This window comes from Idiotropiscis lumnitzeri, chromosome 9 (genome assembly GCF_059441095.1).
Source record: "Idiotropiscis lumnitzeri isolate Australia: NSW breed Sydney's pygmy pipehorse chromosome 9, RoL_Ilum_1.0, whole genome shotgun sequence".
NCBI classification, from domain to species: domain Eukaryota; kingdom Metazoa; phylum Chordata; class Actinopteri; order Syngnathiformes; family Syngnathidae; genus Idiotropiscis; species Idiotropiscis lumnitzeri.
This window is the reverse complement of record NC_142399.1, coordinates 22,217,884-22,289,972: the sequence shown is the minus strand read 5'-3', so window position 1 is coordinate 22,289,972 and position 72,089 is coordinate 22,217,884. Positions and strand designations below refer to the sequence as shown.

The window sequence follows — 72,089 nt, the reverse complement described above, 5'->3', positions numbered from 1 at the left end:
GCGACCCGCAAAATGTGCAACCCAATATTTTCCCCAGTTCTTTACCCTAGTGTTGAGATTTTACAACCCAAGTTTGAAATCAATCGGGTTAACTGACTTGGACTAGGGGGCTAAAGTATGAACCCCGTAATTGTGTAAAAATGGACCAAAAATCCAACATTCAACAATTCCTAACTCACTTCCTGTACATGTTGGTATGGGTACTAAAGGATTTTTGTCCGCATGAGGTGCCTCCCAATTCTTGTAGCCAAAGGTCTAATTTACCGAGGCAAGGCTTTGATGAACCCCACGACGAACCTCTATAAGGGGCGCTGCATGCCCATTTTTATTACTCATATATCGCGACTATAAAATAGCAAAATTTTCGCCAGGCCTGACGTGTGTACAGAGTTTGATGAGTTTTCGTTCACGTTTAGTGTCAGGTTAATCAATCAGACAATTATCCAACACCACTCAAAGAAGGAGAAAAGACGCTCGCTCAGCTCAGGTATTATCTTGCGAGGAGGACAGAGAGAACTAAACAATTCTCAATTCTCTGCAATCCTAAATTAGTCTCTGTGCACCCTTCCTTTTTATTTGAGAATGAAACATCAATGCTGCTGCCAGGCCAGAAGTTTTTTTTTTGTTGTTGTTGATTTTTTTAAATGTTTTTTATTTAGAATTTATTTTTAGGCAAATAGGGGTTTGCCAAGGCAACAGCTTTGCAAAAGATTTCTGTGTTGCAATATGGTGAAGGCCTAAAATCTCTTTCAAACAAGTATTAGGTAAATCTGGTCAACCTGTATGGAGAAAAAACATGAAACATTAAAAAATATATTTCTTTTAGACAGTAGTTGGCGCTACCACTAAAATAAAAAGTGAGTTTGTAGATGTGTTCAGGCCTTGACTATTATCGAATTGTTTAGAAGTAATTATTTCAGTCAAGTTACTGCAGCCTTTGTAGCCGAGGCGACACCGACCTTTAAAGTAAATTCAAAATGGCGGACTTCCTGTAAACTTTAGTGTATGGCTCGAAAATACTTTTTTTTTTAGGAATTTGCCTGTTATGTATACTGTTTGTACTAATGTTTGTAGTTCTAGATGAAAGATTTAAGAGGGGCTTCTTTTATTTTTTTTTATATAATCTGGGCGCTAGCCATCTTTTAAAACTCGCACAGTAAACAAATAAAATATTGATTATTTTTTTCAGGCCTGATATGTGTGCAAAGCTTCATGTGTTTTTGTGCTTATTTAGTCTGTCAAAATCAGTGTTCTCACATTGGCGCACTGTATGTTGACATGCCTCAGTTTTTTGCAAAATATCACAGATTTTTGTATTTTGACATAATGAATACGCTTCCAAGCTTATATGAGGTAGATCGTGTTAACCTGTTAGGAGAAAAACAGATAAAAATCTAATATTTACTTCCTTAACCAGTAGGTGGCACTACCACTACAATGAAAAATAAGTTTGTAGATGTGTTCAGTCCTGGACTATTATCATATGTGAGAAATCTTTAGAAGTAATTATCTTTATTATTTCAGTCGAGATACAGCGGCTTTTGTAGTCAAGGCGATACCACCCTTTGAATTAAATTAAAAATGGCGAATTTGCTGTTAAGTTTAGCATATGGCTCCAGGAGTCATTTTTGTATGAATTGGCCGGTTACATACAGTACCAAATTTTCAGAGTTCTAGATGAAACTGGTATTGCGAAACTTATGCATTGCATGTTTTGAAAGCAGCTACTTGTGCAAATAACATCTGGGAATAAACATTTCTTATTCTTATCACACGCCTCATTTTTTGTTCCTCTTTTCTTTCATTGGGCCATGTTGAAGGTTGTTAAACAACAAAAATGCTTGAGTGTATGTTAGTTGCTAATCAGTAAACTGTACACAAGGACAGTGTATACCGTAAATCATCTTGTGATGGGATCTGTGATTTATTTATTTAAGCCAATTAATATTTGTATAATATTTGCAATATTTGTTGTTAATGTTTGTACAATGTTCCTGTCTTTTAATTATGATTATGTTTTTTTTTTTCTCGTCAGGTCATAGATGAGATCTACCGTGTACTTCGATATGTGAACTCAACTCGAGCTCCGCAGCGAGCTCATGAGGTTCTGCAAGAATTAAGGGACATCTCGTCCATGGCAATGGAGTATTTTGATGAGAAGATTGTTCCCGTTCTGAAGAAGAAGCTACCTGGAGCCGACTTGTCTGGGCGCCTCATTGGTTCTGCTCCTGGTAGTCTCCCTTTTTATAAAATAATTTATTTATACCTTCCTTCTTTCTTAATTTCAGATGCCAAATCAAAACATGTAGCTGAGAGTTAATGTGGGGAGGAAAAAAAGGACACAGATGAACATATTACAGTTGAGACTCATGGAGCCATTGGGTACAGATTATACCTGCAAAGGTTTTCATAGCCATTCTATCAGAGAATACAGATAGTATTCTAAGTAGGACAAATATAGGGAATATGGAATAAAAGGTCTACACACCCCTTATTGAAATTATTTTTTTGTGATTAAAAAAAAAAAAAATAAATCATTGAACTCATTCAATGCCCATGACGAATACATTCATCAAACAAAATAGTCACGCCCCCTGCCTTTGACGAAAACATTTGTCACACAGTCTTTTTAAACGGGATAGGTGGGATAAAGTCTGGGCCATCTTCTGTGAAGTTTTCAAGGTTGGAGGAAATTTTTCTCCCACCGTTTGGTGGCAGCAACACGGTGGATGAGTCATCAGCCAACTTGAAAAACAGGAAAGGAAGAAAAAGGCGGAAAGGATTAGGCCCTAAAACGGGGCAACCATACTCTAGAATGGAGAATTACAGATGACATGATGCTCAAGTAGAGTATATCTGGGGCTAAAGGGAAGCCAAAGATGTCATCCTTGATGATGACAGCGATCACAGCGAAAAACAAAGGATGACACTTAGTGGATGACCAGCGATTCGAAAGAGGCTCATGGAAGACTCCTCCCTGACAGTGGCAACGAAGGTCAGTGCTAACTGCTCGCTATCATAACGCCTCTTCCTTCAGTTATATGCATGCCATTATTCTGCTATACTGAACATTTCTTGATAGCACTAATGTGTTATATAAATCATGCACCAACGTGTGGATGCAAGAAAAATAATATAGAACGCCTAACGGGGAATGCTTGCTAGAGTAAAGTGCTTGCGGTCAATGATCCCCCAGTAAATCCTTTGTAGCAATGAGGTGAAAATGTAAATAAAAGTGTATAAAGTGCAGAAGATTATGTGTGTGGTTAAAGAAGGTCACAACTGTTTTTTTTTCCTATGCGTGAGGATAAGCGGTACAGAAAATAGATGCATACTGGAGCGCTAAAAATATTTGGGGGGTAATTATCATTGTCTACATTTCTACAATTTACAGATTGTGCATCCAGCAAGAAGATCCTTCCCACTCCTGTTGGCAGATAAAAAAATAAGAGGTAAAAAAAAAAAAGTACACTTTGCAGTACTGAAAAAAAAAATAATTTGTGGATGTTTATTTTTCTATAATTTGCAGGCTGGCTGGCATCAAGCCGACTGGAAGGTAAAAGCGTTGCTGCAGAGTTGGAATCACACCGAAGCTATTGAGTGAACTCACACGGAATCTATTGAGTGTCGTACGCGTACAAGAGTGAGGCGGCACAGGAGAGGTGATAGGCCCCCAGAAGCCGTAAATAATAAGTGCATGGAAAAATACCCTTGTTTTTGCATACGCAAACAAGCCAGAGCTCGAAGTTCCCCACCCTTACTTTGCGGTCTCGTCTTTTGGAACATTTTGGCTTTCCTGTTAAAATCGCATATAGGAAAAAGTATGTGTGTAAGTCCAAAGTTGTGTGCCGACATTGCGACACAAATATTGGAGGTTATGTTGCAAGTAATACGTCTAACATGCTAACATCCTCAAAACGGCTTCTTCCGAATGTGACTGACGCGATACATCGTTATTTTTAGTGTATTTTTTTACAATTTAATTGCTTAGAATATAACACATATGAGTTGCTTTTATTTTTTAAAAAAAGATTTTCCTGTCATCTTTTCAAAATAAACAGATTTTAAGTTTTTCTTAGATTTTTTTTGTCCTGAAAATATACCGAACCAAAGCCTCCAAGAAACTGAACCGAACCGAAATGTGATTTTAGTGTACCGTTACCCCCCCCCCTAGTAAATAGATATAATTGGGATGAACAAATACACACACACGCCTTGCACATAAACACGCATGGATATACTTCCATATAGTTTTAATAATTGCTGAGACGAGAGACTTCATATCTCCATTTTCTAAATTGGAAATAATGCCATATTCCACTAACTGATCACGTGACTGGGTTGATCCCGTTTTTTCGTAGAATCTGTTTAAGGCTAAAAAAAGGACCCAAATTTGAAATAAAATTCAAATTGGTTGACTTAGTTTAGCATAAGTGTGCAGACATTTTTTGTGTCTTGGGCTATTTCCCCTCTACTTTTCGTAGATCTTGTTGAAACATACTACCAGCGCTGGTTCGTGAAAATGTTCTTGGGGGCGCTACTGACATATTGTAAAAACCGCCAAATAAACAAATGTATTTTTTTGCCTGGTGTGATGTGTGTCAAGTTTCACGATTTCACAAATGTTTCGACCATCAAAATCAGAATACCTTTTCTTGGCAAACACCACATCGCCATGGCAATATTATTTGGCGCAATAAAAAGCTTTGCTCATCCTTAAACGTCTTAGCATGAAACACGAAACGAATTTTCGTGGATATTTAGACCCTCAAAATTAGGGTTGTTTTCTTGGCGAACTGTGCCTTGCCTTGCTGTAAGATAAATTGAGGATCACATTGACTTAAAGTAACTTTATGTAATCAGTTTTGTGTATTTATGATCATGTTTATATACACTCATTAATATTTGCACACACACATACTGACATTCATGTTCTAGCACACACGCACACAGCTGGAACACACATACACACGTTGCTTTAACTACACACAAACACAGTATCCTGAAGATGTGTTTAGTTAAAGTAACCTTTGCACCGTGAGTTGTCATTTTATGCTTGCTGTCTCCTGATGATTAGTTATTGATGTTTTCTGTCTTCTGCTGATTAGTTTAGTCTAAAACAGACCACCATTGTTAATTAATCTTCTGTATTCTGGTGATTTAGTTTAGGCTAAACAGACCTTCATTGTATTCTAATTTCTTGTGATTCTTGAGTCAAACTAATAAAAGCCGAGCCGGTGAGAAGAGGGGAGAGAGGAGTTGCATGGAGCGGCTGCGAGCAGGCGAGCTGCTGCTCGCGGCCTCTCTGTCCCACTCTTTTCCCCCGCCGGCGGTGAAAATGAACAACGGTGTCTGGTTCCTCCTGGCCTTTCAGCTAGCGTTTTATTTCGGCCGTTACATTTAGTAAGTTATTTCAGTAAGCTCTCCCAAAATGGGCATTTAAACCTGACACTTGCCGATTTTGAAGTCCCACCCCGTCATATAGTATTTCGAAAACTCTAAATGTTTTTTTCCCTGTTTTTTTTTCGCACGTCTTAAGATACAACAAAATAATACTGATCTGATAATGTGATGAGACCTGCTAGCAAAACTGGTACACATTTAATCTAAGGACATCATTAAAAATACCCCTCGGCCTCCGGGCTAGTTTCGACCTGCTTTATATTTAACCCTCAAACTGCTACATTTTGTTCCATTGTCAAAATATTTCCATGATTATCTTTACTTAACCTCCCGACTATGGAGGACTGAAAGTGCCAAAATTAAATAAATAAATACACCATGAAATGTTTAATTAAAATTGTCATTAATTAATTAAATGTTTAATTTATTAATTGAATGTGGAATTAAATAAATGTATCATCAATGATTATATGTAAAAAAAAAATTCTGTATAATTATTTCTGTATTTAATTTCTTATTTCTATATTTAATTATTTCATGGTCCCGCGTTGCAGCGTTTCATGACAAACTCAAATCTTGTCTTGCCGTTGCTTTGGTCTGAAGTGGTTGCAAACATGGCGGCTCTGACAATGGAGGACTTTCATAAGCTCCCTTGATTGAGCGGCAGAGGCTTGTATTTAGTTCTGCTTGAGTATTCAAACCAAGGTAGAAGTGAATAGCATCACTCGGTGTTGGAGTATTTTCACGAGACACTCGCTTGGCATCAATCCCTCATTCTGGAATTGATTTGCCTTGACTTGATGAGCAGCCCAACAAATCAGGTGACCTGCCCACCAAACTTTGATGGGTGAGTTTGACAAAAAATAAATTCATGAAACACTGGATGCGGCACCATGAAATAATTAATTAAATACATAAATAATTAATTAAATACAGAAATTATATAGATTTCTTTTACATATAATCATTGGTAATTTAATTTAATGACACTTTTTTTAATTTAATTCCATTGTTGGAGTTGAGTCACTGAGGAAATGAAAAGTATTTAGTAAATACTAAATTCCAACGGAAGGTCCTCTCCAGGTTAGTCATCGTCTGGAAGGTTGATTCCCGTCTGGTCCCCAGGACTGGCACGCCAATGCTGGCCTTCTCCGGCGGGCAGTCTCTCCGTCTCACTCTCTGCTGGCATTCCCCTGTAATCTTGTTGGTGTGCATGTGTGCGTGTGTATGTGCGTGTGCTCCGATCTCAAATTGTTGTCTTTCGGAATTAGTTTTTGCGATAGCGTCCCTGTGACACCTCCAGTGCCCAATTTGGTTTGTTTGGATCTCTACAGCCAATGTGTCGTATTTGTCCATGAAGTGCTGTGAATGTGAGTGCAGGTCATGGCAATGCTGAGTGCAATTTTGTCTCACTCCTGAAAATTTCAACAAAGTTCACAAATGTAAACTAAATATAAATTTAGCATATTAGAAAAAAATAATAAATCAGTAAACACTATGACTATAATCCCAGTCATACCTATGCACTGTACTTCTAGTTTGATTGATTAATCAATGTTTAACATATCCAGGAAATATGAACCTGCTAAATTTAATAATCGACATTATGTCCCGTAAGTGTTTTAAATAATGCCAGTAATTGTAATACAATCCTTCACCATATTCAATTAATTAATTAAACATTTAATTAATTAATTACAATTTTAATTAAACATTTCATGGTGTATTTATTTAATTAGTAATTTTTACCCTCTCAGTCCTCTATACTGAACCAGTATGTTTCATTCCATAGATAGGTTTGCTTAAACCACACCGAAGAGCGGCCCATAAATCCCCTGCTCTGCAAGAGCATACCTTTGTCAAAAATATATCCTAGCAATTTTTGAGTTAATGTTTGATTGTATTACCAGGGCAACCGGTTGAGTAACCAAGGCAACAGGTATGGGCCAAATAAATTAAAAAAACTGTGTCACCTAAAGGAAAATATGACGGCCCAAGCGGGGCCTAACATTGCGTTTTTAGAAGAATTATTGTGATACCAATATAAACAGTACCGTATTTTCGCAACCATAATGCGCACTTTAAAGTCCCAAATCTCGTCCAAAAAATCTGGGGCGCCTTTTGATGCAGAGCGCCCATTATATGGACCGAGTGCACCGCTGGGCTGACATCGAACATTACCTGCCTGCACACTGCTTATATAGAGAGAAGGCGGGCGTGGCTAAGGACAGCAGGCGGACGTAAGAGGGGAAGGATGGGCGTGAACGACAACGCAAAGGCACGCCCCCAGTGCAAAGCAGGCCACAGTGCCCCTATATGGGCAAACGTGTCTGCTAGCACTGTTTGGAGTAAGCCGGCATCATATCGGAGGAGCCACGTTGCGACACAGAATCTGACAATGACAAGAGGGAACCTGGCGTGTTTGTGGGAGAACTTGCCTAGCTGTTTATTTCTGATACAGAAGATGATTTTGATGGCTTTGTGGATGATGACTGATCAATAATAATGTGAGTACATTGTTAAATAGTTCAATAAAATACAACCAAACTCAGTTTTGCTCCTGTTGCCTTTTTAAAAACAGCCAGCCACGCTAGCCATGCTATCTTATGTTTTAGTGTGCATGCATGTAAACTAAGGTATTGCATGGTAGGCTGGGAGGCGGAATTTTGCTGGGCCTACACTCTTATGCTATTCAGTTGATTTGGGGTGATAGTTTTAGTTTTGATGTAACACTGTGACCGCACAAAGTTTGTTGATTAGTGAATTGCTCACACCGGCATTGTGTCGGCCTCCCATCTGAGGGGCTGGTGGCAGCGAGACGGTGAGACAGACTCATAATGACTCTTGTGTTTGGTGGAGAACGTGTCCAGCTGTTTATCTTGGATACAAAAGACAAGGACTTGGTGCATTTTTGGATGAGGACATCAGCGTGTTGTTAAAAGCTAAAATAAAGGACCACTGAAGTCCCGCTGCCATTTTAAAAACACACAAGCGCGACTGAGCAGCCAGCGCGACTTCTCGGTTGCTCGGTTCTGTTTGCGCCCAATGATACGGTGCGTTCTATCTATGTATTAAATACAGAAATAGCACCCTCAACTGGTACTGCGCCCTTTGATACGGCACGTCTTTTGGCCGTAAAAATACGGTAACTTGTTGTAAATCCTATAATTGATACCATTAAATTCACAAGTTCTATACGTTGACAATAAAACAGGGATTTTATGATACTATGGGACACCAATAGAAATGAAAGGTAGTTAGGGCAGTTTAGAGTTAACGTTCTAAGGAAAGGGTTTGGCTCCGACAAACTGTATAAAAACTTGGGTCAGATCTCTCACTTCTGCGCTTGCGACCAGATCTCAGGTTTTGGAATTAAAACTTATTGTGTTATCTGTCTGATGCCTGCACTCCTGTCTTAAGTTCTTTTGGTAGTCAATTTAAAGTTAACTTCGAGAGCCTCAAAAGATCTGGTGCATCTGCCTACGCTGCGGACCCGAGCAGTTTTTCTCGTGTCAGCCCTCTGTCCATCCTCGCCTGCCTACCTGAGGGGGAAGAAGTCACCCCGGCATAGGAAGAGGAGAGGTAGGGGGTGGCCGCTCAGGGGCTGACACATCATTAGCTTCCCAAACATTCTATTTTACGGAGCCCCTTAAGTGACCAGGGGGAAAATAATAAAATGTATGTTTCTCATTTCATTTCATATTTAACTTCTCTAAAAGCGCAACTTTGTCTAAATTGTTGAACGTGTGATCACTCAGATTTATTTTTTACGTGTCTCATGTCTCAACATTCATGTGGTTTTTGTTCAAAAGGTGGAAACTGTAGAATAGAAAATGAGCCTTGATAGGATCTTTTGTTTGTCCAGTACCCAGCCCCAACTGAATCCAATCCTCTGCTATTGCAGTGTCATCTTTGGGTACACGTTTAGGCTGTTGGTCCCATGAAATTAAATGTCATAAGGCTGGTCAATAGGTCAGCTATGGAACAATCAACCACCTATACAACAAAAGCAAAGCATTCATACAAATAATTTTGGGGGGGTAAATGTTTAGTTCATTTTAAAATAGAACCAAAAACGATACAATATGCAGAGTTGCACTAACACTATGAAACTATTTATGAATACAAAAAGAAATACTTGAAATGGATTGTGCTTAATAAAACTAATATAAACACTTGTTTTGGATTTTATCCAAAACGGGTTTTTTCCTCAATAAATAATAATAATAATAATAATAATATTGCCTTTATTAGTCCCACAATGGGGAAATTCGAGATTCGAACCCAGGCCTCCTGGGGAGACTGGGTCCTGAACGCGGCGCCTTAGACCACTCGGCCATCCTGGCAGCCAAACTGAAGTCCGCGCAAGCGTCCCTGGGTGGGTTTGAACCACCAACCTTTCAGTTAACAGCCAAACGCGCTCACCGATTGCGCCACAGAGACTTGATAATAATACACAACCGGGAAAAAAAAATCCTTAAAGATTATGGAAAACAATCTTTTTTTTTTTTTTTTTTTTTTTTTTAGCACCATAAATTAATATATTGTACCAAACTACATTCTGTGTTTTATTGTCTTGAGTCGCCGTTAAGGGCTTTTGGCAAATATGTCATGTTCTGAGTTCTCAGATTTCCCAGCTTGTGAAAGCAATACGCGACCATGTGTTTTTCCTATTCGATGTCAACCACGGGCATACAGAAATTTTTTGGTTGTTAATGAACTTGAGTTCAGTAACTAATCCCTCCATAATTCATTGTAGATGCTACATTTTGTTAGCATACCAAACAGGATGTCAGGTTCCACTTTCAAACACACAAGGTAACCTGTGTGTTCTCATGCTAGCTTCCAGACACAAACTGTCCTGATCTGATAAATAAAACCATGGTTTAATAAAGGGAGATAAAAAAAAAAAAGTCAACCCCTACTGAGTGGATTTCACATATAGCTGGTAATTTTTGGAACATAGCCTCCGCAATAAATGAGGGACCACTGTCGTCTAAATTGTTGCCTACAACAATTACTCATTTTTTCAAGAAAAGAAAAACTTGGGGCTGGCCTTTCAGACACAGTAAGCAGTGATAACCGAGGACGATACTAAGACATAATCAACATGCGTTACCACGATTGGCTGGAAGGGTACCTTTATGTGGCTGAAAATCAGCATTGGTTCAAATCAAGTAAGGAAAAAAAATGTATATTCTTGACTTCTGAAATTTAGAAGAACAATATAAAGTCCGATTGTTTTCAGATGATACTGATCATCATTACTGATCATGGCGATCGGATTAGGACAACCCTAATTTATGTAAAGTATATATATATTTTAACCTCCACAACTTAATCTCTGACCTGTCCAGTGTTTTTCTGCGGCTTCGTGGTGCTGTTGTTTATTAATTTTACATCACATTTTATTCATACTGTGAATGGAGTACACATAGGTGCAGTCTGTTTATTAATTAGCTCAATATAGTTGGGTGGTTGCACTGGATTTAATGGTATCGGAGTCAAGACAAAACTTTTTACTTCTCAATTTTCCGTATCCCATAAATTTTCAATAAAAAAACATTTGTGTTAGTTTGTATAACTTGCCAATGTGGAAAAGTTAAAGGCATTGAAATACTTTTAAAAGCCAATGGTTTTCAATGACATGGCTCATCTGTTTTCTGAGTTTGGTCTTGTGATGTTCCCAATGTGAGTTCGAGGGCACTTTGACGTCAGTCTTAGTAGACAGCAGGGGGCGGTGCTCCATAAAATGTCAGCATCCTTGGATGGCTGAAAATGGGTGGATTAATCAATCATCTTAATTCTTATTCCACGCACACAATATTAATCACAATACCATGTTTAGAATAGTGGTGGTATGTAGAACATAATATTACATAGAAAATGTTTGCCCTGATTCCTTTCCTTCTTTAAGTAAATGCAATCATCTGTGTGAACAATATTGAAGAACAGAGTAATAATGCATTTTGTATATTTCAGTGGCAGGTCCATCAAATTCTCTAACTACCATGTCCTTGCTGGCCAAGAATGCACCATCACGCTCTGAGATGACCAAGCTGCAGCAGCAAGTTAAGGTCAATGGAGCATCTGTGACAGTTTTGCGGAGGGAGATGCAAGAAATTCGTGTCAAGCAGTTAGAACAGCAGAAGCAGCTGCAGGACCAAGAGCAGAAACTACTTGAACAGACACAGGTCATTGGTGAACAGAATGCCCGCCTTGCCGAACTGGAACACAAACTCCGTGAACTAATGGACAGTAGTGCTATGGGAGGACCTGCGGCCAGAACATCTGTACCCTCCACATCCAATGTTGCTGTGCCCTCCCCTGCTTCCAGTCTTCTGGCCATGGGGTTGGCAAGTGGCAGAGCAGAGGCCTTCTCTACAGTCAGAGAACTGGCTTGTGAGGGAGAGCCATCACTGAAACGCACCAGAAAAAACTCCGACCTTTTACGAAAGTCAAACCGTTTGTGTAGCAAGAAATGAAACTGTTTTATTTAAATATTCAATTTTGGTTCTGAAATCAGACTGTTTATTCTTTATCTCTATTTGATTTTTCCCTGTATTATGTTTTCATGGTAGCTAGCTAATGAAGCTAAAGAATCTCATGTCTATCAAATATGTTTAACACTGAAAAAATTAGAATAAAATTCAATGGTAAATTACTAAATATTGTGAAAAAAAAATTTGGGGGAACATCTAGTCTGGAGAAGGTCACATTTGCAGCATGGGTGAAAGCTCAATACATGAACAAATTGTTAGTACCCCTCTGTTAATGAGAGAAAATCCCACAGTGATCATAAAATACCTTTAATCTGACAAAATAAACTAGATCTGCAAGCAGCAATAAAAGGCAACCCATGCAATGTTGGGTGCTGACACATTGGAATACTCATAAAATGTAGTACATCAGATTAAAAGCTATTTTGATCAAATATGACCTCTATAAAAGGTAAAAATGGGGCAAAATTTTAAAGGAAATGAAAAATGGCCTACTTCCATTTGAGTTTAAAATGGGCCTTCAGAGATTATTTTGTATGTCCAAATTTTCATGAAAGAACTGTTGGGGCTGCTTTTTTAAAATACCTCTAGGGGGCGCTAGAAAGCCATCTTTTAAAACCCGCACAGTAAAGAAACATTGATTATTTTTCCAGGCCTGATGTGTGCAAAGTTTTATGAGTTTTGTTGCTTTAGTCTATCAAAATCATCTATCCATCCATCCATTCATTATCTGTACCGCTTCTTCTCACTAGGTTCGCGGGGAGTGCTGGAGCCTATTCCAGCTATCTTCGGGCAGTCTGCGGGGGACACTCTGAACTAGTTGCCAGCCAAACGCAGGGCACACAGAGACGAACAACCATCCACGCTCACACTCATTCCCAGGGACAATTTAGAGTTTTCAATCGACCTGCCATGCATGTTTTTGGATTGTGGGAGGAAACCGGAGCAAACCCACGCACGGGGAGAACATGCAAACTCCATACAGGAAGGCCGGAGCCGGGATCGAACCCACGACCGCTGCTATCTCTCACTGTGAGGCCATCGTGCTAACCAGTCAGGCCACCGTGCCCCATCTAAATCAGTGTTCATTTATTAGTGAACTGTGCGTTGCCACGCCCAAAGCTTTTCGCAAAGAATAACAAATTTTATATTTAGACATCATGAAGGCCTAAATAATCTTCCGAGCAAATGTGAGGTAGATCTTGTCAACCCGAAAAACATTACTTAACTATTTACTTGCTTTAGCCGGTAGGTGGTGCTATGATAAAAAATAAGTTAGATGTCTTCATGCCTGTACTATTATCATATGTGAGATTTTTTTTTGGAGAAATTATTGTGTAGTTAAAGTTAGAGCAGCTTTTGTTTTCAAAACCATGTCTAACTTAGAAGTAAATTTAAAATGGACGACTTCCTGTGCAATTTGGCACAAGGCTCCAAGAGACTTTTTTTGTAGGTCTTGGTCTGGTACATACTCCATTAAATTTTCAAAGAGCTCGGTGAAACATGCATCAGGAGCTGCTTCTTCGAAAAATTCTAGGGGGTGCTAGCGATCCATCTTTTAAAAATTGAAGAAACTAATAAAATATTTATGAGCGCATGGTAGCTGGCGAGGAGCCGGCAATGATGGCTGCCATGTACTACTTGCCGGCTCGGGGAACTGATCCCATTCAGCCTGCCACCATAGGGATTTGGGAGAATGCGAGACATGAGGAACCGAGACTACAGGTGCTGGTGAACGTCGACTACAAAACGTGGGTGGAACGGGACATGGTGCAGAAGCCGATGGTGGAGAAAAACGTGACTCAGAGAGTGAAAAGCGGTTAGTGCTATGAGGGGTTGCAGATCCTCTACTAGGGCGCCGTCGTTGGCCACCCCGCAGAGGTAGATGCCCCAGTAAGTGTTCAAGGGTGGACTCAAAGGAATCAAAACAAAGAGCTGACCATAACTGACTGGGGGAAGAAAAAAAATCACTCTGAAAATCAAAATCTGTCAACAAAATCTGAATCAACAAAAACATGGGGAGATAAAATGGTGGGGTAATCAAGCATATTAACATGAGACAAAGAGGGAGAAACAGGAAAGAAAACAGAAACCTAAACGGAGGGATTGGGGGTGATCGGCAGTTTGAGGAGGGTAGCAGGCTGACCGGCGACGTTAAGCACGTCGTGCTTTCCGCTGGATCCGGTTGTGGTCGGTGCATTCTGTCAAATATTTGTGGAGGTTGAGGAAGAGGACAATCCATAAGACAGAGAAGGGAGGCAGTAGTAACTCTAAGGGGTATTTAATTGATGAAACGAAAGGCAAACAAGGAACTTGAAAAAAAATAAAATATCAAAAAGTGCACTCGCTGTACGGGCTCTAGTAATATTCATAATTCATAAGAATTTCTACAAAAACAATAGTGTCCCTGCAACATTCGCTGCTCCGGCACTAATAATTAATAGGAGAACAATAGGGTCCTTGTAATATTCTGTGGTGTGTAAATAACTCTGTGACTTTAATTTTATTTCAATTTGCCTCAGGGGTCATTTAGACCCAAAGACAACCTTTGTACTTTATTTTGTACAGCTTACATAGAAATGTGAATAAAAGCAACATTTCACATTTTCTACTGTTGGGGCCAATCTAGGAAAAGTCATAAAATTTCAAGTTAAAAAATATTTTTAACACAGTGGGCGGCACGGTGGTGGCTGGTTAGCACGATGGCCTCCCAGTGCAGAGGTCGTGGGTTCGATTACGGCTCTGGCCTTCCTGTGTGGAGTTTGGATGCTCTCCCCGTCCCTGCGTGGGTTTCCTCCGGTACTCTGGTTTTCTACATGCATAGCAGGTTGATTGGACATGCTAAATTTCCCCGAGGTATGAGTCTGAGCGCGGATGGTTGTTTGTCTATGTGTGCCCTGCAATTGGCTGGCAACCAGTTCAGGGTGTACCCTGCCTACTGCCCGAAGATAGCTGGGATAGGCTCCAGCACCCTCCGCGACCTTTGTGAGGAGTGGCGGTTCAGATAATGGATTGCCTATTTGCAGCCTGTCATGGAAATTAGTATGTACTTAATATGTAGCTTGTGAATATATTTGTATATGATATGTATTTGCTTTAATTTTGTCATGTTATACTCTGCTTTCTGCATCTTGATCGATATTGAAATTAACTTACCTGGATAAGTAAAAGTTAAATTAAATACATGACTTTATGACAGCTCAGCTGGAGTTTTTAATGACAGCGGGGCAAAGTAAGTTTTGAAAAAAAATGACACCGTGTGCACATTAAAATAAAAAAACAAACACAGCCAGAACGTGCTACACAGAAGTGCAGCAACCCCAGCATCACACGTCCTCGAAAATTTTGTTATACAATAGTTTATAACTGCAGTCCCTTTTTCTAGATAAGGCAGTTGAAAACTTGATTATGATGTATGAAATAAATAAATAAAATTAAGAAAAAACATGCATCTCTCGTGCATATTCATATCCCAAAAAGAAATAAAAATAACACAAAAAGATTATAGCAATGGATTCTGGGAGCCAATCAGCCTCAGCCAATCACATGGCTGTTTAGAGAGATGTGAGTGGTGTGCTTTGGGCATTGTGTTTATTTTTTTTGGCAGTCTGTTGTCCAAACCTGTGATGTTTCTTGCTTGCAATAACGTGAATGATGTCATGACCCGTGTCGGTCAGGTCAGTGTTTTTGTTATTGTTTTCGTCACCTCCCTGCCATGTGCACTTTGTTTATGTTTGTCAGCTGAGATGGGGCGTTTCCGCTCAGCACTCCGTCTCCACCAGCCACGCACCTGTTCCCCATTAGCCGCGCACACCTGACTCCCATCTGCTCCCCTAATCATGGACTATTTAAGCACCCCTTGCCGACAGCTCAGCGTCGGAACATTTCTCCTGCTACTCCATTCGGACTGTCACGACTGCTCCCTGATCCCACTCACGCTCATGTTCTCGCTCTCGCTCTCGCTCTAGTTCATGCCCTGATCCCTAGTATTTGTCCCTGTCCTTGTTCCTCTGCCTTCTTGTTCTGTTAGGTCACGTTTAGTTCGTCTTTGCCATTTTGCACCCTGCCACGTTTGTTTGCCCTAGTTCCTTGTTTGCCTTTTGGTTTTGTTTTGTTAAATAAATCCCCTTTAAGTCACCCTTAGCCCTGCTTCCTCGCTTTTTGGGTCCCCCTCCTCCTCGCCCACCGGCGAGCTTGACAGAATGTTCCGACCAAATACGGACCCAGCGGGAAGCTCTCGGCGACGTCATCGTCGTCGCCGCTCGGACAACCGCCCTCATCAGCCTGCCAACCAGCCCCGTGCCTCGTTTGTTTCTTCCCCCATGTATCACGGTAACGACGACTACCCACCTGTCATACCCCCTCACCTTATTATTGATTCTGATTACGTAGACAATTTTGAGCACCAAGCCTTTTCACCCCCTCATGATTCAACTAAGTCCGGTTACGAGTATAATTTTGAGCACCTTGCCCCTCACATTTTTGTCGATTCAGATCACGAATATGATTTCGAATATATTTCCGCTCTCCTAGACGCTCAGCGCAACGCAGTCTTATTTCGGAACCGTCACCTTCCTCCCCCCCAACCATTTCCGTCACATTCGTCATTTGAGCTCTTTGAGACCACCTCCCACGTTAACTCGCGTAGTTCACCTCGCCCCAAATCACGAAAGTCACAGTCACGTCGCACTCCTCGTCCCCCATCGGTTTCAGCACCTGGTCACGTCCCCCTTGCGTCTCATAGCTCACGTCCACCAGCACCCATAGTCTCGGTCCCTCATGTCTCCCGTTCCCCTGACTCCCTATGGCGGCAGGCTGATAGGGGTAAGGGGAACGGGAGAAATGTTCCGACGCTGAGCTGTCGGCAAGGGGTGCTTAAATAGTCCATGATTAGGGGAGCAGATGGGAGTCAGGTGTGCGCGGCTAATGGGGAACAGGTGCGTGGCTGGTGGAGACGGAGTGCTGAGCGGAAACGCCCCTACTCAGCTGACAAACATAAACAAAGTGCACATGGCAGGGAGGTGACGAAAACAATAACAAAAACACTGACCTGACCGACACGGGTCATGACAAATGATAAGACAGGCTACGACATCGTGGACAGGTGCTCTTTTGTCCAGCATTCTCCTGCACGATCACCAAAAAACGTAACATAATGTATTTGTCACAGTCAATTCAGAGCATAGTAGTCTTAGACTTTGAAAAGCAGGGTGTCCTAACGTGCACTCTGAGATGCCCAAAGGGGATCAGGCCCAATCGTCAAGAGATTTGCTCGTGTATAGATTGATGGGTTTATCGGTCTCAGTCTATACAGAAGGCGTGTCACATTACAAGGTACCTCGTTTGTTTTGGGGAAAATTTGGGACTTTAAAGTGCGCCTTACGGACGTGAATATACGCTAAGTAATATATGTCTATAATATGTGAGATAATATAAAACCAGGAAACCCAATCACTTATTACTGTTCATGGTACTTCTAGTTTCATTTGAAAAATGCTTTTTGTTTAATAAATGCAGCAAATATTAATCTGCTAATGTTGACGATCGACATTTTGTCATGTAACTGCTCAAGATAATGCTATCTTATGTTTTAGGGTGCATGCATGTAAACTAAGGTATTGCATGGTAGGCTGGGAGGCGGAATTTTGCTGGGTCTACACTCTTATGCTATTCAGTTGATTTGGGGTGATAGTTTTAGTTTTGATGTAACACCGTGACCGCACATCGTTTGTTGATTAGTGACTTGCTCCCATTGGCATTGTGTCGGCATCCCACCTGAGGGGCTGCGCTGCAACGAGACGGCGAGGCAGACTGATAATGACTCTCGTGTTTGGTGGAGAACGTGTCCAGCTGTTTATCTTGGATACAGAAGACAAGGACTTGGTGCATTTTTGGATGAGGACAACTTCAGCACGTTGTTAAAAGCTAAAATAAAGTACCACCGAACACCCGCTGCCATTTTAAAAACACGCTAGCGCGACTGAGCAGCCAGCGCCCAATGATGCGGTGCGTTCTATCTATGTATCAAATACAGAAATAGCACCCTCAACTGGTACTGCGCCCTTTGATACGGCACGTCTTTTGGCCGTAAAAATACGGTAGGTCAAATTTTGAGATTTCGTTGACCTTTTGTTTTGAAATGCCACATCAAATTTTATTCAAAATCCATTGGTTGGACTCCTGGGCTGGCCTACTGTGCCCCTATTACCGGTCTGGTTGCGGGATATAGGTAAAAATGTGAGATTTATTTGGCCTTTTATTTTGAAATGCCACATCAGATTTTAATGACAGTACATTGGTTGTATACCTGGGTTGGAGTAGTGTGCCCCAGCAGTAGTCTGGTTGCTGGATCACAAAAACTTAATTTTTAATGATTTTTCGAATTTGGGTGTAATGGTCAATTGATATTTCTTTGGCCTTTTATTTTGAAATGCTACATCAGATTTTAATGACAGTACTTCGGTTGCATACCTGGGCTGGCCTAGTGTGCCCCAGCAGTAGTCCTGTTGCGGGATAACGAAAACTTAATTTTGAATGATTTTTTTAAATCAGGTGTAAGGGTCAAAAGTTGAGATTTCTTTGGCCTTTTATTTTGAAATGTCACATCAGATTTAATTCAAAGTACTTTGATTGGATACCTGGGGTCAACAAATGTGCCCCGGCACTGGAATGTCAGTCATTGATGCACATTTAACATTAATTTCTTTCTATCTCAATTCAGAATATTTCTTGGTGCAATTCTGAGACAGTTTGTATTCCCCCTGTGCAAACTTATGGTTGCCTGTCCGCAGAGAAGCTAAATAACATTATTTTAAATCCAAACCACTGAAGTGCATGCATGACTTTGTGAGCTTTTATTTTGAAGCTTTCCGCGCATTACCATAATGCACCGTGATGCACAGTATTAAAAATATCAGTGACGGCTGGCTTGACTTCATCTTTGCGAGTGGAGGCTGGCCTGACTGCCGTTACAAGTTATTGCATAACGAAATTCACCAGGTCGTGCGATGATCTGGTCAATGCAATTCCCTGTAACAGCTTATGGTTGTGTTTGTTTTTTTTATTTTTATTTTAATGTGCACAAAAAAAACAGTCGCAGTGTATATTTTTCTCTCCAAAACTTACTTTGCCCCGCTGTAATTAAAAACTCCAGATCAGCTATCATGAAGTGATGTACTTTCTTTTACTTATCCAGGTTAATTTCAATGCCGACCCAGTTGCAGTCAGCTGTCTATGACGTGGCAAAATTAAAGCAAATACATCTAATCATATACAAACAATGTGATACTCACAAGCTACATATTGAGTACATATTAAAGCCCATGACAGGTTGCAAATAGGTTCAGCTGTTATGTGTATTAGGGGAAAACATTTTAAGAAAAAAAATATTAATCACTGCCTCAAACGACAGTTTGCAGCAGGGACGGCATTGCAAATCAGAATTAACTTTTCAACTGCCTTATCTAGAAAAAGGGGAAATGAATAAGCATTAAGCAACAACATTCACTCCGATTTTCATGTTGACACGTTTGAATATTGATTGTATATTTCAAAGTCATCCTTTGTTTATTAAACTTAGATCAAGATACACAATATTAAAGTTAATTGAATTATCTAACTGCAGTGTTTTTTAATAGCCGTAGGGCGTCAGTAATGAGAAACAAAGTCACACAACACCTCCCACTGACACGTCATCAGTCTCATTTGCATGATTTACCAAGAACTATGAGTTGTGGTGGAGAGCAAACCACCTGGGCCACAGGAACTTTTGATACCAAGAACTAATTTTACCAGGAACTAAAAGTGATCTTTTTATAAGTCTTCATGTTTTAACGTTGCAGCTACTACGAACATGTTTTGGCGTACAAACAGTGTTAAACTCACCGATTCAAAGTTGGCCTGTTTGCTTTGTCCCCCGAAAATGCTCAAAAGAGCCCGCGCATATTCGCCTGTTGAAGCGATACTTTTGCTTTTCCTTCATTTTTAAAATATTGAACGAGTGAACACAATTAATGCTCATTAGTTAACCGTTACCAGTAGCTAATTGTGGCGCCAACCACACACACCCAAGTTTGATCTACCAATCAGCATCGTGCAGCTCAATCCGCCCCCGGTAACAGTTCTTGGGAGACTCATTTGGCCCTGGTCAACATCAGGGCCACCAAACGGCCCTGGGTAAACGAGTGCTACGACATACCCGGTAAATGTTTTTGGTGGAAACAAAAGGCTGAGTCAGTTTACCTGGGTAAATCAAAAAGTTCCTCTGAAGGTTTCTGTGTGGAAAAGGGGCTGACTCTTAGACTTACCCCAAGATTGCCTTCCAATTCATATATACAGCAATTTATATTAAGTACAGGGCGTAGTAAAAAAACATGCAAGGCGTTAAGTGTACACACTGTGCGTAATCCAGGCTGGGCTGCAAGATGGTACCTGTCGAGCAAATTCGCCAGACTCTTTTTATATACGCCGCTGATATAGGCATACCATGTGTGCCCTCTATTGATACCAGCTGTATATCACTTTAACACTATATATCACCATGCATGAACGCTCCGACAAGCACTCGACATGTCATCCAAACCCCCAATGCTTTGTGTATGTCAGGGGTGGGCAAATTTTTCGATCGGCGGGCCACAATGGGTTCTAAAATTTGACAGCGGGGCCGGACCAGGAGCAGATGGATGGAGTGTTTTGGTAACCTCACCTCATCGGAGGGAAAAAAATACATTTAATTTTAAGTGAAAGTTAACAAAAGAAAAACCACAGTATTTAGAAAATAGAACATGAACAAGGTTTATTCATTTACATGTTTTCAAATTCAGCGGGCCGGATTAAACGTTTAACGGACCATATATGGCCCCGGGCCGTAGTTTGTCTACAGCTAGTGTAGGTGTATGTTATTGTTTCAAGTGCAAGACATGGGATACATTTTGGAGCAGGAATACAAGCGACAAGGATGCCGGACAATAGTATTGGATCGCGGCCTGCCGACGGCAATTGCTTTCCCTTCCATTCACCTTCATTTACACAGTAAATAAAACCATGGAGGCTCGAGCTCGCGGCGACTAGCTAGTTTGGATTTCATCATCACTGTACTTTTAACACGGAGACAGGACTTTGAATCGAAGAACGCCTACCGGTGGATTTATCTATTCTTAAATTGGAGATTTGACTGGACAGTTTAACGACAGTAAAATGAAGCGGGTAGCTGTGGTTACCAAGCACAATGGCCTCGTAGCTCCGCTGGGTAACAACAACTCTGGAGCTTCTAGCATCATATCGCTACCCCAAAGAAGAGCCGTTATGATTTCCACCTCTACCGACAGATGCACCAGTGAAGGGAAGGAGTGTTTGTTGAAGACTAACAGGAACCCCGCCGTCAAATCTGAGCTGGTTTGCAAGTGGACAGGCCGAATTTCCTCAAGACGGAGGTTTGAGCGGATGCCTCCGTTTGTCTGCAACCAAAGTTTTAGCTCCATACACGACCTAGTAGACCACGTCACCGCCGAGCACGTAGCAACAGGGCTCGACACGCTCAGTCATGTCTGCATGTGGGACGAATGTGTACGCGAAGGCAAGGCGTTTAAAGCCAAATATAAACTTATCAACCATATCCGTGTGCACACCGGGGAGAAGCCCTTTTTGTGTACATTCCCCAACTGCGGCAAGATGTTTGCACGATCCGAGAACCTCAAGATCCACACTCGCACGCACACTGGTAGGATGAATTTTATTAACGTTGTAGTAATGCCATTAGTGTGCTACTGAGAGCCAGCGACCACAAAGAAGTAATCCAAAACATGTCATATGTGTAGGATCTCCACCATGTTTAAAATGGCACGGTTCACTAATGATTGACATCCGCCCTTTGCACTTACTGTACGTTCGTTGAAAAGTCTGCCATACTCATCGTATGATTTTTCATATGGTATTTCATATTACATTTCATATGGAGGTGGATCATAGTATTTCAAGACAAGAGTAAGTCTTAAAAATGGCTTTTTAATTCACCTTCGCAATGCTGTGAATAGTGAACCAATCCCTCTAAAAAAATATCTCACTTTCAATCTTGAAACAGCGGTTTGATCTTAATTAATTTGTTAAATAGCTGCTATTGGCAAAGAAACTGAAATTATCTCGGAACAACCGTTTGCAATTTTCACTTAGTGGTTTGGAATATTTCAAAGCTCATAGTCCATGGGACATGTGGATTTGTCATGGTGTTTAATGAAGTCAAAACTTTTTTTTTTAAATATTGGAGAAAAATTTAAAATAAATAAAAAAATAAAATATTGGGTAAGAATCTAAATTTATTTCAGTAGCTTTACACTTGCCGAATAACAGTTAGTGCCCAGCCTAGCCAATCAGAGATGCCGTGAAATGGCGGTATCTGTCTTGACCAATGAGAAATGATGTCCTATCGGCAACACAACAATAATCCATCCTTCTACATATTCTCACAAGGGTCATGGGCGTATTGGAGACTATCATGGATGTCTTTGGGCAGTAACGGGGTACACCCTGAACTGGTTGCCAGCCAAACGCAAAGCACATATAGAGGAACCGCCATTCACGCAATATATAACACGCATGACATGCCAGAATGCGTTCTCGTCAACAGATGAAATGTTGAGCGACAAAGAACATGGTGAAAAACTTTGCCGTCTGTTTTCCCCACAAAGAAATCCGCTGTAATGACATAATAATAAGGCATGTGCTCGTTTGATAGAATTTGTGCTTCATTAGCGAAAATGTATTGCCAGGAACAAAGAAGTACTTCCAAGTAGTGTCGCCAGTACAACTATGCTTAGCACACACAGTTAGTTTTTCTTTTTTCTTGAGCTTAAAGGTACAGTGTGTAGAATTTACTGCCATCTAATGGTGAACTAATAGAATAACCTAAGCTCGAAGCACATGCATCATGAAGCACACGCACCACCATTCCTCAGAGAGACCACACATAGCAAGCCTATTACCAATTTCTTCAGCAGAGACGAAAGCAAAGGGTCATCACAAATGACTTCTAGTATTCCGTCAAGTGAAGAAGTAAGTGCATTGCATTTTTGACACGTGCTGCAGTCATGATGTTGAGGAACTATGTTTGCTGAGTTTGTATAATTTGGTCACCTGTAGAAGAAAATGATGGCGAAACATAGCAGCCTCCTGTTGGGGTGGCGCGCGCTATGCAATATAATTAGCGATTACTTTACCTACATTTTCCTAAATAAAAAAAAAAATACAATGTGATAGATATTTTGCATATTATTGAAATCTATAGTGGGCTTTTGAAATAATGAACATTGAAAAATCCAAACCGTTTTACTCACTGTCCCCTTAAGCATGGGGCGTGAAGATCCAGTCCTGGAGGGCCACTTTCCTGCTTGCTTTCAATCTTTCCCAGCTGCAACCCACCTAATTTAAATGATCAGCTCACCAGCAAGTTCTGAAGAAGCCTGATAAGTATCCTGATCATTTGAATCAGGTGTGTTGATGCTGGGAGAGATGGAAAACATGCAGGGCACCGGCGCTCCAGGACTTGATCTTGCAGCCCTGCCTTAAGCATTTAAATAATTAGAATTAAATGGTAGATTGTTCAGACGTGGACTGTGAGAGAGTTCAACCCTGTGGGACATATTTTGCAAAGGGTTAATTAGGTAAATATTTAATACAATACAATACAATTTTATTTATATAGCGCATTTCACAACAGCAGATGCTTTATTAAAGCGCTTTCCATATGGAGTAATTTAAATTAGCAATACTTAGGTTTTATAATTGCTGAAGACTCGCTTATCCCATTACATGTTTTTATTTCTTTTTTTGAACAATTTTTAAGCAGAACCTATGGTCAGTGTTTAGGACCAAAACAATTTTGTATATCAGATTTATCCAAAAGGGTAAATAACAGCAAATATGCTAAAAAAAAACAAAAACAACTAAGAATGCTGTTTATTATCCATCCATCCATCCATTATCTAAAATAATTATCCTCACGACGGTCACGGGCACGCAGGAGCCTATCTCAGCTATTTTCGGGCAGTAGGCAGGGTACACTCTGGACTGGTTCCCAGCCAATTGCAGGGCACACAAAGACGAATAACCACTGTCACTCACAATCACACGCAGGGACAATTTAGAGCATCCAATCAAACTACTATGTACGTCTTTGGAACGTGGGAGGAAACCGGAGTACCCGGAGAAAACCGACACAGGCACCGGAGAACATGCAAACGCCACACAGGAAGGCCAGAGCCCGGGATCGAACTCTGTCCTTCTGAACTGTGAGGCAGATATGCTAAGCAATCGTCCACCGTGCCCCCCTGCAAATAACATACTTTGTAAAAATTTGGAAAATATTTCACAAAGTTGGTATATTATTTTAAGTGACTAAGAATTATACATAATGGAAGTGTGTTTCACTAATGTTTTAATTAAAAACATTGGGTCCTATTTTGATGCCTGGGCAAGTCTAGTCTACCATGTTTTTTTGCCATGTTGCACCTCTGGGCAGGGGTGTAACTAGAAAATTTTCAGTGGGGTGGACAGGGTGAGACAATACAATACAATACAATACAACTTTATTTATATACAGTAAGTATTCTCTAGTACGGAATCATATTTGCATTGTCCAATCTTTCCTTATAACAGAATTTCCTTATGTGGGAAATGACTACCGTACATGTGTGAAGTGCATTCTTCCTCACGCATGCGCACACGCCCACACGTCACACACAAGCTTGTCACAATGCTCGCAACACCTGAAGGAACGTGCAAGTATGTTTACAAAATCCAGCTTTTTAAAAAAATGTTTTTAGCTTTTTCTTCCACTCACTCACTCTCTAACTTTACCTACCCACCATCACCACACAAGACGGCATTGCTCAGGTGATGTAGTGCAACAAAATTTTGTAGCCAGCCGCAGGATGCTTTTTAGCGCTCCAGTTAGCGGGAAGTTTTTAGCACGACAACAGTTAAAGCATTCCAGGACACGTTCATTTACGCTGCTGTACTTCGTCAGTCAAGCCACAAGCAATTTCCTCTGAGCAGGCAAACTTCCGGAATCGTACTGAGCCACAATTGATTCCTTGTTCTTTTACTTTGTATCCCACTTCACTGAATCAGATACATTCCACGTTCATTACCGTTCTGTGATCTACAGACGTAAATGTAAACGAATTAATTTTAAATCTTTCGCAATTTCAATAAAACTCATGCCAAAGAAGTCATACATCTCGCCTTTTTGGTTCCGATCATGGCGGAGCGGTCAAAGTGTTTCTGTTGTATGGAGCGGGGAACTGCTTGAGTTTGCGTTACTGCAGGCTTCTCTATGGCTTCCGGGGTCCGGATATCAGAATTTTCGTTGTTGAGGAATCAATCGTTAATGTGTAATAGAGTAGTAGAAAATGCAATGTATTGTATTTTCACAACCATAAGGCGCACTTTACAGTCCCAAATCTTCCCCAAAACAAACGAGGCGCCTTGTAATGCGACACGCCTATCATATGGACTGAGTAACTCACACGACCATTGAGCCTGTTCCTGTTAGGGCATTTCAGAGTGGATGTTAGCACACCCTGCTGGCCAAAGTCTGAGATAGCTATGCTTCGAATTGACTGTGACAAATACATTATGTGAATAATTTGTTGGGTGATGGTACAAGAGAAAGCTGGACAAAAGGGCAGCTGTCCACGATGTCGTAGTCTGTCTTATCATTCATGATATTGTAAGCAAGAAACATCACAGGTTTAGACAACAGACTGCAAAAATATAAAAAAATAAATACAAACACACTGCCCAAAGCACACCACTCACAACTCTCGAAACAGCCGTGTGATTGGCTGAGGCTGAGTGGCTCCCAAGAAGCCATTGCTGTAATCTTTTTGTGTTATTTTATTTCTTTTGGGGATATGAATGGCATGAGAGATACATGTTTTGTGTTAATTTTATTTTTGTTTCACTGTTTGCTTGTATGCTGAGATATTTTTGGTTTTGATTTGAAACTGACTCGAAGGAGTGTGGTGACCTGTGAAATCCCTCCCCTGATGTTGTCGATTAGATATATATTGCCATGTCATCTCTCATTGGTCTGAGGTAATGCCACTGGCAGCAATCCCTAATTTGCATGAATGCTGGCATGCGAGAGCTAGCATGCGCGAGCTAGCATGCGCCTCGTAGTGCGGCGCACCCAGTATAAGTATTAAATACAGAAATAGCACCCTCAACCGGTGCTGCGCCCTTTGATACAGAGCATCTTTTAGCTGTAAAAATACAGTATACATATTTTACCGGGTTAAGGAATTTTTGTTTGACATAGGTCCGTAGGGGGGAATACTTACTGTAGCCTATTTTTCAACTGTTGGATCTGTAACAAAGCACTTTGGTATAATATAAATGGACCACAACCTCCGATCACCCTCTCAAAAAGAGGGACCACCCTCTTGGTCTACAAGACCTTAGTGAAGGGTTTATCATACCATCCACAGTCAAGGTTTCATGGAAAAAAATCCACACATAGCCAGAGCAATGACCATCACACTCATAATCAAGCAGGAACAAATCTAAGAAGCATCATTTTTCTGAGCTTAATTTACTGGATAATACTTTTTTATTTGAAGTGGCTTTTCTTTTTTGTAGTATTTGTTAGTGTTCTGCTATCTCATGCATTGATTCGCTAACAGCCAATCAGAGTGATCAATTGTCACAGACGGTCATTTTGCAAACAACGATCAATGGCTCATTCAGTAAATCATATCTAAAAAGCACAGTGACACAAAAGTCTCTTCACAATTCCAAATCTTGTTCTTTATGAGTGTGTGTTTTGTGTGTGTGTGTGGGTGTGCGTGTGTGCGTGTGTGTGTTTGTCTGTGGGGGTGAGCGCGGGGGTGTGTGTGTATGTGTGTGTGTGCAAGATTGGCACATATGTGAGTTTTATTTCTCAAAACCATGACTGTGGATGGCATGATAAACAATTCTACCACGACCACCATGTTTGTTTGCTATTGTGTGAAAGTCATGATTCTGATTGATGATGACGGTATAATCTGAATGTTATTTGTAGCAATGATTGGTATAGAATCCAACTAATGCATGAATGGTGATTTGAGATTTAGTACCTGCACTAGATCTCAATTGCCACAAGGGGTACCATGTCCCTCTTTGGTTAATTCTTGGACAAAATGGGTAGAAAAGTCCTGGTTGATTTAGTCCTAATACATGAATAAGCTACATTAAAAATATGTGAGTTTGAGTTACCAAATTCTGCTGGAGGTGCGGAGGACTAAGCGCAGCCTCAGGTTGGATTGCGTCTTTTCTGTTGCGGGCCCTTGCTTATGGAATAACCTCCCATTGAATGAAAGCTCCCTCTCTATCCACTTTTAAAACTCGTTTGAGAACCCATTTTTATTCTTTAAGCTTTCAACTCAGATTGTAGCTTTTCTGCTGTTCTTCTGGTATTTATTGTTTGTTTTAATTTGTCTTAGTACACTGCGTTCTCATTTTTATTACACCATATGAAATGCGCTAGATAAATAAAGTTGTATTGTATTGTATTGTATTGTACCATCTTAGTGAGTGAGTTGAATTTAACCACACATAACTCAGACTGGATTTCAGTACCCAAAAAGGGTTTATTGTCCATTTTTACATCACACTTTCATTGCCCAGGACAACTTTGAAAACCATAGGCCCCGCTTACTCAAGACGTACTTATACGTCTTTATAATTTTTTCAAGTCATAGTGCGCAGTACGGTCTGACACAATCTGTGACTGAGAATCAGGCTTGTCCACATTGTAAATCATTAAAAAAAAAACGACCAGCAGATGGCAGTGGTGTAAGAAATCTTACAGGATTAAGATGCTAAAGTAGTAGTTGGTGTGTGGAGATGGAGACAGTCTGACACAATCTGTGACTGAGAATAGGTTTATTCACATTTTAAATAATTAAAAAAAAAAAACGATCAGAAGATGGCAGTAGTGTTCGAAATCTTCCAGGATCCAGGAGTAGATTGTACTTTTAGTAGCAGTGCTGATGGAAAAATCAAACCAATTTGCTACCAGAGAAATACTTTTTGTAAAAAAAAAAAAAAAAAAAATCCATAAAGCGTGACAATGGCAAAGTTGCTTTGGATGAGAGGATGACGTCACTCTAGAATCCTCTCGCCGTAGTGATGAAGCCTACAGCAGGGCTCCGTGTACACCTTGTGGCTGACGTTGCGCACACAGATCGCTTCGCCGGCGACTTCCAGTGGATCTGGACCCCGATTTGTCATGTAATGTGTGACTTCTGACGTGAGTGAAAGCACCGGAAAATCTTGAGCGGAACCCCTGGGAAGAGAAGGTAAGTGCTCACTAGCTTGCGAATTCCTATTCAAATCTTGGTCAACCCCCTAATGACCTCATCAGTTTTATGCACGCCAGTATACCCTAGTGTACTATAAAGAGGCCAGTAATATTAATTATATCCGGTAATGCGTCATATAGCGTAAATGTGCAGCTATATGTGAGACAGGCAGAGTTGCGTATCGTCATTCTTGGTAATATACATAAAAAAATATGTTTGGTCTGGTCAGGATTTCTGCTAAAACCACTGCTGCTGATTTTTTTTCCAGTAAGTAAGATGCTGAGCAATGAGGATTAAATGTAAATGAAAGCAGTCTGTGTGGATGTATGCATGTATGTGAGCGAGAGAGACAGAGATGGGGAAATCTAGGTATACGCAACAACAAAAAAATGTGGTAATGTACATATTTCTATAAATTACAGCTTGTGCAGCCAAAGACCTCCTCCCTGCTCCTCCCTTGTTTATGTTTCTGTAATTTACAGATGGTGTGTATAGATGGTGGTGGGGATGGTTAGGACTCACCGCAAACTGGATAGCAGCCAGATGAAATCACTTTCACTGCGACCACTGGATGCTGCGGTGCAGCTGGAGTCAGATCAGCCAACTGACTTCCTGCAACTCTTTATTATGAACGAGCTGCTCCAGCACATCGCGGATGGCGCAAATTGCTTTGCAGACAATTATTTTGTGGCAAACCCCAGCGGTCGGTACTACTCACTAAACAAACGAAAATATTTGACGGCCACTACAAAAAGCCCAGCGAAACGTGTATGGGGTGTGAGACGTGTGGTGTCCCCTTGAACCAAGGAAATTGTTTTGTTTACTTCATGCAAAAAAAAAAATGTAATTTGTATTGGGATGGCAGGCTGGGGTGTACACACACGTATGAACATCAGAATCAGAAATCCCTTTATTGTCATTGTACACAAGTGTGCAACGAGCAACATGCGCACAGACGCACATGAACACACGCGCTGTCACGCACTTTTATACATATTTCAGTAGATCAATATTTTTATGTGCAAATTTTTTTTTTATCAAAAGCAGTTTTTGCAGATTTGTTTTTGTCATTTTATACAGGGAAGCATTATTTAGATGTTTGAGCTGTCACATAAGAAAAAAATAGGGTTAAAGTCAAGGGTGTGAGCTTGAAACGTTTCTCAGTTTTTTGACACACCTGTCTCCCTGATCACATTTGCTGTAGTTGTCCAGTCATCTGGAAGCTCCTCCTGACCATCAAGAGCCCGTCTCAACATCTTCCTGAAGGTCATACAACACTCTTCCCTTTTCAATTTCCACCATTTCGTCCTCTGCTCTGCCTTTCCGTCTTTGTCGTTCTCACCACCAGAGTCATCCTACACACTACCATCCACACTACCTCTGGCCACACACTCACCTACCCAGTGTTGTTTTTGACATGCATTTTAGATTTAGTCTCAGTCTTAGTCATTTGGACGAAAATGATTTTTAGTTTTCGTAGGGCTGGGTGATATGGTTGAAAACTATATCGGTAGGCATGTGTCATATTGGTCGATATCGATATCGATTATTTATATATATATATATATATATTTTTATTTTTTTATTTATTTATTTATTTATTTTATTTTTACGATTGTTTCGGAGAGCTGGGACTGTAAGTGAATTTAGGGCGATTCACCGGAGGGCCTCATCCAAACAGTCTCTCAAATCAAAGACCGTGGGATAGACACAGGGATAGAGAACAACGTAGCTTTAATAGAACTCCAATCAATTCAACAGAGCTCAATAACGCACTTTCATTCTGGCACATACACGGCAACGAAAATTGTAGCAATCCCGCATCCGAAGCTAACGGACTCGATACGTTTCTCTTAGGACCACTTAGCTGTCCAAAAATATGCCTGGCATAAATTAACATAAATACAAGGACCCATTAGCTGCCCGAAAACATGCCTGTTGTTAAATACGCAAATTAAACAGCAAACCAATACTTATATAAACAGAGCAGTAATGAGGAATTTACAACAACTATTGAAAATAAAACAGTTTAAAGGGCTGAATTCCGAATTGTTTTATTTTTAAATGTACAACACACGCCGGCGTCCCTTGAGACGGAACACACGTGTGCTGGGGCTACGGGGCGTTTCGTCCAGTGCGTGTCCGCGGAGGGTGCTTGTTAGCGGCTTCACTGCTACGTACGCCCGCCTCCGTTGCAACGGAGGTCTTGTGTGCTAGAGCTACGGGCCGTTTTGATGTGTTTGATTTGAGTCACGCTAGCTCAGCGGCGCATGCGTAAGCCTCGGGTTGTATTTCCTCAATGGGAGGGAGTTTGTGACGAGTAGGGCTGTGATAGGTCCGTTGTTTGTTTTGTTTTCTATCGATAATTTACCATTTTCTATTGATATGACTCACCCAACTATCGCGATCGATATCGAATTATTGTCACAGCCCTAGGTTTTCGTCAGATTTAGTCATTCCTATTCATGATAGTTTTAGTCTAGTTTTAGTCAATGAAAACTCAAAATGGTTTGAGTCGGTTTTAGTCGACGAAAACTCAAAAAAAAGTTCAAGTCTAGTTTTTGTAAATTTATTAGAGCAAAACTCGAAAAGGTTTTAGTCAATTTTAGTTAAAAATAGTCATACAAGGTTTCCACCCAATAGCAAAAACATTCTGTTAGACTATTAAGGATTATGCATTACAAACAGATGTGGATTCAATGCTCATTGGTCCAAAATAAGCTGAGAACCAAAACGTTTTATTTGGTAACTAGCTTTAGTTCACTTAAAACAACATGAAATAAAAACGTTTTAACAACATAGACTTGTAGTAGACTTGTTCTACAGTACAGCAGCACAAGTACAAACTCTATCAAACATGTCTTGTTTACTTGCACCAGCTTGGGGTTATCAGAGCGAAGTACTGTCGCCATCGTCTGTCAAAGGAACGCGTTTCAGTGTGTGTGCAAGCCGAGACGAATGACCGCCGACGTGTTCGTGCGACACCAGTATGTGTGACGGACTGTGCACCCTGCTTGCTGTCCCGGTGGTGGGTGTGCCCAAATGAAAGATTGGTTGGACTTCATTATAATGTTTTGAAAGACAGAAGGGAAGGGATGTCATAAATTTTGAGCGTCTGACGAACCACACAACTAACAATTTCGTGCCGTCTCGTCTCAACGAAAATTTCATGTACGTCGCGTCGTTTTTGTCATCAAATAACCTCGTTTAGCTCGTCATCGTCTCGTTGTCATCATGAAAAAAGGGGCGTTAACGAAATATTTTCGTCATCATCATCATCGTTGATGAAAACAACACTGCACCTACCACTACTATGCAGTCGCTGATCTTCAGATTACACAAGATGTAGTCTACCTGTGTACTCCTACCTCCACTCTTGTAGGTCACCTTATGTTCCTGCCTCTTGTCGAAGAAAATATTCACAACAGCCATTTACATCCTTTTTGCAAAGTCAACCACGATCTCTCCTTCTGCATTCCTCCCCTGGATACCAAACCTGCCCATCACCTCCTCATCACCCCTGTTTCCTGCACCAACATGTTCATTGAAGTCTGCACCAATGACGACTCTCATTTCTAGGGATGCTCTCAATCATTTAATCAAGGTCCAACCAAAAACTCTCCTTCTCCTCCAGCACACAACCTACCTGTGGCACATACCCACTAACAACATTCATCATCACACCTTTGATTTCTAGCTTCAGGCTCTTCACTCTATCTGACACTCTTTTTACTTCCAGGACATTTCTAATAAACTCCTCTTTCACAATAACTGCTACATTTCTCTTCCTATCTATACCATGATAGAACAACTTGAACTGTGCTCTTCTAGGTTTGCTCCCTTTCCACCTGGTCTTCTGATTACATAGTATGTCCACTTTCCTCCTCTGCACCATGTCAACCAGCTCTCTACCTTTCCCTGTCGTAGTTTCCACATTCAAAGTCCCTACTCTCAGTCCCAGACTCTTTTGTGTTCCTCTTCTTTTTCTTCCTTCGAACACATCTTCCTCCTCTCCTTCTTCGACCAACAATTTCCACCAGCACCCTGTAGGTCAGCAGCAGCACTGGCGGTCGTTGTTAACTCGGGCCTCGACCGATCCGGTATGGAAGTCATATATTTGATTTGTATGTTTGATTTGGCCAAAGTTTTTACTTCGGATGCCCTTCCTGACACAACCCTCTCTATTTATACAGGCTTGGGACCAGACAAAAAGACACTGGCCTGTGCATACTTACGGCTACATTGATGATGCTAAAAGACAAAGGAGCTAAAAATTAAAAGACATTACTAGTAGATAAAATGACAGTCTTGAATAAAAGAGTAAGAAAAATCATTTAAAAGCCAAACTAAAAAGGTGAGTCATGAGCCTCCTGTTAAAAATATAAACAGTCTCTGATGAGGTCCAGAATGGCTGAATGCAGCCACATCATGTGTCCCGGTCCTCACCCTAGGAATAACTAAAAGGCCGGTGCCGGAGGACCTCAGGGTCCGCGAGGGTTGATATGAGGTGAGAAGGTCGGATAAATAAGATGGCCCAAAAAAAAACTAATAGAAGCAACTTAAAATAAATCCTAAAACATGGGCAGCCATTGCAGCAATTTTAAAACCGGTGTAATATGTGCCTGCCTTCTGGTCCTCGCTAAATTCTGTAGTAGTTGTAGACTGGAAATACTCTTTTTGGGAAGACCAGAGCATTACAATAATATAAACGAAATGAAATAAAAGCATGCATGAGTACCTCCGTGATAGCCTGAGAGAGAAATGGGCGGACTCTGGCTATATTCTTAAAGTGATAAAAAACAATCTTGGTTACAGTATTTTCACAGCCAAAAGACTCACTGTATCAAAGGGCACAGCGTCAGTTGAGAGTGCTATTTCAGTATTTAACACTTATACTGATGCGCCGCACTATGAGGCGCATGCTACCTCGTGCATGCTAGCTCTCGTGTAGAGCTATGTGTCTTTGTCAATGCAAGCACCTCAGCTGCTATAAGAGCTCTAATGACAATACAGCTAATCAGCAATGTCAGGGGAGGGATGTCACTGGTCACCACACTCCTTAGAGGCATGGTTTTAAATCAAAACCAAAAATATCTCTGAACAGCATACAAGCAAACAATGTAACAAAGAAATAAAATTAACACAAAACATGCATCTCTCATGCCATTCATATCCCAAAAAAAAATAAGAATAACACAAAAAGATTACAGCAATGGCTTCTGGGAGCCAATCAGCCTCAGCCAATCAGATTGTTGTTAAAAAGGCATTCACATAATGTGTTTGTCACAGTCAATTCATAGCACAGTAGACTGAGGCTTTGACCAGCAGGGTGTGCTAACATGCACTCTTAATGTCCTCAGGGGATCAGGCCCGATTGTCCAGCAAATTGCACGAGTATAGATCTATGGGTCTCAGTCTATTCACAAGGCGCGTCGCATTACAAGGTACCACGTTTGTTTTGGGGAATGTTTGGGACTTTAAAGTGTGCCTTATGGTTGTGAAAATACGGTACACTTTTAATATGATGAATAAAACTGAGCTCAGAGTCAAAAATAACGCCCAGGTTCTTCACACATTGTGAGGGTTTAAAATCTTGTAGTTAGTAAAAGTTTCTCTCTCTGACCTTCAGGACCAATAATTAAAACTTCAGTTTGGTCCTGATTGAGCTGTAGGAAATTCTCTGCCACCCATGACTTAATATCTAAAATGCAATTTAAAAGGATATCGATAGGGCTTGTTTCATCAGGAGGCAATATACAACATGTGTCATCAGTGTAGCGGTGGAAGCTGATGCCGTGTCTCCTGATGACATCCCCAAGGGGAAGCATATACAGATTTGATTGGAGTTATATACAAGGCCAAGACCTACAGAAAAGTCTCTTGGAGCCATATGTTAAATTGCACAGGATTTTTTTTCTAATTCTGTTCAAACAACAAAAGCTACACTAACTTTTACTACACAATAATTTCTCGTAAAGATTGCTCAAATTTCAAAATCGTACAGGCTTGAAGACATCCACGAACTTATTTTTCATCATAGTGGTAGCGCCACCTACTGTCTAAAGGAAGTAAATATTTAATTCTTTGATGTTTTTCACAGGTTGACAAGAGCTACCTCATATTTTCTCAGAAGTGTATTTAGGCCTTCATGCTGTCAAAAAAATACCCCCAATTTTTTTTCTTTTTGGAAAAAGCTGTGGCTGTTCTAGCGCACTGTTTGCCAATAAAAGAACACTGATTTGACCGACTAAATAAGCACGCAATCTCATGAATCTTTGCACACATATCAGTCCTGGCAAAATCATCAATGTTTTATGTTTGCTATGTTTTATGTTTTATTGATATTTACTGTGCGAGTTTTGAAAGATGATTCGTCAGCACCCCCTAGAAGTTAAAAAAAAAAAGCAGCACCTTTTTCACATTTCATCGAGAACTACGAAAATTTGGTAGTTGTCAGGTTCATAAACACACCATCAATGAAGAGAAAGACGCTCAAAATTTGGCTTGCAAGGAGAACGAAGAGAAAGACTGAATCGAAAGCTTGTCTCTTTGCGTTCTGATCATATCTATATCTATATTAATTTCCAGAAGTCCCTGAACATGGGTGTCTTCAACCTAAAGGGGTGGGGTTATCTAAGCAAGCAGCTGAAGACGCATGAAGTTGTTTTTCTTTGTGTGTGCATGTCTTTAAAAGATGACTTTATACATGTGATCAAATTATCTATTTTACTATTTATGCAATGTAGTGCTCATGATTTTGTCAAGTACTTTAATTTCTGTTGTAATTTTGTCATGGCTCTGTTTTGGTTGCGGCATCATTCACTGAGTCCCCAAGTCAGGCCGTCTTATGTATTAATCACCGTCTGTCGTCACTGTCTGTCTCCATCTCTTCTTTTTTTGCAGACTCAGTCTGTGTCTCAGGCATCACCAGTCGCTTGCACCTCAACTCCATCTCAACATGCGAGGGCAGAGTTGCCACTGTTAATCAAAGAGCTCATCCTGGACATAACTGTTTACATTTCTGAAAACATGATTCCATAAAAATATTCATCATGCTAAGTATATTGTTTGAGATTATCATAACTTGGATAGTATGTAATCAAATTAAACAATAAAAATGTAATGATCATTGAATCAATAAAATATATTAGAAGATAACCCTAACTCCCCACATTTCAGTTAATGATAGCTCACAGTATAAGACAATCATACTCTGTGACATGTCTACAAGCAAGATCAAATTACGAGACATGTTTTGCCTTAGTTTTTTTAGCATTAAACACTACAATGTCCTTGTGTACTGTGAGTCTCCTTAAATGAAACAATAAAAACACAGTGACCTACTTACAGACAGATGTTCATCGCCATCTTCAGAGCTGTACTAAATAGAAAGGCACGAGACGGTGAAGACAATTTCAGCAGCATCATTGTTTATTTCAGCAAGCCACCATTTTACATTGAACTAAAGCTCACAATACATCAATCCTTTGTCTGTACCGCTTCTCCTCGCCTGGGTCGCGGGCGTGCTGGAGCCTATCCCAGCTATCTTCGGGCAGTGGGCGGGGGACACCCTGAACTGGTTGCCAACTAATCGCAGGGCACACATAGACGAACAAACATCCACACTCACACTCATACCTAGGGGCAATTTAGGTGCAATTTTATCCAATCAACCTGCCACTCATGTTTTTGGAATGTGGGAGGAAACCGGAGTACCCAGAGGAAACCCACGCAGGCAAGGGGAGAACATGCAAACTCCACACAGGACGGCCGGAGCCGGAATCGAACCCAAGACCTCCACATTTTGAGGCCACCGTGCTAACCAGTCGGGCCACCGTGCTGCAGCTCACAATACATGTGGCATATTTTCACAACGATAAGTTGCACCTAAAAGTCCCAAATTTGCTCCAAGACAGACGGGGAACCCTATAATGCAGAATGCCTTGTATGCGGAGCGACTTCCATGTGTGACCTTCTTGAGCACTCCATCTAACCAACTTGGAGCATTTGCCAGCACGTGTCAGCAAACTCTGTTGGCAAAGTTTGAGATTACAAAGTGCTGCACAATTGACTGGAAATACATTGTGTGAGCACTCGTGTTTGTCACTGTTTGAGACAGTCAGTTGACAACAGACCCGTATGTGCGTGCAGGAGAAAGCTGGATAAAAGGGCCGCTGTCCACGATGTCGTAGTCTGTCTTATCACAAATGTTATTGCAAGCAAGAAACCTCTCAGGTTAGTTCAACTTTTACACAACAGACCCTGCAAAAAAAAAAAAAAACACACTGCCCAAAGCACACCACTCACGACATCTCTCTAACCAGCCATCTGATAGGCTTAGGCATTACCAGAATGATTCGGAAATGATTCGCTAGGTTTGAGTGTAGTTTGATATTTTATTGTTTTTAAATAAAAATGAATAAGCACTTTATTTTAGCTCCTTATTTCACATTTTCACTTGTTGCATAAGCACAAACCGACAAAGTAACAAAACTCAAATTCATGTTAAAAGACTCTGGGAAATATATATTTTTTGTATTCAGAGCATGATTTACACCCCACCATTTTATTGCATGCACCAAGCATGTCATATATTTTTCCCTCCACATGATGGCGTAGTCGAGGAAATTAATCATCTTGAAGCCCCTTGTGTGTGTGTGTGAAGAATTTCCCTGCAGGACTTGACTGCTTCATGGGGCTTCATTTTGCCATCACTAGTTTGTGGATGAGGACTGATAAAAAATAACTTGAGAGGACTTAGATGGGTTTGTGGATGAGGACTGATAAGTAAATAACTTGAGTACATGATTAAAAACTTGAATAAAGTACAACCAAACTCAAAACATATGCTAGCATGCATGCTAGATTATGTTTTAATGTGCGTGCATGCTAAGCAAAGATATGTTCACATGCCTGCGCCTAATCATACGGTGTACCCTATCATTAATTAAATAAATACATGAATTAATTAAATACTAAAATAGCACTGAGAACAGATTACTAAACTGTGGGAATAGAATAAAATAAATTAGAATAGAATGCAAGCGGCAGGGTGGTTGAATGGGTATTACGTCCGCCTCATGGTGCAGAGGTCTTCCTGTGTGGAGTTTGCAGATTTTGCCCCGTACTTTTCAGGGTTTTCTCCGCGTACTCTGGTTTCCTACCACATTCCCAAAACATACATTATTGGTTAATTTAACTCTAAATTGTCCTTAGTTTTCATTGTGAGTGTGAATTTTGGTTTGTCTGTGTGTGTTCTGCGATTGGCTGGCAGCCAATTTATGGTGTGCCCCACCTACTGCCCGAGGACAGCTGGAATAGGCTCCAGCACGCCCCCAAACCTTGTGAGGATAAGCGTTTTGGATAACGGATGGATGGAAAATAGAATACAATTGTTAGTTTGGTTAACCCACAATAAATGCTTTAGTTCAGTCAGAAAGCTAAAATTTGATCTCTTATGTTTGTGGAGTTTGTGACAATAAACCCAAAACCACATTTTGCTTGTCAAAGTTATTTAAGAGTTTGGCACGCTACGTAAGGAAATTTCTGACAACAGTGACATTATGACACATGTTGGAATTTATCTTTATATCAATGTTCGAATTTAATTTTAAACCAATGTAAACTCGAATTAGTAATCTGACTCCAATTTGCGACCTTAACCAACTCTCACTCATCCAACAATATGCGCGCTCGTTCTGCAATAGAAAGGTATCAGGAAGCCGGCATTTTCACGCACAAAGTGGATTTATTCCCAATACAGATTTTCTACATGGCCCCTGGGTCTCGGATCCCTCTCAATACAACTCTACACCTCTCTTGCCACCAGCGAATGTGTTCTACCTCCGAGTTGCCCAGTAATGATTCATACTATACAACATGCAAATGGCACAGACAAAGGCCTCCTGGCATGATTCTATTGGCTATGTGTATTGCAGTTAACTTTAGCTCGCTCTCATTGGTCTTTCTCCTCCCGCCGAATCCCGTGGCTCCTCCTGCGTGCGATCCCCCGATGGCCGCTCCTTCAGCCAATGCTCCCGGAGTCATCTCGTCTCGCTCAGCACCTTCTGCTTCTAAAACATTCCATTCTTGCACAACCCCCGCAACCAGTTTCGCTCCACCAATCACACTCTCAGCATTTTACAATATCACATTTTCATACATTGGATGCACCAACATCTAATGAACTATGTTAAGCTCAAACTCTTATATTCCTTTAATAGTCAAAAGTATGAAATCCTTTAAGTGTAACCGAAGTTTAGACCATGCTAATGACCAGACACTCAGGAGAGGAATGCAGGAAGATTAGATCACAGCTGCACCACAGGAGGTGTGAACGAGACCCCTCTGAAACAATGGACTTCCATGCCAGGATCACAAAAGTGGCTCCTAGCAGTCCACCCTTTGTTCTGTTTCAGGTTGACTGCCATTTACATTATCCTTTACACATTATCTGGATAGCACTTTTTAACAATATAATATAGCATTTAATGGCCAACCTGGGACTGCATCATATGAATAAAGTAAGAGAAGCCAGGCTGGAAAAGGGAGTTCGAACTCTGTCTACAGAAAAGGAAAGAAAATCAATAAATCTGTTGATGAATTCCAGTCATACTGAACATACGTGTTTAATTGATTCAATAATAGTAGTTCTCAGGTCATTAGTATAATCGTATGGATGAATACGACAGCTAGGTAATTCCAGCAAATTAATTACAACAGCTAACATTAGCAGCTCAGTTGTGAATAAACAGTGGCTCCGCGGCTTGGCTGTGCTTTTATCATGTTACTAGCATAATGTTACAGCATAGGTGTCAAGATCCAGTCCTGAAGGGCCGCTTTCCTGCATGCTTTCAATCTGTCTTGGCTGCAACGCACCTGCTTTAAATAAGTTCATCAGCAAGCTCTGCAGGAGCCTGAGAAGTATTCTGCTCGTTTGAATCAGGTGTGTTACAGCCGAGAAAGATGGAAAACATGCAGGAAAGCAGCCCTCCGGGACACCTGTGTGTTACAGCATCAAAACACCCTGATACAACACTGCCAAAGTATATGATCGATAGATTTTATCAAAGTGGAAAATTTGAATTGTAAGCTTGCTGAATCAGGCTCGAGAGGACGCTTATGATGGATTCCTCCTGCAAGGACCTTAGACATTAGACAAAATAGAAATATCTACTACGTCCAGGTCACCAAGTTGTCACTCAAAAATTAATCAGCCAATGAGAAAGCATTCCTCCTGAACCCCACCTATACGTAAGGCTCGAGACAGAAAAGGTTTAGAAGAGCAAACAAGAAACCAAGACATGAGAGAGAAAGACTGTAAGCACAAATGAGAAACAAGAACGTGTAAACATCCCTCCCTTATGTTTGCACTTCAAAATGTTTTGTTCAGTGTAGTTCCGATAACACTTTTTGGGTCCCGATACTGCTAACTGACTGTGCAGTATCTACCGATATTTTTAAAAAGTCAAAATATAAGCACAATTTTTCTTGTAATTCTAGTCTAAAGAATTGCATACTCACTTTAATGTAAAATTATTCATTCGCCATACGCACAAGGGCTGTCAAATCTTCAACATGACCACCTAACCATCACAACATACATGCTCTGATCACTTTATATCAGTTATGGTTTTCTTTTTCATGTAAACTGGGTCATAAGATTACATTTGATTGAAATTTTAAGCATATTTATGTGTAATTGTGTGTATGAAAATGTTTTTTTTTTTTAAACCCCCAAATGTTTTACATTTCATACTAATGTACACGATCTTTGTACACAGAGGTCAGATTATGTCAATAAAATCATTGTCCCATAGCTAAATATATTAAAAAATGTAATTTGGATTCCTTTTATTGTGTAGATCTCGTAACTCAGTACTCTGTGGTGCAAAATATTATGGATGAGACGATGAATATTTAATCGTCATGATCACGTAGTCCGTTTACGTGTTCCAGTCTGACAGCGTCTGCAAAATTGCAAATGTAGCCGTCATCTTATTTTGTCTTCATACGTATTGATTGTTTTAAAGTCGACTGTACACATAAGCACTTATTTTGGGTCGAATCTGTATTTCACTTTAGCGATTAGCACACTTAGCGACCCCTCATTCGCCTCCTTGTTTAAAATGCTACTTGTTAGTGGGCTCGTTTATTTGTCATCATGCATCTCGTGGCTGCTGTTGTGCACGAACTTGCATATAGTACAAATAAAGTCCATACTGCTGCGGCGCAAAACAGATTGCCGCCGTGCATTCAAGCAGTGGCAAAATAAATTACATGGGGGACACACGACATCGCAATGCTTTTTTTTTTTAATGAGTACGGCGTGACGGGCTTTGTAGACATGGACACAACCTGCAGCTTTTATGATCTCGAAAACACGTGGTCTGAGGTCGTTATTTTGGTCCCAAAACAATTGATTGTTCATCCCTAGACTGCAGTGCGATCCCTGTCTCTCTGTGCTCTATATGAGCGTCTCCTGACCATGGTTAGGTGGCAAGCAGGAACAGTTTAACACTATACATGCACGTACCGCTTTCGCCAATACCTTCCTGATCGAGTCCAATCATATGTATCGCCTAGTCATCTAGGTCCCTTTGTTTTATAAAGGCAAACCGTGCGCGGCATTGCGGTTGTGACGTGCTCGCGGACTTAGCCTGCGGGACTATAACGATGACTTTAGCATGCTAGCGCTAACTCGAGCTTCGACGGGACACAAAGATGAGTATATCCGGACACAAACGATTTAATGAATGATGTTTTCCTCCATAAAAGTAGGAAACGAAGTACTGTGTAAACCAAAAGCAACATATTTTTCTGTTACGAGGCAAAAATCCAGCAAACACGATCCCCTTCGGGACACAAGACTCCTGACTCTAGACAACAAAGTCCCCCCCCAAGCAACTGCCTCCAATGTGGACAGGTGTCATAATATGGACCTTTTCACCAAACTAGACATAGGTAGACACATGACCAATAACGCTATACAATGGATAAGGCTTCGCCTCGTATTTCCCCTCAGCGTGCGGCTCGCTGCGTTTAAAGTATGATACCAATGTTGATGTCAATAGAATATCGGGACCATAGTGGTTGGTACTCGTCAATACTGATACCAGATTTTAAGGTGGTATTGGCACAGTTACCGATACCGGTATCAGTGTCAGAACAACACTAGTTTAGTTTGTTTTTATTTTAAAAATTCTCGATTCTTTTTTGGCACAAGTCTGATTCCATGGGGTGTCAGTTGATCGCATGGCATTAACTCATTCACTGCCTGTCTTCCCAGTTTCATGCTATAGATATAACTGCCTGTCAACAGCAGTGAATGAGTTAAAAATTAAAAAAAAAAGACTCCATGATAAAATCCACGGTTATGTGGCATCGTAGGATTATACCTTAATGCCAAGTCGCAGCAGAAGAATAATTCTGATATGCAGACAACTTCTCTCTTTAGCCAACTGGCGTAGTTTATTTCAGCAACACACACGAACTGCTCTTCACAAGAGCCAAAAGCAGAGAGAGAGAGAGAAATAAGGCGTGAACACCTGCCTAACATCACACGTTAACATCATCTGTCAGCGACAGCACCCCTTGTGGCAAATAAGCACATTACAGTAACAAGCAGTCATACAATAACACTCAACACTCCCACTTATGAATGACTTGTATACTGTCCAACTTTCACAAAGACATATAAAGAAAAACAAATAACATGGCATTTGAATGTCAAATATTTATATGCCAAACATGACCCCTGTAAATTTCTTCAATTTAGATTTGGTAACAGGATTGTCATAACATCTGCTGCCATGTGTTGGAATTTATCTTTATATCAATGTTAGAATTTAACTTTAACCCAATGTAAACTCAAATAAGTAATCTGACTCCAATTTGCGACCTTACCCAACTCTCACTCATCCAACAATATGCGCGCTCGTTCTGCAATAGAAAGGTATCAGGAAGCCGGCATTTTCACGCACAAAGTGGATTTATTCCCAATACAGATTTTCTACATGGCACCTGGGTCTCGGGTCCCTCTCAATACAACTCTACACCTCTCTTGCCACCAGCGAATGTGTTTACCCCCGAGTTGCCCAGTAATGATTCATACTATACAATATGCAAATGGCACAGAGACAAAGGCATCCTGGCATGATTCTATTGGCTATGTGTATCCTGCAGTTAACTTTAGCTTGTTCTCATTGGTCTTTCTTCTCCCGCCGAATCCCGTGGCGACTCCTCCTGCTTGTGCTATCCCCCGATGGCCTCTCCTTCGTCCACTGGTCCCGGAGTCATCTCGTCTCGCTCAGCACCATCTGCTTCTAAAACATTCCATTCCTGCACAACCCCCGCAACCAGTTTCGCTCCACCAATCACACTCTCAGCATTTTACAATATCACATTTTCATACATTGGATGCACCAACATCTAATGAACTATGTTAAGCTCAAACTCTTATATTCCTTTAATAGTCAAAAGTATGAAATCCTTTAAGTGTAACCGAAGTTTAGACCATGCTAATGACCAGACCCTCAGGAGAGGAATGCAGGAAGATTGGATCACAGCTGCACCACAGGAGGTGTGAACGAGACCCCTCTGAAACAATGGACTTCCATGCCAGGATCACAAAAGTGGCTCCGAGCAGTCTACCCTTTGTTCAGTTTTAAATTGACTGCCATTTACATTATCCTTTACATGTCATTTGACAGTAAACAAGTATCATCTTCTTATCTTTTATGATGGATCTAATGAAATGATATTTGATGTCCACATGTTTACACCTCTGCCTGTACACACTTGATTGTCCCCATAAATGACAGTTTTCGTGTACACATAGTCATCAATACCTTTCAATAGTTGTTCCAAATAAATACACTCCTGTATTGTTAGGGCTAAAGCCACATATTCTGCCTCACACATAGATAGTGCTACTGTTTGTTGTTTCTTGGTCCTCCATGAGACCAGTGCACTGTCATTACACATATTCACACAATACCCCGTGGTACTGTGTCTGTCAGTGGCGTCTGACGCCCAATCTGCATCACTGTAAGCTCGAAGGCCTAGACCAGGGGTCCTCAATCCTGTTCCTCGAGGGCCGGTGTCCTGCAGGTTTTCCATCTCTCTCTGCTGCAACACAGCTGATTCAAATGATCAGTTAATCAGCAAGGACTACAAAAGCTAGATAACGATCGTTCAGGTGTGTTGCACCAGTGAGAGATGGAAAACGGGTAGGACACCGGCCCTCGAGGAACAGGTTTGAAGACCCCTGGCCTAGATCCTCACTGCTCTTTCTGAAACAGAGCTGTCTGTCGGTTGTACCCCTGAGATAACGCAAGACATGTTTGACCGTGATCCAGTGCTCATCTGTGGGTTCAGAAAAATGTTGCGATAGTCGGCTCACCCCAAAACATAGATCAGGGAGTGTGCAGGTGGCCAAGTATATGAGACTGCCAACCACTTCTCAATACATTTTTACATTAGTCATTCTAGGCGCATCTTCAGTGTAGTCCAGTTTTTGTTCGCAGGGTGTTTTCCATTTTCTACACATTTGGATGTCAAAACGGTTAAGGATCTTTTCCACATATTTTTTTGACACAGCCTTCCGACTGGCTGAAGACCATGCCAAGAAAATTTTTTAACATGCCTAGGTCCTTCATTTTAACTTGGTGGAGAGCATGCTCTTCATTTGCTCTAAGCCACTTGCGTTATTGGCAGCAATGATAAGGTCATCCACCCAGATAACAATTATTACTTTCCCTTCTACTTTAGACTTTTTCGTGCATACACAGTGGTCTACTGGGTTCCGGATGAATTTGTTCTTGGTTTGGTATTTGTGAAGTATTAAATTGTAACAGATTGTTTTAGGCCGTAAATGGACTTCTCCAACTTACACACTAGCCCATCTCTTCCTTTCTCATAACCCTCAGGTTGTTCCATGTATATTTCTCTATCAATGGGTGCGTGCAAATAAGCTGTTTTTAAGTCCATTTGGTGTAATATTAAGTCATCCTGGGCAAACTTTTGCATTACCTACCGTACACTAGTCAGATTTGCTGTCGGTGACAATGTTTCACCATAGTCTATTCCTGCGTTGTACGTCTCACATCCATCACTGCCTTCCTTGATAGAATGGATCCACTTTCCTCCCATTGTCTCTCTGCCATCTGGCAATTTAGTCAAAGTTAAAGTCTGGATGTCCTCTAAGGACTTCATCCCCTCATCCATTGCTTTCTTCCATTTTTCTGACTCAGTTGATGTTATGGCCTCTTTAAAGTTTTGGGGAATATTGCACATTACTCTGCAGCAGTAGTCTATGCTCACGAGTGTACTGTAATCCTCCTCACTGATGTCTTGAGTATAATCTTTTAGATAACCCGGTGGTCAACGTTCTCGGGTAGGATATCTCCCACTGCTTGGGACCTGTGGTGTCCCTTTAGCGTGCTTTAGGGTGATATGCTGCCATGGATATTACAGCCCTGGATGAGGACCCACTCCACTGAAGTCATCTTCCTGCAGCACTTCATTCAATTGACTCTCACATTATCTCATCTATTATTGCATAGCATCATTGTATGTGTCAAATGTTGCCTAGTTGGCATCCATTGCAGCCTGGTCATCCTGGAAGGGGGATTCCCCCATCTGTGGTCCCTTCTCAAGGTTTCTCACTTTTCCCCTAATGAGGTTTTTTGAGTTTTTCCTTGCCCTCCTGGGGGTTAAGATCGGGGATGTCGATTGTGGTTATGTAAAGCCCTTTGAGACTGTCTGTGATTAAGGGCTATACAAATAAAATTTAATTGACTTGACTTGTCATCATCGTCTTTCGGTAGGTTTGAACCACCATGTCCGTGCTCGGGTTGTCTTTGACTTCACAACTCACTCTAGGTTCCAGTTCTAACTCATAAGTCTGCGTTTCATTTTCACACGTTGTCTTGGTGACAAACTTTACAAGTCTGTGCTTTTGCACTTTTCCCTTGCTAGGAAAATAAACTAGAAAGGCTGGACTGCCTTTGTCGTGCCCAACAAAGTGTCCTTTTTTACACAGAGAGTCTAGTTTACCCGTCTTGTTGATATGAATAGCATATTGACCCAAATTTGTGCATCCTTGATAAATTACACATTGTTCCTGACAGTGCTGTGTATGGTGTGGTGCCTGTATACTTATTAAAACACTGATTTCTTGTCTAATATTCTGCCTCCTGAACAGCATAGTGCCACGGGCTCTTTGGTAAGTTGCAGTCAATAAGCTTACACCTGGCCATCTCAAAAAGAGTACGCCATTCCCTCTCAGCTACCTCATTCTGATGTGGGTTATAAGAACAGGTGTATTCATGTCTAATCTTGTTCTTTCGTAGCAGTGTCTTAAAGTCTCTGTTTGTGAACTCGGTTCCATTGTCTAACCCTATGCATTTCAGTGTCATAAGGTGCTACATCAGATAAGAACTTCTCTGTAGCTTGAAGAACATCACTCTTTGTTTTCAAAAAATAAACAAACACTGCACCTGTTTACACATCTGTAAAAGATTGCACATACTTTAAACCATCAATGGATTTGTTGCTTATCGGACCAGCTAAATCTGTGTTTACCAGTTCTAGTGGTGTCTTTACCTTGTCAGTTGGATTTTGGTTTCTCGTTTGGGCTAACTTCCCTTTTATGCATACGTCACACTCTTTATCAGGCTTGTGTTTCGCACCATTAATGTGCATGCCTACTGTTACATTCTGCAATTTCAATATATCCTCATAGTTGCAGTGCCCCATTATCTTGTGCCATGTCTGGACATCATGGCTGACTTTACACACATCATTTTCATCACACTCTGTTTTCAAGTAGTGCATTGTGTTATAAATAATGTCAAATATTGTACCATCAGGCGTCGTAAGAACGTCTTAACCTTCCTTGAAGAACACTTCGGCACCGTTAGCCGTAGCTGACTTCACGGAAAACAGTTATTGAGGGAAGGATTTGCTATAGAGGGCGTTCTTTAACGTGACTTTACACTGACGCCCCTTACTGTCTATTAGACATACCTGTGCATCTCCCTTGCCGTGTGCCAGCCCAAAAACACGTTTCCCATCTGCTAGCTCCATGCTGTGTTTCTCCACCGTCTTTTGTCGTTCATAATGTGGGACGATGCACCAGTGTCCAAAATCAGTCCCTTTTGTTGCAATTGCTGTGCTGTCCAGCTGGTATCCTCAGTCTCCGTCCTGAAGGAGTAATCCTTACCGCTGGTTGCTCTCCTGGCGCCATCATGTTGCATTTCATGGCTGCTGCCGCCTTTTTGGACGCACGCCTACCGGGCGCTCTGTCCGCGTTTCTTCCGGCATGCTTTGTCCGCGTGTCCCGTGTGTTTACAGAAACTACACCAAACAGTCTTTGAGCAGTCATCTTTACCCTTTTCGCCGCATCGCCAACACGCCAGCTCCGTCGGCGGTCTGCTTTTCTTCTTTTGCGCCGCCCGTGCTTTCAGCACTCTTTCTCCGGTGTCTTCCGATGCCTCGAAGTTCCGTAATTTGGCCTTGAACTCCCCAGCGAAACATCCATTGAGGCATGCGTCACCATTAACGTGAACGGCTTATATGGTAGCCCTCTAATAATCATTGCTATCATCAATCCTTCGCTCGTCGCTTCAGCCGCGCTTCTAAGTGCCGTGATAATCTGTTCAGCTCGGATGACTTAATCAATCACAGTCTCTGTGTCCGCTTTCTTCAGCGCCGTCATCGTAATGTATAGGGAGACAATGTGGGGCCTACCTTTGCCGATACAGTGTTCACTCAACATTCTTGTCTTTTGTGTCTCTGAATATGAGTCCTAAACTTGTGTTGTCGAGGAGTGGCGCCAGATTTTTTTTTTTAAAGCATGCATTCCAAGCATAATTTCCGTTTTGACCCTACAATTCTTGCAATTGTGACAGCTCAAAGATCTAAGTTCCTTCTAGAAAATGGCATAAACATCGCAAAAATAGGTTTATTTTCACAACACAAAACTATTGCACTGCTGAACTGAACTACATACACCAGTCCATGTGCCTGCATGTATTATTTTTTTCATTGTTACTACAGATTGACATCTTTCTCTTTCTCTCACGCACGCACACACACACACACACACACCCCCACACACCCCGTTTGAAACCACTGTGGAGGGAGGCAGGGATCAGATCATTGCCGAGCATCCATTTTACAGTAAAGTGACATGAGCAGCAGTGGTTTTAGTACACTTCATCGTCTGATGCATGTCTCAGGCGAAACGACCCGTGAGCCACATAAACCACACCGACTATCACTCAACGGCTGCTTCTCTTGTTTGTTCGATGAACGAAGCGTCATCGTTTGACACGGAGCAACTCACTCGCGGATGTCTTGCTTGGATTAATTAACCCTATAGGATTGCTTCGTCTTTGCGAGTGGAGGCTGGCCTGACGCAGTGTGATTTCTGGCGGATCTTGTCGCCACCTGTTGACCCTTTTTTAAATAACATTTTTGTCAAGGCGTTTCCTTCAGTCAGAAGCTGCATGAGTCCCTCCTGTTCACTCTGGCGTAAAAATTAACGTAAGACATGGAAATGTGTCGTTGGTAGGTGGGGACTAAATTTCTGAAGATATATATGTGTATATATGTACATTATATGAATTGATTATGAATAGATGATTGTTCCTGTACTTGCTTTTATTTGAATCTGCCAGCACCAGCTTTTCCTCAGTAATTGTTTTGTTAAATGTACACCTTTTGCTTAATACTGTATAAACATAACACTATAAAACAGAATTGTTGCGAAATGTTGACTGTTATGGACGATGCACATTAAATCATTAGTAACATTAAATATAACATAATAAACCATAGTATATAAGGAGGCGTGTCTTTCTCAGTTTGATTCGGTTTACCTCAACAGCAGAATAAAATTCTGGCTTTTATTTTTGGTTTGCCACCCCATCTGGCCACCCCTATGAAAACTATTCGGAGGCGCCAATGGCTGAGGGAAGCAGGCAATGTGCTCGGGCACACATTGATCCGTGGGACAGAGGCCCTCCCATGACACGTTGCAGCTACTTGTTGGATTCTGTGGCTCCATTTAAAATTATGCAGCCAAAAGTAAGACCGGAGAATAATCTAAGAACTTGTGCAGCTAAACAAGAATGCCGCAAAGCTGAACGCAGGTGGAAAAAAATTCTAAAAGACTGCTGGCACAGTTATCAAAACAAGGTGAAAGAGTCAAAGAGTGAGTACTTGTCCATTTTTTTCAGGCAAATTGTCATAATCCGCAAACTCTATTTCAAACTATCGATTCTGCACTTAAACCCCGTCAGCCATATTGCACAGACTCGTCCCCTGAAATGTGTAATAGATTTTTGCAGTTTTTTATGGACAAGGTTGCAACACCTCGCACTCTTGTTTCGAATACTACATTCAACCCCTCCATTCCTGATGTCAACATCCCCCACCCCCCAGCTTCACCTCTGAACATGTTCAGATCGCCAGCCAGTCTCTTATTTTTCAATGCCTGAGGGCATGGTCCCTGTAGTTTGTAACTGATTTCAGGCCATTCCACACGGTTGCAGGTTTGTTAGCAGAAATCATTTTTTTCAGCCTTTCTGCGTATCTTCTTTTTGCAATGGTAATTTCCTTTGTCATCTGGTTTTGGGGCAGTTTGTTCAGTGCCCTGTCTCCGCTTCTAAAAGTGGCCTCTTTCGGTTTTTCTAAGTTGACTGAGTCTGGCAGTGAACCATGACTTGTTACTGCTGAATGAGCAGAAGGTCTTTATTGATACACAAATGCCCTCACAAAAACTGATATATGCTATTGGGTCCGTGTATTCAGCCAGGCTTACAGTTGAAGTTTCAAAGACACCCCAGTCAAGCAGTCCAAACATTCCTGTAGTGCCAGCTTGACTTTATCAGTCCATCGTTTGACACTTTTTACAGCCGGTTTTGCACATTTGAGTTTATGCCTCTATGTTGGGATTAAGTGTATTAAAGAATACAATACAATACAATACAACTTTATTTATATAGTGAATTACATACCAGCTATAACAAAGCACTTTCCATATGGTGTAATGTAAATTAGTGGGAAATAAGAACACCAATTAATGTTAATGTCTCAGCCAATCAGATAGCTGGTTAGAGAGATATCGTGAGTGGTGTGCTCTGGACAGCATCTGTGTAAAGGTTAATCTAACCCATTAAAATTAATATTATTGATGTCACGGCCAATCAGATGACTGGTTGGAGAGATGTCGTGATTAGTGTGGGAACGCAAGTTGAACATCAGCAGAGTAAAGTCGAGAAGTAAGTCACCCTCTCTCTCTTACATAACTAAATTATACATTAACATAACAGCGTCTTTCTCTTAAAAATCACCACAGGTGGCAGTTCCTGTCCATTACCATGGTAACCTAGCACAACAGTAAAGCATGAATTTCGACCGGGATGTCGAAAGTGAGGGGCCCCTCTTCCTTGTTGGCAATGTTGTTGAACTGGATGTGTTTGTCAGGAATCTTTTTACTGCAGTACAAGGGGAAGCCACTATTTCTTTGGAATCCGCCGGAGGTTGCTGCGCTACAGTCGTCTTTGCCCAGATGGATAGACGGCGCCGTTTCATAATAAAGCAAAAGCACCACAATGGGGTTCCTTGATTTTCATTTCTTTTGCAAGCGTTAGTGCCCTCTGTCGAATATTGACTGTAGAGACGCTTCTTCCGGCTGTTCTTTGATCTTTAATCTGTTCTTTAATCCATTGCTCCAGTTGGTCTAACAACCTGGGTAACCTCAGCGCTGTCTTCTTGACCTGGCAAAGCTCGTCTTCTATGGAGCCATTATTGTAGCAAAACTATTTACAAATGCGTATTTCAATCCACAAATGTGTAGAAAAGTTTCCGTACCTGTAACCAGAGTCATAAACGTGTACCGAGAATCTGCCCGAAGATAACTGGGATAGGCTCCAGCAGCAACTAATAATAAATGGATGGTACCCTATGTTCCTAGGAATCTGGATAATTTTTGTCAACTATTTTACAGTACCGTCCATTGGTGGCAGTGGACTTTGTCTGAATCCATAGGTGTTGATTTAGTTCCCAGAAGCATTTGTAGGAAGCAACAGAAAAGTGTCAATGATGGCTGCTGTCGGAAAGAGTAGCTTTCCTCCTCCAAGATACTCTTTGCAGCCTGTCAAGGTATATATTCTGTGCTGTGGGAGGAAGATGATTCCCTTAAACAGGAAGGACTAGGGGATTAACTGGAGAAAAAAAAGACATCATGCATTTAGCATTGGGTGATATCAAAATCTTGAGTAAAACTACTTAACCTAACACAGGAGCATGATGTTAGAGGTTCACATTGCCTGATTCCTCTTTAGTCTGCTATATATTTTATTGAAGATCTTAACTACTTCACCTGAGATGGCAGCCCATATGGCAGTGATTTTCACTGGTTGCCTGTCTTTCACATTGGTTGAATAGAGGGGCGCTGTGCGCTCAACAAATAAGCCAACATTGATAGTCTTCAGATCAAATCTGAGAATGAGATATTTGTTTAACACTTTGTTTTATTTAAAAAGTTGTTTTTTATTAAAGGAGTATAAACAAATAAATAAATAGTTAAATTGAGTATTCCATTTCTTTTGATAAATATGTATCTGCATCTGATACGCGACATGAGCTCGGCAGCGGCCAATGGCATGGACCTTGGTGGTCTGATGCCCAGGTACAGAAGCAGCTCTAGGGACATGAAATGTCACCTCTCTGGCAGGTAATGACCTTCAGCTGGTGTGCAAGACAAAGAAGTTTCAAGCACGTGTGCGCATACTTATAACTTACTTAGAGAGGCGGAGCTGTGTTGGACTTGTTTGCTGTAAAAATGCCAAATGGCGTCAAGTGTTCCTTTGATTTGGATGACACTCCTACCGACCTGGCAGTGTATTGTGAGGGTTTGCTGGGAACGTCTGGCAGAATCCCTTGTGAGAAACAGTTTCAACTCCCACCTTCGCCTATGTCCTGGAGGAGGTGGCGGACATTGAGTCAGAGTGGACCATGTTCCTTGAATCCATTGTTGCGGCAGCCAACCGGAGCGGTTGCCGTAAGATGGTCGGTGACTGAAGTTGCTGCTACCCCCGAACCTATTGCTGGACACCAACAGTGAGGGATGTCGTCAAGCACACGAAAGAGGGCTGTTTGGCCTTTTTGGCCTGTGGGACTCCAGAGGTAACTGATGGGAACCGACTGGCTGAGTATACAGCTTTAGTGGTCACCAAGGCAAAAGGTCATGGAGAATAACTTGCGGACAGCTTAAAAAAAAACTTCATCTGGCATCTCAGGAGGGGGAAGCAGTGCAACGTCAACATTGCACATAGTAGGGATGGGGTGCTGCTGACCTCAACAAGGGACGTTGTGAATCAGTGGAGAGAATACTTTGACTTCCTCAACATGCTTTTCTATGAGGAAGCCGAGTCTGGGGTCACTGATGTGGGCTTTCCTATTTCTGGGGTTAAGGTCACCGAGGTGGTTAAAAAGCTCCACCCAGAGTTTCTAAAGGCTCTTGATGTTGTAGGGGTGTCCTGGTTGACACGCCTTTGCAACATTGCAATGTCTCTGCATTGGCAGACTGGGGTGGTGGTTCTCCTTTTTAGGAAAAACTAACCAACTATAGGGGATCACACTCCTCAGCCTACCTTGTAAGGTCTATTCAGGTGTGCAGTAGAGGAGTGTTCATCAGAAAGTTGACTCTCGGATTCAGGCGGCGCAGTCTGGTTTTCTTCCTTACCGTGGACCAGTGATATACCCTTGATAGGGTACTTGAGGGTGTTTGGGAGTTTGCTCAACCAGTCTACATGTGCGTTGTGGACTTGGAGAAGGTGTTTACCTGTGTACCGGGAGGGATCTTGGAGTGTATCAGACACTCTAGTACAGGCAATTGGATCCCTGTACAACCGGTGTCAGAGTTGGATCTGCATTGCCGGCAGTAAATAACTCATTTCCAGTGAGCATTGAACTCCGCCAAGACTGGCCTTTTTCACTAATTCTGATCATAACTTTTATGGGCAGAATTTCTAGGGTTAGCCGAAGTGTTGCGTCTGGTTTGGTGGTCTCAGTATTACAGCTCATGTGATACTGTTAGCTTTTTCTACCTTCGATGTTCAACTCTCGCTGGAGCGGTTCACAGCCGAGAGTGAAGTGGTTGGCATGAAAACCAGCACCTCCAAATCTGAGACCATGGTCCTCAGTCGGAAAATGTGTGGAGTGCCCTCTCTAGATCCAGGAAGAGATCCTGTCCTAAGTTGAGTATTTCAATCTTGGGGTCTTGTTCACGAGTGAGGGAACGATTTAGCAGTACATCGACGAGCGGATTGGTGCAGCATCTGTTGTGGTGCACACTGTATCGGTCCGTTGTGGTGAAGAGGGATCTGAGCCAGAAGGAAAAGCTTTTTATTGCAAAACACCACAAGAAAGCAAGGTCCATCCATACGTATAGTTACACTGTGCTTTGCGCTGGGTTTTCGCTAGAAATGAAAATAGAGCCCAATATGCGCTAAATGGCATTGGGCCAGGGCTGACACTTCCAACCATAATTTAAATGAGGTCAACCTCAGTATTGCTCCACACTTTTGGTCGCCGTCAGCAATTACTCATCATCGGGTGGTGGTCAGCGTGGCCACTGCCACACACAATGCAGAAACCAGTCTGTGACTGGCCTCAGGATAAACAATTATTCTGTAAATAAATAAATAAATATACGGGTCTGGGTGAGTACTTTCCCACTTTCAATTTTTGCAATTTCCTGGTTAAAAAGGACTGTGTGTGCACATTTGACCCCGCTTTGTCGATCACCCCAATTTACTGAGGCGCATATGCTATACAGTACATTCCCACTCACTGCATTTTGGTGACATCCACAAGTTCGTGGGAAATAATAAATACTGTTAACACATCGTATACGATAGGTTGGGTCTCCAACTATAAAGTGATTGCTTTGTGTTTATTGGCGTGTTTATTGTGTGTGCAAATGTGAGTGGATCACTCCTGCCATGCAACATGTAATGCTTGTACATGAATACTTGCCTTATCGTAAATAAATTATGATGCAATATACTCAAGCAAAACAAGAGGTGCATTCAAAGAAAGGCCATTTCAAGCAAACACAGTAAATGCTCCATCAATGTTAAATCAATGTTAATAACAACACATATCTCAGCGGTGGACTTCGAAACAATCTATAAAAGTTCATATCCAATAAATAAAATGCGGGGGAAATCTAGGGACCGACTGATATGAATTGTTTGAGGCTCTGTGAATGTGGATGTCAATTTTTGGCAGAAAAAAACTATTACCGATTAATCAACTGATTAATTAAAAAAATATATAATGCATAATCCCTAACCAATGCATCACTTTGTGTTCAATGACCATGCCCATATGCACCATGCATCTTATCAGCAAATTTCATTTTATATATTCCAGGATAAAATGTTATTGTATAGAGTGATGTGTTATAACGTGTTAATTGTGTATAACTGCTGTAAATGGTTACAGTACATAACTGTAAAAACATCCAGCATCTGCCTTTTGGCCAACATTATAAAGTCAATAAATGGCCAAATTAATCGGCCGGCCGATTAATGGTCCATCTGCTCACATATTTTACATTACATAGTCAAATCTTTAGGCTTCCATCCACCCAATCTGCATGTTTTCCTTGTATTATTGGCTGCGGTGTCAAACGTTAAATTTCAATGAGGGTTTATACTGCCAAAAGGATGAACTAATAAACATCAAATCATTTGGTGCCCTAATACTTATATACAGTTCTGTATATCACTAAAAATATCAGCAGTGTGTGAAAAGTGTTAAATGTTTAATGTTCAATTGTTTTGAACATGTTCAAAATATATTGTATTCGGTTTACTAATAATATATCTTTACTCATACAAATAAAATAAATTTGATGTTTGTATTTTTTGAGTACCTGTATTAAGGTATTTTATGCAGGTATTCATTCAAAGTCAAAACTTTGGTAATCGTGACAACACTAGTGTAGAGCTGCTCCACTGTTCCACTGCCTGAATGAAAACTACACTCTTCCCTCTGAATCTGAGACTTGACTTCTTGACCGACCCTCTTCTCAGAATCCCTGATTAAACCTTACCATAGAGGGGTTTTAACCACTCTGGTGACCTCAACCTAAGCAAGAGAAGAGCTTAGCTCAGAGTCTCTGGACTCCCTTTCTTCATAGAAAGGTGAACTTAAAGAGGTCTATGAAGTATTCCCCCTTACCGACTTCGAACATCCCTAGTTAAAGTCAGCAGCATCCCATCCCTACTATTTTGATAGTGCACTGCCCCCCCCCACCGAGACTCCGGATTGATGGATTAGAATTTCCTTGAAAACTTACTGAGGTACTTCTTTATAGTCCCACGAACTCCCCTAATGCCTTTATTTTTTTTCCTCAGCAACCACCAAACCTGCATTCTGCTTTGCCTGCTAAAACCATCTCAGAAGTACCAAATCCCCAAATCAGATCTTCCCAATCACGGCCTTCCAGATCTTACATCATTTATTGCCCACGTTCAGCATTGAAGTCCCCCAATAGAATGAGAGAATCCTCAGCGGGAGCGCTATCCAGCATCCTCTCCAAGGACTCTTAAAAGCATGGATACGCAGAGCCGATGTTTGGTGCATGGGCACAAAAAAGTCAGAACACTCACCTCCTTTCTCCTGGGATGAATCCCAACATACAGACACTGAGCCGAGGGGCAATAAGTATGTCCACCCTAGCTAAGTGCTAATCACCAGAGGCCACTCCAGTGTGGAAGCGAGTCCAGCCCTTCTCAAGAGAACAGGTGCCAGAGTCCAATCAGTGTTCCGATTCGAGCATGACTATATCTAGTTAGAACATCTTGACTTGGCACGCCATCTCTGACTTCTGATTATCAGAATCCACGTCCTAGAGCTTCCTTCTGTAGCTCGCAGTTGGAACACTAAGGTTCCTGCCTGCACTCCCAAGCAGCTCACTATGCAGCTGACCTTGACTCCTCCTACAGGTGTTAAGACCATGGGTAGGAGTACCTATGGTACCTCCTTGGGCTGTGCCCAGCCGGGCCCCATGGGTGCAGGCCGGAACACTAGGCACGCGTCATTGAGGGTCCCCATAACCTTAGAAATAGGAATAGAATTGGTATGGTCTTAAATAATTCAGTTTTGACACACACTAAGTCCTATTCAGAACAATAAAGTCCATGTCATCTGTTTTACTTTGGGCTCATTGAAGATATGATTGTGAGTTTTGTTTGTGTTGCAGGTGAGAAACCATTCCAGTGTGAGTTTTGTGAGCGACGCTTTGCCAACAGCAGTGACCGTAAGAAGCATTCACAAGTCCACAGTTCTTCAAAACCCTATGACTGTAAGGCCCTGGGCTGTTCCAAGTCTTATACGCATCCAAGCTCTTTACGCAAGCACATGAAAGTCCACATCAAATCATCACCTGCCTCTGAACCCTTTGACCAATATGACTCCATCCATCCACAGCAACGACCTCAGCCTCTTCTTGAACCACTTGACCTTAAAGTTAACCACCTGTCACCATCATTGAGCAATAAAAACACAAATTTTGACTTTGACAATTCTACAACCAACAAATTAAATCACAAGCTACAGGCAAGTTCATCTCCATTGGCAATGCCTTTGGACCTATCTCTTTCGGGACTAAAGAGTGACCTTGCCCTGCAGCAGCAGCAACAGCAGCAGACTCAAAGGACCCCAGGAAGGAGTCAGCTGTCAGTCAACCCAGCCATAACTGTGTTGCCTAACATTAAGGAGTGGTATGTGTGTACCAGAACTACAACACCAAACTTTCCTCTTCCTCAACTACATGACATCAAATCGGAACCAAGTGACGAGGAGGATTATGTTACGTAATATGGTTGGAACCAGGGTTTAATCGGTTATGAATGGACCGGTATTGTGAAACCCTGAACAGCGGATTTGTGGAATTGCTATGCACATACAAATTCTCTGATAGAAATTATTTCAGTTGCCCTGAGGTTATGTTTTGTATAATTATTTGGGGTTCATTATGTCAACACTTTTTTTTCTAGTTGTGTATATTTTAATACATCATTGGGTCTCAGACTGTATTATGGATGGTTCCAAAATGGCTAGACTGTACAGTTTGGTCCAAAAGTGTTTGGATCTTGACTTTGTCTTTGTTTTTATTTGTTGTTGTTTTTGCCTCTATCTTTATACACATCTGACTTGACTGAAAACATCAGATTTAATTAAAGGTGTTTGACATTAAAAATGACTATGGATTTGTAACGATGCATAAAATTTCTGAATTTGGAAATTTTAGATACTTTTATAATTAAACACCTTAGCAGTCAATAGTCCTCATTTACTAAACGAGCATACACAAATACTTGAGTCTGTCCCTATTCTGCAAACAAACTTAGGACAGTCGCATACGCACAAACAATGTAGGATGAGCTTCTGGAAAAACTTAATTTCTACTAACGATGCATATAATTTCTGAATTTGGAAATTTTAGATACTTTTATAATTAAACACCTTAGCAGTCAATAGTCCTCATTTACTAAACGAGCATACACAAATACTTGAGTCTGTCCCTATTTTCCAAACAAACTTAGGACAGTCGCATACGCACAAACAATGTAGGATGAGCTTCTGGAAAAACTTAATTTCTACTAACACAAAAAGAGCTGGGCAATTCGTGGGGCGGAACGATCTGGCCCTCCACCCCCAGCTGGACGTCCAGTTTTGGAGCAGTGGGGCGAGGGATGACAAATTTAAAAAAATGGTTCAATTAATAACGGCCGGTGATGGATTTTAGTCTGGACCACGAATCGGCCCTCGGGCGTGTGATGTGCTCACGGACAAATGGGCAACCAAAAATTGGGGGCCGACAATTTTTTTTAATAAGGCCAGAGGGTCGAGGCCGGAAGGCTAGCTAGATTGTGGCCGTCGTTGACTGACTGGCAAAAAAGGGTCAAGTGCCCAGCTCTGGTAATAACTTAAATCGAGATTTTGCTAATGAGTTGACTAATGTCCTGCTTTGAAAGACACTTCCCATCACTTTCACCCCATGGCCGTTCAAATGCAAATACTTATGGCCTGAATTGTTAGTGCCCAGCATGCAAAAATAAGAGCTAGGAAAATAAAGACAAATCATTGAATATTCTTGCTACTGTATCTTAACATTTTGTACATTGAAATTGGATCCACATTTGGCTTGATGTGCCTTATAACATGATTACTTATTGAACATTTTCAATGTCAGTGACCATAGAAAAAGATGAATTTGTCTATTTCCAATTTATTCCAAATCTATTTCCAAAGCATACCAAAAACTACATTAGTATGCTTACTACTTATTTTTGTATTATCTTAACATTTACTCAAGTGTAGAGTGCAGTGTCTGTGTATTGACCTGGAATTTGCACTAATATCACGCCATATAGTTGGAAAAACATTTTTATTTTCTTGAAATGCAGAACATAAAATTGTCATTCTGTACCTTAAAATGCATTATATGCCATGGTCTGTGTTTGTTGTTCTTGGAATTTAGATTCATGTTTTTTCCTTGTGTTCCTTTTGTGTCTGTCTTATGTAGTGTCTGGTTTGATGTTTTTAGCGTACACAACGCATGTAAATTAGCATAAAAATAGATATGTTTGAACGAAAAGAAAAAGCCTGCTGATCAGCACTAGAAACAGAGACACGAGCGGCGACACCTGTAGGTAGACCTGTTATAACGCCGCAACCATGCAAAAGTTCAAGGTCCAGCCAAATCACACGTGTGCAAAGTTGGGTCTATATGCCGGGTTGAAGGATGTGTGCTGACCTCTTACGCTCCAAGAGCAACATCACCAACATGAGAATCATTTATGTGACCGCAAGTGCCTTAGAAACCTCAACTAGAACAATTATTCCTGAGCGTATGGTCGCAATGCAATTGTTACCTTCCGGATCAGGTATGCGTCAGCCTTTTCAGCTCCTAACCGTGGTGAGGGCGAACTGACAGGAACCAGCGTGGGAAACATAGACGACGATCACTTCGCTTAGCACAACGGGGTTTATTTTTGTGATCATTCATTCTCTCCTCTGTCATACAAGCAAGCACACATCCGGGTCCTTCCTCCTGCCTCCCAATGCACGTCACATGCCACCTTGCTGTCCCAGGCTGAGCCTGTAACACTACCCCCACTCTGGATGATGATTAAACCCTTAACATCACTCCAGGACAATACTACAATGCTTCATCCACACTACAACCGCCCCACAACGCGTCATGCAAAAAGACCCCTAAGCAACATTTTTTTTTTTTATCGAAAAGTGCAAAACGCAATATAAAAAATAATTAAACAAATAACACACTACAATTTACTGGAACTCTTTTGGTTTACAACATTGCATTAACAATCTGGAACTTTTTTTTTTTTTTTTTTTTTTTTTTAACACGAACACTGAGGAGGGCAGCGATCCGCCTACACCCTACCTCAGGCAACTTCAGCAATTAGTGATGGACCCAGTCACCAAAGTATGTTGGGGGTCTGCGGGCCCTCCGAGGCATCTGCACAGGTGCAGAAGAAGAGCGATGAGTCGCAGCCTGATTGCTGGGCGAGAATACAGCCCCCATATCATCCAATTGAGGAGGAACACCACGTGTAGAAGGGGGACCGCTGTCCTCTGCTGCAGGCAATGATGAGTCGGGGCGGCCTGAAGTAGCCTCTACCGGAACAGGATCCTCTGCCTCCGATGGTGTGTCCAATAGGTCGAGGGGGCCGACTTCAGGAACAGATGAGTCAGAGTCAAGAGGAGGGGACTGTACCTCCATTGGAGCCCAGAAGTCGGCATCCTGATGTGCCCAATTGTTGTCCAGCGTTGTTCGGGCGTGGTAAGGCTTCAACTTGTCGTGGTGAACCACCTGGGCGCCGGACCGTGGACTTCTTTTTATCCTGTAGACCAGGTCATCCAAAACACCCACAACAAAGTAGGGGCCCTCATAAGCAGGTAAGAACTTCTTGACTTTATTCTTCACTCTTTTGGTCCCTTTGACCAGGTGCCACACTGCATCCCCAATTTTGTACAGTGCTTGGCAAATGTTCTTATCATACTGCCTCTTAGCTCGTTCACTTGACCTTCAGAGCACGTCACGGGCTAGTTGGTGGGAAAGCTCCAATCGCTCCCTGAGCTGCATGACATACTCGGGTGGAGTGTTATCAACGTTGTCTGGGGGCGGACCGACTACCAAGTCAATTGGTTCAGTTATTTCACGCCCAAAGATCACCATATTCGGGGTTAGTCCAGTAGAGCTGTGTCTGGTAGATCGGTACGCCATCACTGCATATGGAATCATCAAATCCCAGTCCCAGTGGCAGCGCTCTGCAGTGGTGGACAGGATCTTCTGCAAGGTGGCGTTGAAACGCTCCACCTGGCCGTCCGACTGGGGGTGGAATGACGTAGTGCGGGTCTTCTCAATTCCCAACAGTTCACACATTCTTTGAAAAACTGCTGACTCAAAATTGGTGCCCTGGTCACTGTGCAGGCTGTGCGGAGCGCCGTACCTACACACCCACTCAGTTACAATCTTTTCAGCGATCGTTGATGCACGTTCATCTGGGACCGGATAGGCCTCCACCCACTTACTGAAATAGTCCTGTACGACCAATATGTATCGGTTATGTCTCTCCGTCTCGTTCATCGGTCCCATCAAGTCAACTGCTACTCTCTCCATGGGTGAACCCACCCGCACGGTTCCCATAGCTGCTCGAGGCGTTTTCTTTGGCCGTGCCTTAGCAGCGCAGCTCGTGCAAGTGCGGCACCACAGGGTAACATCATCCTTCATATTGTACCAATAGAACCTAGTCTGGAGTCTGGTCAGAGTCCTTTCCACCCCAAAATGACCTCCCACTGGGCCATCGTGCATCTGCTCCATGAGGGCATTTCGGAAAGTGTGTGGTAACAATGTCTGAGAGTGGAACTCCTTCCCATCGGGAGAGTAATACTTCCTCATCACAGCCCCATCTTTCAGATATAGTCTCTTCCATTGTGTCCAGTATGCTTTGGTGGCTGGGCTATGCTGAGCTATGTCAGACCAAGGTGGCCAACTATCCCCCCCATCTAGCCACATCTTTAACGGGGCAATGTCTGCGTCTGCACTTTGTGCGTCGACTAATTGTTCTGGGGTCCAACCGCTGAACAGGTCGGCAGGGGACTGCTCGCTCACACGGTGGACACTCGGGCAAGATTCAATCTGATCATTCACGCGCGGGGGATTCGGCATCGGGATCATGCTTGCTTCAGGGGTTGACATAATTCTATTGTCCTCAACTACCCCCACTAGGGAATGCGGTGCATGTACCCCACCACCTGTGGTACCCGCCGGACTGCCGTGGATCGCATTACTCCGCCATCGATCGCCCGACGCAGGCTCCTGCACCGCACACGGGCAAGAAGAACGACATGGCCTTCTAGAGAGTGCATCCGCATTTTGATGGTTCTTGCCCGGTCGGTGGAGCACTTGAAAATCATATTCGGCTAATTTCTCTAACCACCGCGCGAGTTGGCCTTCTGGCTCTCGTAATCGAGTTAACCATCGTAAACTACTGTGATCCGTGCGAACCTTGAATGGCCTTCCAAGCAAATACTGCCTGAAATGGCTCGTGAACTCGACGACAGCCAAAAGTTCGCGTCTTGTAGTGCAATAGTTTCTCTCGGTGACGGACAACCTCCTACTGCCATAAGCCAGAACCCTCTCTGCCCCGCCCTGCACTTGGGAGAGGACCGCCCCGATACCCGCATCGCTAGCATCAGTGTCTAGGAACATTTCACCACCGTCGAGGGGGTACCCTAATATAGGCGCGGAGGTCAACCGCCCCTTTAGTTCCTCAAATGCTCTTTGACACTCATTAGTCCAATTGAATCGCGCGTATTTCTTGGTTAACTCGTGAAGTGGTCTAGCTATGGTGGCAAAATTTTCCACAAAACGCCTGTAGTAGGAAGCCAATCCAACAAACTGGCGCACCTCCGAGATGTTTTCCGGCGGGGGCCATTCTACTACCTTTTGAATCTTTCGGGGGTCAGTGGCAACGCCCTCGGCCGACACTACATGACCCAGGTAAGCCACTTTCTCCCGGAAAAGACAACATTTGGAGGGTTTCAATTTAAGATTGGCCTGACGCAGCCGGCCAAAAACTTGATTCAACCGCTCCAGCATTTCAGTACAGTCTTTACCGAGAACGATGATGTCATCGAGGTAAACTAAACACGTCTCCCACTGCAATCCGACCAACACTCGGTCCATCAACCTTTGAAATGTAGCCGGTGCATTGCAGAGACCGAACGGCATCACGTTCCACTCAAATAGACCCTTGCGGGTGCAAAACGCGGCGGCCTTACGGGCCCGCGCAGTCATTTCCACCTGCCAGTATCCAGAAGTTAAATCTAGGGTGCTAAAGTATTTGGCTGTGGACAAGGTGTCCAGGGTGTCCTGGATACGTGGCAGAGGATATGCGTCCTTAATAGTACGTTCGTTCAGAGGCCTATAGTCCACGCACATTCTTGGGGTCTCATCCTTCTTTTTAACCATTACAATTGGTGCAGCCCAACTACTGTTGCTGGGTTGAGCCGCCCCAACAGCTAAACTCTGCTGTAATTGCTGGTCGGCAGCAGCCTGTTTTTCACTCGACATTCTGCGCGGAGGTTGCTTTATAGGGGGGCCCGGCGTGGTTAAAATGTCATGTTGAACTAGTTTGGTACGACCTAAATCATTCGGACCCGTGGAGAAAACGTCTCCGTGAGACTGTAACAAATGTGCCAACCTAAGACGGTCTGACACACCGAGGTTGACACAGCTCTCAGAGTACAATGCTTGTAAGTGGCCGGGCACTATTGGAAATGTATGGTTAGAAGATTCAGATTGTGCCACTAGCGGCTGTGGTCCACCCTTCTCCAATACCTCGGCCGGCTGCAGTACCCCAACCACCGCCCCTCTCTTTAGAGTGAGTGGCTCCGCGCCTAGGTTGAGAACTCGAATGGGGACAATCGCGGAGTTGCGCGGCCGGACGACTGCACGAGCCACTAGAACCTTATGCTTCTCAACAAAACCTTTGGTTGGGGTCATCATCATATCACCCGCTCCTACATGGCGACGGCCAATTACTCCCGGAACCACATACTCGCAGTCGGACGCGAGCACTGTGGTGCGGGCTACTCGAACAATGTAGGTCAGGACTTTGCGGTTCGGATTACAGCGGGGCACGCTCTCACCAAAAAGAATAGCTTCTTGACGGCCATAATTTAGCTGTGCCTCAGCTTGCCGAAGGAAAGGATCCCCGAGGATAGCTTCGGTACCATCTGTGGTGTTAGCCACAACAAAATTTACGCAAACCGCCTTCGTACCAACATTCACGGGCAGGTCTGTTTCGCCCAGGACAGCTACGCCACCCGGACCGATGCCCTGCAAAACCTGGGCACTGGAGGGCTGCATCTGAGGTTTGCATTCGGGAGAGATAGTGTTATAGAGGCGAAGCGGCAGCACATTTCTCCGAGCGCCCGAATCCAAGTTAGCACACAATTTTATCCCGTGAATTTCTATTGAAACACTCATCTCGTCCTCGGTGTCTTTTACGCGGCTAACTATCGTAACAGAATCAGGTGATGGGGTCACACCAAAACTTGGGGAAGTGTTTTTGGGCTGGCGGGGCGAAGAGCAATTTTTCCGTATGTGTCCTACACCACCACAGTTGTGACACACAACCCTCCCACGGTTCCACTTCACACTTTCCCCTTTTACAAGCTGCAAGTTGGGAGTTTCTGGCACCCCCTCTAGCTGGACAAAAGAACGGCCGGCCACCCCCACTGCTCCCTGACCTACCGCCAAGGAAGGGTCCTCCGGTGCCATTGCTGCTCTGATGCGTCGCTCCGCTGTGACTTGTGAACTTGGTTGCCTTTGCTGAGTGACAGCTCGGGCAGCCCTTCTGGTGGTCTCGTATCGGTGGGCTATGCCATAAGCCCTGCATAGTGTGCTCGGCTGCTCCTCCAGAAGTTTTTGCACCAAGTCAGCATCCGCGAAGGCGTTGGTGAAGATCTCCACACTTATTGCCTCCTGCTCCAGCTCCGTGCGGGCAGCATATGCGATGGACACTTTCTCATAGATGTCATCTCGGAGGCTTTGAAGTGTCTCACCCGGATGTCTGCGTCTCCGCCGCAATTCAACAGCAACGGCGGCAGCATGCTCCGAACGCGGACCATAGGCGATTTCAACTTCATCAACTATTTGTTGGTAATTCCATCTGGAAGACCTTGGGTTTTTGTGGACAATGGCGCCGGCTGCACCTGTCAGGCTGAACCTCAGCTGGACAGCCATTGTTTTCTCAGACCAATGATTTGCTTGGGCACAGCTTTCAAACTGGTGGAGGAAGTCTCTCCAGGATCCCGTGCCATCAAAATGGCCTGGTCGTAGCGTAGGTATGCGCTCCCTTTGGTCGAAATACTCCTCATCATCATCACCAAGATGGCGGCCGTCATCGTATAAAGTCATTGAGCGGTGTAGTGAAACGTTAGCACTCCTCCCTTTGGAAAGGTCACGTTCACAGTAAGAAGGCAGCGAATTGCTTCTATGCATGAAAGGGTTACCACCATCAAAGAAAGCATGGGCTTGTTCACTTTCACAACAGCTACAGTTTATTTGAAAGCAGGTGTTACTGTGGTCGCCAGCATTACTTTTCTTCCCACATGAACGGCGCATAGGCGACGTGGCACGGCTCTTACCACGCGTATAAATTCCCTCCACTGCCTCCGCGGGCTCAGCTTTTGGCGCCCGCCAATCGTTTGTTGATGTTACGAATGGGTTGGATGACGATGAATATGGCGGGGTAAGCAGCCATTCCCCTACGGCGGGTGGCGCCGCTCCGAACGGCGTACTACAGGCGAATCGTTGGTTTGTGCCGCTGGCGCCGACACGATCGTCGTCGGCGGTGGTCCCAACAGTCCCAATTATGTCCATCAGGAATGGATTAGTAGGAGAGAATGTGTGCCGAACATGGCCGCTCCCCGTAGTTTCCCCGCTGCAGTCGCGCGCTGACATCTTCCACGTCTTTTTCCGCGCTCGTTAAGTTTGATCCCGGACGAGCCCCCAATGTTACCTTCCGGATCAGGTATGCGTCAGCCTTTTCAGCTCCTAACCGTGGTGAGGGCGAACTGACAGGAACCAGCGTGGGAAACATAGACGACGATCACTTCGCTTAGCACAACGGGGTTTATTTTTGTGATCATTCATTCTCTCCTCTGTCATACAAGCAAGCACACATCCGGGTCCTTCCTCCTGCCTCCCAATGCACGTCACATGCCACCTTGCTGTCCCAGGCTGAGCCTGTAACACAATGTTCAAATGACTGTTTGGTTAATGCTAAGCTATCTATGACTAGGTTGAAGCAAAATCTGAATTCATACTGAAATTACAAATAAAAGAAAATACGATAAATTGTGTAATTAGCACGGCTTGCGTGACACCAATATAAATAAGGCTCATTGGTAAAGTAGAGAAAAAAAGAAATAAAGACAATAGGACTTCACCAGAGTTGACCAAAGTTGAGGCCTTTTCGCATAACGCTTTCGAACACTGGCGGTAGTTGCTAGCCTGCTGTCAACTGGCTTAAAAGTCTGAATATTAAAGATAAAGATGTCCTTTATTAGTCCCACAATGGGGAAATTTGAGGTGTTACAGCAGCAAAGAGATAGATCACACAGAGTCGGCGGCGTAATGTAGCCGTTAATGTATAACATTAGCAGCAGACATTCATAAAAAGCATGCAAATATACACAGCATAAACCACATGTGTCAAACTCAAGGCCCAGGGGCCGGATCTGGCCCGCAACCTCATTTTATGTGGCCCGCAAAGGGCAAATCATCTGCATCAACTTCCTGTTTCTAGCATATTTTCTTCACTTTTAACAACACTAAGATATTAGATGTTGCCATTTAGTTGTTACCAATCCTCCCCTTTTAAAATAAATTGAAAAATTGTTGAACAATTACTTACTAGCTTCTGATTTCAAAACTGGCTTTCCAATCAATTTATATGGGTTCACAGTCATACCGGCCCTCTGAGGGAAACCACAACTACGATGTGGCTCGTCCACAAAAATTAGTTTGACACCCCTGGTATAAACGTATATAAGTGTAAGGAACACTAACACTCCAAATGCCTGTCCATTATACAGAGGGGGAAACTACTGAATGATTGAAAATACTGCAATGATAAAAATATTGCAATGATAAAATATACTGCAATGATAAAAGTACTGTTATAGTAAGAGTACTGCAATGATAGAAAATACTGCAATGATAAAAGTACTGTAATGATAAAATATACTGGAATGATAAAAAATACTGCAATGATAAAAGTACTGTAATAGTGAACGTACTGCAATGGTAGAAATACTGCAGTGATAAAAGTACTGTCATAAGAATACTGTAATGGTAAACAAAATACATCATTGGTCAATATTTAAGTACACCATTGGCTGAAAGTACAGCAGTAGTGTATATTGCATCCTAGGATTGCACTAATGCCCGCCCGTTTGTAGGCCTGACCTAATGTTCTTGTTAAAAAGTCTGACAGCAGCCGGCAGGAAGGAGCAGCAAAATCTCTCTTTGGTACAGCGAGGGTGTAACAGTGTATCACTGAAGGAGCTGTGGAGTGTTCTTAGAGTGTCCTAAGAGTGTCATTGAGTGGAGCAGCCCAGGACAGAGCTGGCCCTCCTCACTAGTTTGTCCAGTCTCTTTTTGTCCCGGCCCGAGATGCCTCCTGCCCAGGAGACCACTCCATAGAAAATGACTGATGAAACTACCAAGTCATAGACGTTCCTGAGGAGTGTTCCCCGAACGGCAAAGGACCTCAGCCTCCTGAGTAGGAAGAGTCTGCTCTGACCCTTCCTATAGAGAGCGTCTGTGTTGTCGCTCCAGTCCAGTTTATTGTTCAGATGAACACCCAGGTACTTGTAATTTGAGACCCTCTCAACGTCTGTTCCCTGGATATTCACTAGTGCAGGTGGAGAGTGCAGACACTTACAGAAATCCACCACCAGCTCTTTGGATTTCCCAGCGTTGATTTGGAGGCGGTTCTGCTGACACCAGTCCACAAAACCCTGCGTAACCCCTCTGTACTCCCGATCGTCTCCGTCAGTGATGAGGCCGACAATCGCAGAGTCATCAGAGAACTTCTGCAGGTGACAGGTGGAGGAATTGTAGTTGTAGTCCCAGGTGTAGAGGGTGAACAGGAAGGGAGCCAGAACAGTTCCCTGCGGCGCTTCCGTGCTGCAGAGGAGCACGTCAGACACACAGTCCTGTGGTCTCACGTACTGTGGCCGGTTTGTGAGGTAGTCGTGGATCCATGTGATGAGGTGGTGGGCCACTCCCGCCTGCTCCAGCTTGTCTCCCAATAAGGTGGGCTGGATGGTGTTGAAGGCACGGGAGAAATCAAAGAACATGATCCTCACCGTGCCCCCCGCCTTTTCCAGGTGGGACAGTGAAGTGTGGAGCAGGTAGATGATGGCATCATCCACACTGATGCCAGGCTGGTATGCGAACTGGAGTGGGTCCATTGAGGAGCTGACCAGGGGGCGCAGATGGACGAGGACCAGTCTCTCCAGGGTCTTCATTAGATGAGACGTCAGCGCCACTGGTCTGAAGGTTTTGAGCTCCTTCGGATGGGGTGTCTTTGGAACCGGAACCAGGCAGGATGTTTTCCACAGTTGGGGGACTCTGCCCAGCTTCAGGCTCAGGTTGAACATGTGCTGGACGATTCCACACAGCTGGTCTGCACAGGATTTGAGGAGCTGGGAGCTAATCCCATCTGGGCCCGCTGCCTTCCTCGCCTTCATCTTCCTCAGCTGGTTCGTCACCTCAGATGTTGTGAGGAACAAGTTTGAGCAGGAGGAAGTGGTGGTTGTCTGATGAGGCTGGGAACTGGAGCCTGTGGAGACAGAGAGGGGGAGAAGAGAGGAGAGAGAGGGGGAGAGAGGGTCTCGTTCGCAGTGGCAGGAGGGGTTGGTGGGGGCTGCAGCAACTCATTTGCCCACTGAAGCCACCCCCCCTTTCTGGGTGTTACCTGGTTGTCCGTGGCTTGAGATGGTCTTCAGGCCCCTCCAGACATCCCTGGCATTGTTCGTCTGCAGTTGTTCCTCCATCCACATCCTCTAGGACTTTTTCCCCTCTCGGATCCTCCTTCTCAGCTGACGCTGCACTCTCTTCAGCTCGTCCTTGTCGCCTGACACAAAAGCCCTCTTTTTCTCCTTCAGAGCTTTAATGTCCGGTATGATCCAGTGTTTGTTGTTGGAGAAACATTTTACAGTCCTGGTGGGAATGGTGTTCTCCATGCAGAAGTTAATATAATCTGTAATTGTGTCTGTTAGACCATTATTGTCCTCCCCGTGGGCTTCACTGAATACCTCCCACACAGTTGTGTTGAAACAGTCCTTCAAGGCCTCCTCGGCTTCTCCGGACCATCGCTGAACTGTGCGTGTCACAGCTGGCTGCATGCGGACCAGAGGTTTGTACACAGGCAGGAGAGCAACCAAGTTGTGGTTAGCTTTGCCCAGCGGGGGGAGGGACCAATATTTTATTGTCTCTGGTGTGGCAGGTTACATGTTGTGTGAGAATGAAGGCAGAGAGGAGGAAGGAGATGCATGATTTAAGTCACCAGAGATAAGGAGCAGGGCATTTGGGAGCTGTGTTTGTAGCCTGCTCACAGCTGCAGTCAGTACGTCACAGGCTGTCTCACTGTTAGCAGAGGGTGGCACGTACGCCGCCACCGCGATCACATGACTGAACTCTCCCGGTAAATAGAACGGACGCATGCTATCAGCTATCATCCTTAACAGTTATGTGCCCAGGGTTACACCATCTATCATTAACAAACACAGCCAGCCCTCCCCCTTTCCTCTTACCGCTCTCCAGTGTCCTGTCCGTGCGTAGGATTTGGAAGCCGTCCAATTCCACGACAGCGTCCGGCGTTAGCTCTGTTAGCCACGACTCCGTGAACACCAGCAAGCTAGCCTCTCGGACAATCCTCTCGTGCCGGGTTAGCGCTGTTAGCTCGTCCATTTTATTGGGGAGGGATTGTTGGAGTTGAGTCACCGTGGAAATGAGAAGTAGTTAGTAAAGCAACCTTTAAAAGCCAAACTTACTCCAATGCGAGTTCGTTTTTTTTGTACTCAAGAAGAAAAGGGTCAAATAAAGACTCAACAACTGATTCGAATTCCGATATTTAGTCTCTTCAATTTCTGTAGTTCAGGAAATAGTACAAAGACAGATATCTGGGCGGCTTTTTCTTAATCTCACGAGAAACTGCACTCGGGCGAGCACAGTCGAAAAATGCGCACCATCTTTCAGCCCAGCTTCAGTTTTCATAGAAGTTTTTTATGTCAAGGGTAATGTAGATTGAATCGGTTGAATCGGTCATCCTCACTCCCTCCCACGGCACGGGTCCACGTCCAAGGGAAGGTCTTCCCCAGGTTAGTCATCGTCTGGATAATTGATGATGGTCGATTCCCGTCTGGTCCCGTAGACTGGCACGCCAAGGCTGGCCTTCTTCGGCGGGCAGTCTCTCCGTCTGTCTCCCCGCTGGCATTCCTCTGTAATCTTGTCGGTGTGCATGTGTGCGTGTGTATGTGCAAGTGTATGTGTGTGTATGTGCATGTGTAGGTGCAGGTGTATGTATATGTGCCTGTGTATGTGCAGGTGTATGTATCCGTGTCTGTGTGCACACGCGTGTATGTGCAGGTGTATGTAAATGTCTGTGTGTGTGTATGCGTATGTGCATGTGCTCCGATCTCCAATTGTTATGTCTTTCGGAATGTGTTTTTCTTTTGATAGCATCTGTGTGAGTCCTCCAGTGCCCAATTTGGTATGTTTGCATCTCTACAGCCAATGTGGAGAATGTGCTTCGTCGAATTTGTCCATGAAGTGCTGTGAATATGAGGGCAGCTCATGGAAATGCTATGTGCGCAAATCTATTCTCACTACTGAGAATTTCAATAAAGTTCACACATTTCAGCTAAGTACTATAAATTTAGCATATGAGAATAATATAATAAATCAGTAAACATCAGGCCTACAATCCCAGTCATTCTTGTGACCCGTGCTTCTAGTTTCATTTGATAAATGCTTCTTGTTTCATCAATGTTTAAAATATTCAGTAAATATGAACCTGCTAACTTTAATTATCGACATTCTGTCCCGCATGTGTTAAAAATAATGACAGTAATCGTAATATAATCCTTCAGGATCTAACATTCCCCATAATAATCGACGGGAGGACGGGGTGTTATCTTCTCCTCCTTGCCTGGCGTTTAGCCCCTGCACGACATCCCCCGTCTCTTCCTCCTCAGCTCGCTTGAACTTTGGTGTACGGTGATTTACTTTTTGCGGCTTGAAGTAGGGATTTATTAACATTGTGTGATTATAAGTGATGCACGGAGAAACGTTAATAAGAGTAGCTTCTTTTTTATAGGGTCAGTTGACAATGAAAATGCAGAGGGGGAGAAGATTTAGAATCTCTTTTTAAAGAAAACCAAGTCAGCAAAAGATGAGGCAGGCAGACCACCAGAATGCAGGTCTGCTAGCAGCTCCCATAGGGACGAGTAAGAGGAGAGAGAATCTGGTCCACACAGCCCATCACCAGGTTAGAGCATAGAAGCAGTCACATGCTCTCTTCATTTGTCATTTGAAATTAACGCTAGTATGGAACTTGATTTTCTGTATTTCCAGGTCTACAGTAATATGGTAAATGGAAACAATTGTATGGAAATATATGTATCTTAATAGTTATCTGGGTTATCTTAAAATATTTGGATAAATTATTTTGCGTACACAACCTATCTACAATCTCCTGGAAATAATTTAGTGAGATACTAAATAAAACATTCAGTCCATACAAATCCAGAATACTGGTTTGCATGATGAAATACATAATCTATTCACATGACACACATCTTGTTACTCAAATGTCACAAAAAGATTTCGGTTTTAATACTGAGAAGTCTGGGAATTATGGTCTGGAAATTTTAAATGTGTTGGAGCCCTCATTTTTCTTTTTTTTTTCTGATGTGTGTTGTTTTTTTTTAATGGTGTTGTTTATTTTGCTTACACAAATATTCTTATTTTTATACGATGTAGTTCCATTGAGGGAGGTCACAGAAGCCAAAGGTGGCTGCTCCCTTCCTAGGACTAGTCCAGCGAGAGAATTCACAATACAGCTCAGCCCATCATCACCAGGTCAGAGCATAGACAGAAACAGTCACATGCTCAGTTCAGTAATTAAGTTGAGTTTTAGGTATTTTGAAATGTTGGTTATTGATTAGTGTTGTTGTTTGATGGTAGTTGCGCAGCTCCAGCTGTTATGAAATCCATCCATCCATCCATTTTCTGTACCGCTTCTCCTCACTAGGGTCGCAGGGGTGCTGGAGCCTATCCCAGCTATCTTCCGGCAGTAGGCGGAGGACACCCTTAACTGGTTGCTAGCCAATTGCAGGGCACACAGAGACGAACAACCATCCACGCTCACACTCATACCTAGGGGCAATTTAGAGTGTTCAATCGACCTGCCATGCATGTTTTTGGAATGTGGGAGGAAACCGGAGTACCCGGAGGAAAACCACGCAGGCACGGGGAGAACATGCAAACACCACACAGGATGGCCGTAGCCGGGATTGAACCCACGACTGATGCCGTCTCTCACTGTGAGGCCCTTGTGCTAACTAGTCGGGCCACTGTGACGCCTCTGTTGTGAAATGCACTATATCAATAAATTTATTGTATTGTATTATTTTGATTACACTATATAGTAGTTCCACCAAAGGAGGATGCGGAGGCCTCTGAGGATGAGGCTGTCGATGAGCAACAAGAGCCTGACCCAGAGCCAGCTGTCCACAGTACCAATTTCGCTTAGCCGAGAGGACCCGGTGGTAGGTCGACTTGCCGGGCCTGTGCCACTGGAGCAGTGTTAGGTTTTGGGGGAAGCTAAGGAGCCTGCTGCTGCCGAGATGCCAGAGGGGGGCCCTGCCTCATCAGCCTGCCACCATGGAGGTTGGGAAATACAAGAGACACGAGGGGTCGCGAATAAAGGGTTTGAGGAAGGTAAACTGGAAGAAACAGGGAAAACGGTACTATGCGAAGAGGTACGCAGTGGACGAGAAAGGCAGGGAGGGAAGTGACTTGGGAACAGGTTTGGAATGACACGATTTGGAAAACATGAGATGAGGGGAGGAACCAGAATGTTTACTTGGGCGTCTCCGTCGGCCACCCCGCGAAGGCCCCGTGTAAATAGCCAACCGGGGACCAAGTATGGGTGTGAAGGGAAGGGTTCAGGAGTGGACACTAAGGGAACAGGTTCTGATTGATAAAACTTGGAAAAAGCGGAATCATGGAAGAACCTTTATTTGGGCGTCTACGTTGGCCACCCCGCGGAGGTCCCGGGTAAATGGCCAAGCGGGCACCCCTAAAGGGTCTGAAGGGATCATCCACAGAAAAATTTCACAAAGACTGACTAGGGCTTGAATAATGACTGGGAAAAGGATCGAAATCAGAATCAGAACAATGGTTAACTAATTCTTGGCCATCTTCATAATCTGGGGGAAAATCCGACTCTAAAAACATAAAAACAAATTATCGGGCGGATAAAGATTATTGACACATAAAAAACAACTACAAGTAGATGCAACATGTGAGAGAGGTGAGGAGTAAAAGACGGAGCTTACACAAAGGGTGTGAGAGTGGTCAGCAGGCTGAGGGAGGTAGCCGGCAGACTGGGGCTTGTGACGGCCTTTGCGACCCAGT

At 42.7% G+C, this 72,089-nt stretch overlaps 2 protein-coding genes across 2 annotated transcripts in view; both read left to right on the top strand.

The window, feature by feature from the left end:
* The window catches only part of fbxo28 (F-box protein 28), a 47,629-nt gene extending 34,905 nt beyond the window's left edge, over positions 1-12,724 (top strand). Inside the window, exons 4-5 of the mRNA XM_088304131.1 lie at positions 2,036-2,231; positions 11,386-12,724. Of these exons, the coding sequence (XP_088160257.1) occupies positions 2,036-2,231; positions 11,386-11,888 (699 nt within the window). The 3' untranslated portion in view covers positions 11,889-12,724. The remainder of the gene's footprint in view (positions 1-2,035; positions 2,232-11,385) is intronic.
* An 8,084-nt stretch (positions 12,725-20,808) lies between these two features.
* Positions 20,809-57,684, top strand: LOC148331441 (uncharacterized). The gene is made up of 2 exons (XM_088304130.1): positions 20,809-21,621; positions 55,533-57,684. The coding sequence occupies exons 1-2, from the start codon at positions 21,099-21,101 to the stop codon at positions 56,147-56,149; spliced, it is 1,140 nt and encodes a 379-aa protein (XP_088160256.1). The 5' UTR covers positions 20,809-21,098; the 3' UTR covers positions 56,150-57,684.
* The last annotated feature ends 14,405 nt before the right edge of the window (positions 57,685-72,089 follow it).

What these genes read in the sequence shown, in the direction of transcription:
- LOC148331441 (XM_088304130.1), top strand. Translation starts at nt 21,099, where the DNA reads ATGAAGCGGGTAGCTGTGGTTACCAAGCACAATGGCCTCGTAGCTCCG. An exon ending in CCACACTCGCACGCACACTG is followed by an intron (nt 21,622 to 55,532) that starts GTAGGATGAATT and finishes TTTGTGTTGCAG; the next exon opens with GTGAGAAACCATTCCAGTGT.